At 44.2% G+C, this 72,089-nt stretch overlaps 1 protein-coding gene and 2 long non-coding RNA genes across 8 annotated transcripts in view; 1 reads left to right on the forward strand and 2 right to left on the reverse strand.

The window, feature by feature from the left end:
- Positions 1–16,893: 16,893 nt before the first annotated feature.
- On the reverse strand, positions 16,894–24,212 carry LOC138800948 (uncharacterized). The gene is made up of 3 exons (XR_011364544.1): positions 23,943–24,212; positions 23,423–23,470; positions 16,894–17,376 (listed from the first exon to the last, which is right to left on the reverse strand). It is a non-coding gene; the product is annotated as an uncharacterized lncRNA (long non-coding RNA).
- Positions 24,213–39,028: 14,816 nt separating this feature from the next.
- On the reverse strand, positions 39,029–51,583 carry LOC138802081 (uncharacterized). 2 transcript variants are annotated; one of them, XR_011364684.1, is made up of 4 exons: positions 51,506–51,583; positions 48,592–48,687; positions 47,061–47,188; positions 39,029–39,703 (listed from the first exon to the last, which is right to left on the reverse strand). It is a non-coding gene; the product is annotated as an uncharacterized lncRNA (long non-coding RNA). The 2 variants fall into 2 exon arrangements; XR_011364683.1 differs by lacking the exon at positions 51,506–51,583 and adding an exon at positions 50,913–51,228.
- Positions 51,584–54,078: 2,495 nt separating this feature from the next.
- LANCL1 (LanC like glutathione S-transferase 1) overlaps positions 54,079–72,089 on the forward strand; it is an 18,228-nt gene continuing 217 nt past the window's right edge. The window contains exons 1-10 of one of the 5 annotated variants that reach the window (XM_069983221.1): positions 54,079–54,097; positions 58,227–58,323; positions 59,025–59,142; positions 59,415–59,622; positions 64,941–65,088; positions 65,181–65,327; positions 66,595–66,777; positions 67,085–67,261; positions 67,623–67,695; positions 70,504–72,089. The exon at positions 70,504–72,089 is cut by the window's right edge and continues 217 nt beyond it. In XM_069983221.1, the coding sequence (XP_069839322.1) occupies positions 58,240–58,323; positions 59,025–59,142; positions 59,415–59,622; positions 64,941–65,088; positions 65,181–65,327; positions 66,595–66,777; positions 67,085–67,261; positions 67,623–67,695; positions 70,504–70,580 (1,215 nt within the window). In that variant the 5' untranslated portion in view covers positions 54,079–54,097; positions 58,227–58,239 and the 3' untranslated portion in view covers positions 70,581–72,089. Of the gene's footprint in view, positions 54,098–54,199; positions 54,308–54,328; positions 54,369–55,536; positions 55,665–56,218; positions 56,930–58,226; positions 58,324–59,024; positions 59,143–59,414; positions 59,623–64,940; positions 65,089–65,180; positions 65,328–66,594; positions 66,778–67,084; positions 67,262–67,622; positions 67,696–70,503 lie in introns of those variants that run through there. The other 4 variants (XM_069983217.1, XM_069983218.1, XM_069983219.1 and 1 more) reach the window with 4 other exon arrangements.

Here is a 72,089-nt window from a genome sequence, read left to right on the forward strand (position 1 = left end):
GTCTGATGTTGTCACGCCTGCTTGGCCAATAATTGCCCCATGTTATAGGGCCCTTAGGAGAGAAGGGTTGGCAGGTGATGTTTTCATTCACAGAAATGAATGAGTGATTATATAAACTAGATAATTTAACCTCTCATTTATGCACGTATAGGCTATGTTCACACTTGCCCGCAAATCAATTAGCCATTCACTTCAATGTAATATGCAACCACCGCCACACATTACATTGTGGTAACAGCGATTATTTCTGGACACTGTTCAGTGTACAGCATCCATAAATAATAGGCAGGTGCATTATTTTAACGCCCATGAACAGAGGGTGGCATTGCATTGAATTCAATGCAATACTGCCTCTGCGGTAAACAACGGACGCTGATTCCATTGCAATCAGTGTAGGTTCTTTACTGAAAAATTACGTAGTGTGAACATAGCTATACCATGAACACTTGTTTATTCACACAATAGAAGCCCAGAAAAGTGGCAACCAGAGAATAACTGATAAAAAGTTTCTCTGGTCAAGTATCCCAGATGTTATTTCTCTCTAAGGGGTGCCTGTAATATAATGTATATGAATTTGGCAGACTGTCTACCTTGTATGCCTATGAAAAGCTGTCTTGTACTCACAGTAAACAGAATTCACTGATAGATTCTCTTTGAGTCTGTGCGTGTGTTTCAGTGTTGTTGAAGCTGAAACCACTCAGTTTAATGTAAAGGTCTCCATAGAAGACCACCCTAACTAAGCTATCTGGGGATAGACATGTTGCATTTTAACTTTAAGTGCCCAGTTTAACTTCTTAAAAGGACAGTCCAGGCTTAGAAAAACATTGCTGTGTGGGTGTGGTTTTGCTGCTCAGTTCCATTGAAGTGGATGGAGGTGAATTGTAATACCAAGAATTCATATCATGAATGAGCACTATCACACTCAATAGGGGACAGGAGAGGGGACAAGTAAGAGATCACTGGGCATCAGACCTCCGTAACCCCCAGCGATCTCCACATCAGCCATGATCTATTCATTCTCTATAGAGCTGCCAGAAAGAGCCAAGTGTTGTACTCTGTTGTCCCTGGCGGCTTCATAGAGAATGAATATAGCCACATGTCCCGTGATGTATCACCCCTTCCCCCCCCCCCCCAGGGTAGGGGAAAAGTAGGAGGTCATGGGGGGTCCGACCCTCTATATCGAGCCCTGCCGGCTGTTATGAATAGAGCCGCAGGTACGGCATGCAACCCACGGCTCTATTAATTCCTACAGAGCTGATGGAAAGAGTCGAGCACAGCACTCTTTAGCCATACTCAGCTCTTTCCCTCGCTCCATAGGAACGAATAGAGCCGGGGGTCAGGTGCCGGCCCACAAACAACTAGAGTTTGCGGCCCGATGCTAATCCCACTGCAGAGCCGCATTTATTGTTGCCTACATCTCCTCTGAAAATGTAGTTTTATTCCTCCCCGTGCTGTATGCAAATCAGCACTCCTGGGCTGTAATCCCTCCTCTCCGTGCTGTAACCCCATCTGCCTGGGCGTGATTCCCAGATCGGGTGCCTGCTACATCACTCAGAGGCGGGGTTACAGCACGGAGGGCACTGATTACAGCCTGGGAGTTGTGACTGCAGCCCTAGATCTGTCGCCCCATTAGGCTATATAGTGCTGATTGGCATAATGCTGGAGCATGCTGTCCTTATTGTAGCCTGGAACCCTAAATCCTCATGATTGGTTCCCATTAAATTTCTAACTGCGAAAACAAAGAATAGGAACACAAACGCGAAGTTTGAGAATGTGTTCACGCATTACAATTTTATTGTGTTACTTCGTCATTTCATTGCAGTTTTTAATCATTGCATTGCATTACTGCACCGTTTTATTGTGTTGCTGGTTTTCATTGCATTACTGCATCATTTCATTGCAGTGTTTAATCATTTCATTGCATTACTGCATCATTTCATTGCGTTACTGTATTATTTTATGGCATTATTGCATCATTTCATTGCATTACTGCATTATTTCATTGTGTTACTGCATCATTTCATTGCAGTGTTTAATCATTTCATTGCATTACTGCATCATTTCATTGCGTTACTGTATTATTTTATGGCATTATTGCATCATTTCATTGCATTACTGCATTATTTCATTGTGTTACTGCATCATTTCATTGCAGTGTTTAACCATTTCATTGCATTACTGCATCATTTCATTGCGTTATTGCAATGTAACTTCAACATGTGTGAGCATAGCCTAAGGACCCTATTATGGTACTTTTACACGGAGCGATAATTCGCCCGATCGCACGATTAACGATTTTGAATGAACAATGTATTTTTTTTATAACTATCAGCGTTTAGACGGAACGATACATCGTACGGAAAAATCGTTATGCGATCGTTTTGCGATCGCTTAAGCCTATCTCACACATAGGTGAAATCGTTGAAAGAATGTTTACACGGAACGATCTGAGAATTTTTTGCGAACGACCAACGATAATTTGAGAACATGTTGAAAGATCAAAATGAATGATTTCTCGCTCGTCGTTTGATCGTTTACTGCGTTTACACGTACGATTATCGTTCGAATTCGATCGTTATCGTGCAAAAACGAACGATAAATCGTTCCGTGTAAAAGGACCATTAGGGTATAAACACACACACCGTATACGCAGCGTATTTACTGCTGCGATACGCAGCAAATACGCAACAAATACGCAGCAGAATAGATCTAAATTACTGAACACAGCATCAAATCTGCAGCAGATCTGCTGCGTATACGGTGTGTGTGTGTTTGTACCCTTAGACAGGACAGTAGCTGATATCGTCACATGTAATAGGGCTAGCAATCAGCTAGTTTATTGGCTGATCAGGTTACTCTGACATGTCGAAATATCATCAGTTCTTGGTCACTTGTCTCCCTGTGTAAAAGGGGACCTTTGATCCAGTGATTATTTGTGTGCTCAAGCCACATGACTGATCTAGCCTTGTGAAGACTCTGTAAACATGTGCTGATCAGTGATGATTTAGAAAGGACCTCTGGCTATCTAATATGGCCCTAATTCTATCAGGATAACACAGTATGAATAGATAAATGTTCCACTATAACCTGATATAATAGAAAAAATGAGCATAAAACTTTGTACTTACAGTGTTAGGAACGGCTTCTCCTGTTGATCTTGGTGGCAGCTGTCTGAGGTTAGCTGCAGCTAAATATGGCTTTGTGAACCAGGCACTCACTTCCTTGAGTCGCTCAGCATAAGGAACTGTCACCTGACAGTAGTGATTGATTTTAACCATTGGGTGACAGCTGCAGTCCACAAGATTGCAAATAACACATTGTATTGTGTTTTTTTTTTTTGAGTGTTTCTGGGTTAAGTGATATTCTTTTTTTTCAAAATCCAGTATGATAATGATCAATATCGGACTGGGACTCAAAATCAGCACTGGCACACAAACTACCCCACTAGCCTACACATAATACAGGGGTATCCTTGCTGTATAGTTGGGAAAGGTGTACATTACCACAATATTTTCCCCATATAGTGAACATGTAGGGGGAGATTTATCAAAGGGTGTAAAATTTAGACTGGTGCAAACTACCCACAGCAACCAATCACAGCTCAGCTTTAGGCAGTGCTGAAAGGAAAGCTGAGTGGTGATTGGTTGCTGTGGGCAGTTTGCACCAGTCTAAATTTTACACCCTTTGATAAATCTCCCCCAGAGATTACAGTACAGTTATATTTAGTAACTCACAGCTTACAACTTCTACGTCCTCTCATCTATGTCATCTACATTTTCTCTTTTAGAATATGATTCAGTTGTATAGCAGATACCTAGACAAATCTCCCCATATAGTTCTTCCTGACTTTCTGTCTGCAGGGTCTGTTAGGATATGACATCAATCATATAGTAAAGACCAGTGCAGCCAGTGTCGGACTGGGGTACCTGGGGCCCACCAGAGGAAATGATCCTTGGGGCCCACTAATATAGAACCAGTGAGACACGACATGCTGACCTGGTCCCTTCCTGGATTCATCTGTATCTGTGACAAATCCCTTGTGAATAACATTTTAGTTGAACTAAAACTCTCAGAATACCCTACATTTATACAGCTCTCAGGGTATGCTGGGAGTTGTAGTTTCTGAGGGACAACGGTTTAATAAACCACTGTATGCAGAGTCTCCTGGTGGCTGCAATCTGTGGGTCACAATCATCAGCCCTGAAGGCCCAGCAATACATCTGTCTACAGCGGAAGTTATCAGAGAATTGTCTCCTTACTGTACTACAACTCCCAGCATTTCCTGAGGGCTGCAGACTGTCAACTTGGCCCTCCCTTTCCTCGGCCAAGCGCATGCTATTGGTATATATAAATAAATATATATATATATATATATATATATATATATATATATATATATATATACCAAGACAGATATTACAAATAAGACCAGTATATGGGAAGGAAATATTATCACCATACATATTACCACCATACTGTTACTGTCCAAATCCAGTATACTGAGACCAATATTACCAGTATACAAGGGGGAAATATTACAGCCACACCACAACCACTACCATCACCACCATATTGTTACTGACCAAATCCAGTATACTAAATCCAATAACACACAGTACTAGATTACAAAAAATACCCCTGCATACTGACTAACACCACCACATACTGACCAATACTACCACATACTGACCAACACCATCGCTGCTACTGAATACGATCCACAGATCACCTCATCCAGTCATATAGAGGTAGACACAACTCTACACAGGTTGTGTACTCCATATACATCACAGTGCAGTTACATCAAGTGACTCACAGGGGACGTCTTCTCTGATCCGAGTTCTTCCCTTTTCATGTTCTTCTCCATCTGCCCTGGGCCATTTTGAGAACTCCTCGGAGCCATGAATCTACAGAATCTGCTAGACAAACATATTAGGCTCCTCACTCTGTCACCATCTTCATCTCTATAGAAACTGCACATCTGTATTGGCCCCTTTACACCCTTATTTAGTGGGTAGGCTGACTCTATGTTATCCCCCTTAAAGTAAATGCCCACCTCTTTGTAGCCTCCTTATAGATGGCCCCTTGTTCAGTCTTCCATATAAATGACCCCATGTGCATCTCCTACAGAGCCCCTCTCTGTGTAGTCCCCCTATAGTAGATGCACCCTTTGTGCATTCCCTATAGTATATGGCCCTAGTCTCTGTAGCCCCCCTTATAGATGCCCCTTGCGCAGTCTACTATAGTAGATGCCCCTCTGTGCATACCCTATTGTATATGCCCCCTGTGTTGTCCCCTTATAGATGGTCCCCCTGTGTGTATTCCCCCTTATAGATGGCCCCCTGAGTTCTCCCCCTTATAGATGCCCCCGTATTATCCCCTTTATAGATGTCTCCCCAGTGTTATCCCCCTTATAGATGGCTCCCCCTATATATTCCCCCTTATAGATGCCTCCCCCTGTACATTCCCCCTTATAGATGTCCCCCCTGTATATTCCCCCTTATAGATGCCCCCCTCCCCCTTATAGATATCCCCTTTGTTGTCCCCCCTGTAATATCCCCTTATATATGTCCCCCCAGTGTTATCCCCCTTATAGATGTCCCTCCTGTGTTGTCCCCCTTATAGATGCCCCCTTATAGATGGCCTCCTCCTGTATATTATATTCCCCCTTTATAGATGCCCCTCCCGTATTATCCCCCTTATAGATGTCCCCCGTTATCCCCCTTATAGATGCCCCCTGTATTACCCCCTTATAGATGCCCCCTATATTATCCCCCTATAGATGGCTCCTCTCCCCTGTATTATCCCCCTTATAGATGCCCCCTGTATTATCCCCCTTATAGATGCCCCCTGTATTATCCCCCTATAGATGGCTCCCCTCCCCTGTATTACCCCTATAGATTCCCCCCTATATAATCCCCCTTATAGATGCCCCCCTGTATTATCCTCCCTATAGATGCCCCCTGTATTATCCCCCTTATAGATAGCCCCCCCTGTATTATCCCCTTTATAGATACCCCCCTGTATTATCCCCCTTATAGATAGCCCCCTTACCCTGTATTATCCCCCTTATAGATGCCCCCTCAGTATTATCCCCCTTATAGATGCCCCCCTGTATTATCCCCCTTATAGAAGGCCCTCCTGTAATATTTCCCTTATAGATGCCCCCTGTATTACCCCCCCCCTTATAGATGCCCCCCGTATTATCCCCCTTATAGATCCCCCCGTATTATCCCCCTTATAGATGCCCCCCTTTATTATCCCCCTTATAGATGGCCCCCCTCCCCTGTATTATCCCCCTTATAGATGGCCCCCCCTCCCCTGTATTATCCCCCTTATAGATGGTGTTTTGCTTAGAGTGAGATTCTTTGCATTCAGTTATAGAACATGAAAAGAAAGTAAGACAAATCATTAATAGTTAAACATAGTTTATTTAAAATATAATATATCCCTTACCACACTGTCACACTTCGCTGATGAGTTCCGGAATGGGTATCATCAGGAAAATATCACCAAGCCTCAGCGACAGGTCACTTCAAGCAGCTTTAGGTGTCCCCAATCACCGCTGTCAAATGATGATCAACGAAGGCGTGGTCATAGTTAACTGCTTATATACCCTTATTTGTGTCATCAAAAGTAGGCAGTTACAGTCACACATCTGTAAGGCATTAATGATATAACTAGGATATGATCCAACAAAATCCTGTTGAATAATTTCCCAGAAGTATGTTTCCGAGAATATGTCAAGTTTGACAGAGTGCAGGTATAAGGCCATGTTTACATGGCGTAAGAGACAGGCCGTTCTTTGTATTACAGATGCCCTCCCTGTATTATCCCCCTTATAGATGCCCCCCTGTATTATCCCCCTTTATAGACGGCCTCCCCCTGTATTATCCCCCTTATAGATGCCCCCCCCTGTATTATCCCCCTTATAGATGCCCCCCCCTGTATTATCCCCCTTATAGATGGCCTCACCCTGTATTATCCCCCTTATAGATGGCTCCCCCTGTATATTCTCCCTTATAGATGTCCCCACTTTGTTGTCCCCCATATAGATGCCCCCCCGTATTATTCCCCTTATAGATGTCCCCCCTTTGTTGTCCCCCTTATAGATGGCCTCCCCTTGTATTATCCCCCTTATAGATGGCCTCCCCCTGTATTATCTCCCTTATAGATGCCCCCCTCTGTATTATCCCCCTTATAGATGGCTCCCCCTGTATAAATACCCCCTTATAAATGTCCCCCCTTGTTGTCCCTCATGTAGATGCCCCCCCCGTATTATCCCCCTTATAGATGTCCCCCCTTTGTTGTCCTCCTTATAGATGGCCTCCCCCTGTATTATCTCCCTTATAGATGCCCCCCTCTGTATTATCCCCCTTATAGATGGCTCCCCCTGTATATATACCAGCTTATAAATGTCCCCCCTTGTTGTCACTCATGTAGATGACCCCCCGTATTATCCCCCTTATAGATGTCCCCCCTTTGTTGTCCTCCTTATAGATGGCCTCCCCCTGTATTATCCCCCTTATAGATGGCCTCCCCCTGTATTACCCCCCTTATAGATGCCCCCCCCCGTATTATCCCCCTTATAGATGGCCTTCCCCTGTATTATCCCCATTATAGATGGCCTCCCCCTGTATTCCCCCCTTATAGATTCCCCCCCGTATTATCCCCCTTATAGATGGCCTACCCTGTATTATCCCCCTTATAGATGCCCCCCCTGTACAGCAGATAAAAAAAAACCACACAACTCACCTAACAACACGCTCCCCCATCGCTGCTGTCTTCTCCTCTTCTGCCTCCAGCTGCTGCATCGCTCCCTGGGGGTGTCCCGGGCGGCGCACACATCAGGAAGGTCAGTGTGCGCCGGGGCTGGTACTTCTGGTACAGGGAGCGTCTCTAATACACGCTCCCTGTACCGGAAGTCCCAGCTGGCGCACAGCTGATGCGTGCGCTCCCTGGGAATCCCCGGAACACCCCCAGGGAGCGACGCATCAGCCGGGGGCCAGATTCCTCTTGCGACCGCAAGCAAGCCAGTGCTTGCGGTTACAAGAGGAAGAGGAGGGGAAGGGGGGGGGGGGCCGCAGTGCATGGGGGGGGGGGCTGCTACACCTCGGTGGAGGGGGGACTCCGGCGCAGCACTTACTGTCTGGGGGCCCTTCTATCCGACAGTTCTGTACCCTTCCTGTTCTATAATAATAATAATTGTTGTTGTTGTTGTTGTTATTATTATTATAATTATTATTTATATAGCGCCAACAGATTCCGCAGCACTTTACAATTCTGGGGGTACATACATAGACAAAAATCAGACATTACAGAGATCTACATATAATTATCCATACATGAGGAGTGAGGGCCCTGCCCACATGCATGAGCTTACAGACTACTAGGAGGGGGTTTGAGAAAAAAGGCAAAGTGCTTCATTATAACTTTTAAAACCTCAGAAACAGATATGACTTTTACATGTTCTGCTCTTAAGCCGACCATACATATTAGATAGTAGAGAATAGATGGCATAAAAAGAAGCTGAAGGCAGCCAATGTAGAGTAGGTATCACAGAAGAAACCTAGATAATGCAGAGCAATTGGCACAACAGGAATCCAGACATTGTAGAACAGGTGGCACAGGAGGAATCAGGAAAAGAACTGAGAAAGCGAACGCCTCAGATCAAAGAAGACGTCACCTGTGAGTGACTGAATGAAGTTTTTTGTATTTTGTAGAACATTAAACACTGGTATACAGTGATTTATGCTATATCCTGGTCTTTATGTTCTATTCTGTTTATTGAACATAAGCCAAATTACAAAATCCTCCATCACCCTGAGCAAAATGTACTTATTATTTGTGGTTTGATTCTATACTCTAGTGGCCATGTATCAATAGGGCTCATTGGTATGACCACTGCTGGGCTAGGAACCTTGACCATTAAAGAGGAGGAAGCTGAGGGACCCATCATTGAGCTTTACAGTTGGCGCCTCTGCTTCTGGCATTGTTCCCGCAGTTCATATCATTGCTAAGTAATGATAGTTTATTTATGTGACCCTAGTGTAATCTGCTCCATGGTCAGCATTCCATAGGCTATTCTTGTGCTGGGCTCCATTAGTGTGGCGCTATATATATATATATATATATATATATATATATATATATATATGCACACACATACATACATGCCTACATGGCTGAACCTACTGTAGATCTACCAGATGGTCATTCTGGGCCTGTATGTATACAACAGGTTGATGCAGCTGGTAGGAAACATATATAACATGTGTATACCAGCCTGTGTGCTGTTCTGTAGGGGCAGATAACTAATTTAATATATCAATGGAAATGATAGTTTATTGTTAAGATTTTTTATATGATTTAACCTTACAAGGATTCACAGTATTTAGAATAAAAGTATTCACAACTAATGACAAAAGTCCATTGGCTGTCATCAATTATCATCAACCAAACAACTTGGAACACCCCTTGTGACCTGTAATATTATTATACTCCCAAAATACATCCAGGCCCCTTTTAGAGTCTTCAATTAATTTCACCCTGACCACTTCTTCTAGCAGAGAGATCCATAGTCTTACTACATTTACAGTAAATGATCTATAGAGAGATCCATAGTCTCATTGCTCTTACAGTAAAGAATCTACAGAAACTTGACTCATGGCTCTTAGAGTAAAGAATCTATAGAGTGCTCCATAGTGTCACCTCTCTTACGGTAAAGAATCTATATAGAGCTCCATAGTCTCACTGCTCTTACAGTAAATAATATGTAGAAGGCTTCATATTCTCACAGCTCTTACAGTAAAGAATCTATATAGAGCTTCATAGTCTCATTGCTACAGTAAAGAATCTATAGAGGACTACATAGTGTCACTAATCTTTTAGTAAAGTATCTGTAAAGAACTCCATAGTCTCACTGCTCTTAGGGTACTATTACACAGGCCGATCATTTTAGTAAACAAGCGCAAGATCTGCAAGTTTACTGGACCTATTAGACAGCCCGATAACTGGGCAGTAAGGGCTGCATGGATATCATTAGCGATGTCCTTGCCCAAACACCTGACACCTTACCCCCCCCCCCCCCCCCCCCCACGGCTCCCGGTCTTCTCGTCCAGGGCCGGACTGGGACTTAAAATCAGCCCTGGCACTCAAACCTCAGCAGCCCACATAATATATGCTCCCCAATATATTATAGACAGCAGTGTGCTATACAGGCTGTAGCGAATTCTGCTCATTACTCACTACTTCATTAAATACATGAACCCTACCATCAACACATAAAAAACAACATAATCTGCTGTGGATTTGATGTTGCATATTTATGTGTTTCAGATGCACCGAATCCACAATAAGAGTGGTCCATACCACGTACAGTGTTGTAGATCCCGGCATACAGGTGCGAGGGAGATATAAGTGACAGGACCTTTAGTCCTACATAAACTTTTATAATCATTACCAGCTGAAGTGTGAGAGGTAGAGCAGAGCCCCAGCTGCACCTCCTGCCCCGGCCTGCTCTGACTGATTTACACTTTAGCTGGTAATAAAAAGGAGTAATTATAGTGCAGTTACATCCAGTGACTCACAGGAGGTGTCTTCTGTGCATGAATAGCAAGTGACGTTTTTGCTGAAGTTGTTCTCTTTTTCTTGGTTGGCTATCATGAAGACTTCTCCAGCCATGACACCTCCCTGCAAGATCTACCAGACAAACAATTTAGGATCCTTGCTCCAGCATCATCTTCAAGTGTATTGCTACAGTAACCTTTCTCCCTCTGTGCCCCCTTATAAGCAGTCTGTGCTACTAAATAGTAGTCCAGCCCTTCTGCACCTCTATATAGTATTATAGTATCAGGTCCCCTCTGTATTTCTTACCCGCATCCACACACCACATATGCTATACATACATCACAAACACTCAACACACACTGTGCACACATACATACATACATACTGTGCATACATACATACATACATAAAGACAAACACACACACACCGTGCATGCATGCATACATACATACACACACACTGTGCACACATACATACTGTGCATGCACACAAATATACATACAGACACACTGTGCACACATACATACACACTGTGCATACATACATATATGCATAGACGCACACTGTGCACACATACATACGGTGCATGCATACATACATACACACATACTGTGCATACATACATGTACACATACATACACACTGTGCATACATACATATATATATATACATAACTACATACATACACACTGTGCATACATACATGTATACATACAGACACACATTATGCATACATACATACATATTAAACACACACTGTGCATGCATACATATGTACACATGTAGCCGGCATTAAACAGATTGTGCTGATGCTACAGTTTGTGTATGGTCACATGTCGGCACAATTTGTCTACCACAGGCAGTATACACTTTGTGTCGCGCTGTGTACTGCAGATTCCCTTGGGCTGGGCGCACTACAACCAACCCCTGCAGGGCCGGCTCCAGCTTTTTGTGGGCCCTTGGGCGACAGAGCCTCGGCGGGCCCCTTTGAGGAGCAAATCATGGCGAGACAGGTGAGGAAAGATTTGCAGCAGAAAAAACATGCGGCTGCTGCATATCTTTCTCCTCCTGTATCTCCTGATCTCTGCAGTAGTCAGGACTCTGGAGGAGTCAGACACAGTCACAGGATTATATATATATATCATGCTGGTGCTGCTAGTTCTCTAGTATACAGCTCCTTGTGTGTGTGTGTGTGTGTGTGTGTGTGTGTGTGTGTGTGTGTGTGTATATATATACATACACACACACAGAGCAGGAGCTGTATACTAGAGAACTAGCAGCACCAGCATATATATATATATATATATATATTTTTTTTTTTTTTTTATTTATAATATGAACATGGTGAGACCTCTAGTTCTCCTATATTCAGGCCCTGCAGTGATATACAGTGTGTGTGTATATATATATATATATATATATATATATACACACACACTGTATATCACTGCAGGGCCTGTATATAGGAGAACTAGAGGTCTCACCATGTTCATATGATAGATAGGAGATAGGGAAATAGATAGATAGATAGATAGATAGGAGATTATAGATGGATAGGAGATAGATAGATAGGAGATTATAGATGGATAGGAGATAGATAGATAGGAGATAGATAGGAGATAGATAGGAGATAGATAGATAGATAGGAGATAGATAGATAGATAGATAGGAGATTATAGATGGATAGGAGATAGATACATAGGAGATAGATAGGAGATAGATAGATAGATAGATAGGAGATAGATAGATAGGAGATAGATAATAGATAGATAGATAGATAGATAGATAGATAGATAGATAGATAGATAGATAGATAGATAGATAAGAGATAGATAGATAGATAGATAGGAGATAGATAGATAGGAGATAGATAGGAGATAGATAGATAGATAGATAGATAGATAGATAGATAGATAGATAGATAGATAGATACAGATATCTAGTTGTTTTGTGTATAGAGGTCCTGCTGTAATATATATATATATATATATATATATATATATTATATATATATCCTGCTGTAATAGATATATATATATTACAGCAGGACCTCTATACACAAAACAAGTAGAAGAACCAGCACATACAGGACACTTAGTTTGCAGAGCCTACCTGCTGCCCTCAGGTCATGTGTCCGATCACATGACCCGTGACATCATCAAAGGTCCTTCAGACTCAAAGGTCCTCTTTCCTACTCGGCTGTAGGGAAGATTTGTGATGGAAGACAGATGCTCGGGGGCCCCAGTATGGATCGGCGTGGCCCCTAACTGTCACATGCGGCCTCTAGGGGCCCAGTCCTCTTTGTTACTACACTTTTTTTTCTTTTTTACTAACAAAAAAAATGTAGTAACAAACGGGAGTGGGCCCCTAGAGGAGCTGGGGGCCCCGGCATTTGCCCTACTTAGCCGGGTGCTGACGCCGGCCCTGAACCCCTGGCATCCCTCTCACAAAGTAGACTATAAACTAGGACAGCATCTCCTCCATGCAAAACATGTGTTTTCATATTCTACCACATTGCATATACAAAAAATATATAATACTGTAAGAATAAAAAGACACAATTTTTGCATGAAGTAGATGTGGTCCTTTGTATTTTGTTTAATACATGCACATATGAACACAATCTGTACAAATATACATTATATAGCCATGTTCCCACTGCATAGGTTATGTAACAATCATGGCTGTTGTAACAACGGCCATGATTACTATGGAACTTATGTAATGGTACTTTCTAAGGAATCTTGACTGGAGTGTATACACATAGTATACACTCCGGCCGGGATCCCTAGCGGCGCCGCATGAAACTGACATGTCAGTTTTCTGGGGCCACAGAAAACCGAGTCAGTTTACACAATGGCGCGTGCGACTCTGGACGCACGCTCCATTGTGAGCAGAGGGTATTCGGCTTCAGACACACACTGATGCGCCTGCATCCGAATTCAGCGGCAGTGAAGATTATCCGTCTGGTACTGCAGTACCGACTGGAATGATCTTCTCTAACACCGTCCACAGAACGGCCGGTATGTTACGCCATGTGAACATGGCCTCTATATGCATGCCTACTGCACATTCATACATGCATTTATCATAAGCATACTACAGAGGAATGCATACACTATATACACACACATTATATACTGTAAATGCATATATCATATATAAATACACACTATACATACATATAGAAATCCTTTACACACACAATACACATACTGTGCACACTATTATATAGATACACACTTTCACTTTGCACTCACAGTATAAGACAAGAAACAATCACTTACTGTTCATAGACAAGCTCCTTCCATCTCAGCTGCTGACAGGTCCTCCTCCCTCACAGCCAGCATGGTGCTCCCCTGCCCCTCCGACAGCAGAGAAGGAAGGAGATGATGACGTCACTGAGTGGGGGGAGGGAAAGTTGGTTGCGTCCTTACACAGGGGGGGGAGGGCAGGCTTTGGCTGTAGCTTGGTGAGAAGAACAGGTCTTTAAGAGTCCTTCTTTCTTCTCACCAAGCAGTGCTGTTTGTTCATAGCAGCAAGGGCCCCCTCTGTGTGACTCCTCAGTCGGCAGCAGCCACTCTATGCTGCAGGGGGCAGCAGCTCCTTCTCCCCTGTCCTTCATTAATCAGCTCCCCTGCGGCAGGAAATGACGTCAGCCGACGGTAGCAGACGTGCCTGTGCGGCACCTCTGCTACACAGAGAGAAATAACTAAGAGGCAGAGCGGCCCTTGAGTGTTCTGGAGGGGAGGGGGAGGGAGAATATGCCGGCTCAGCCCCATTAGCAGAGGTCGAGGGAACAGTGCGGTGGCCGGCAGCGCTGTTCTCTCAACCACTGCAGGGGCCGATATTAGTTTGCAGGGGGACCAGCAGCCCCTCTGACTGGTAATCCTGGCGGCCCAGCGGGCATTCGCCCGCTCCGCCAGATTACCAATCCGGGCCTGTTCTCGTCTGTGCTCCGCAGCTTCCCAATCCGGGCGGCATCAGTGCCAATCACAGGCTGGGACTGCCATGGCCTGTGATTTGCTGAGCGGTGTGTTAGCTGACAGGCTGCTTCAATGCTGCAGACACCAGGACCGGAAAGCTGCGGAGCACAGGAGAGAAGACAGAGCGCGGGGATAGGTAAGGTGTCAGGTGTTTGGGGAAATCTAAAACAAAGATCAGCCGATGATCGTTGTCATCGGCTGATCATTGTGCCTATTACACAGAGCGAGAATCGCATTGATTCGGACAATTATTACTCCCTGTAATAGGGCCCTTACAGCAAAGAATCTCATCATATCACTACTATTACAGTTAAAAAAAATCTATGAAGAGTCTATAGTCTCATTGCTCTTACAGTAAAGAATCTATGGAGAGCTTCATAGTCTTACTGCTCTTACAGAAAATAATCTATAGATGGCTCCATAGTCTCACTGCTCTTACAGAAAATAATCTATAGATGGCTCCATAGTCTCACTGCTCTTACAGCTAAAAATTACTTCTCTACTGTTGTGGAAACCTTCTCTCTCCTCTAGGAATAGATGTCCCCTTCTCAACGATATAGTCCTGGGTACAAATTGATGTTGGGAGAGATCTCTGTGCTGTCTGCTGATCTTATCCTTCTGCATCCTCCTCACTTCCAGACTGGAGAGAGAGCTGTATTCTTATCTCCAGGTGGTACAGAACCCTTCCAAATTACACTCCTTAATTCCCTGATCTTTTGGCACTGTGTTTTGGAGACCCGAAGGCTACTATTTTGGGACTGCCTAGAGGTGTACGGATCATGCTATTTCCAGATTAGACACCTTGTTTCTGCTACCTCTGTCAGATTCCTCTCTCATCCTAAAAGATAGTTGCTTGGTAGTAAGACACAATCTCAGTGTGGCCAGGCCCTATAGTCCAGGCTTTTGGAAGCAGATGGATGGAGGACCTTATGGTGCTAAAAGGTACTCGAGACAGTTCTTAAGACATGATACTGTAGGTTTGAAATGTAGGTCTTGCCTGACTATTGCTCTTATCCTAGCTTCCTTTTAGGCCCTATTATACAAAATGATTATGGCCGATAATCATCTTGTGTAATAGAACACAACGATCAGCCGGCATGAACGATGCATGTCAACCTTGTTCTTTAGCTAATCCCCCCCTTTTCCTTTTCCCCTGGGGGTGTTATTGCACTCCTCTCCTCCTATCCTTTAACTGACATCTCTTCAAGTATATGATCACTATTTATTGTACCAATCAGTCCTAACCATGCTGCAGTTTTTCTTTGATATCTTTCATATGATATATTTGGGTCTATTTCAGGGCCTTTTCCCCTATACTGTTATTACATATTATTTTTCCTTTTCTTCTCTATCTGGCCCAAACTGCCATGACACCTGCGTCCACTCCCTAGGACATTCTGTGTGCAGGTCTGGCTTCAGGTTCCAACAGGCCTTTGGCAACAGAGCATTGGTGGGCAACTAACCCACGTAGGTAATTCACCTGTTGGAAATCCCTCACGTAGGCAATCTTCTCTGTGTGTGCACTGTGGTCACTGCACACAAGGGAGGAAGCAAAGGAGAGTGGCCCATGGAGGGGACCAGCCCATCTGGCATTTGCCAGATGGCCAATCCGGTCACGATAATGATTTTCATGAAGATCCTATGACTGAAGACAGAACTGATCAGTTCTATCTTCAGCCATAGGATCATCATGATAATCATTACATTACTATAACGATGATCCCATAACCTAAGAAGCACTGAAGCAAGCTCTGCCTGCTCCCCTTTCTTTCCTGCCACTGTCAAAAGTTTCCCTGAGCTGCCAGCATCTTTAAATCCTTAATTGATTCTGTCACTGCAATAGACGCTCCTATGATGCTTTTATTGCAATGACAGAACTGAGTTCTTTCAGTACAGTAAGGGATCTGAAGATGCTGGCAGCTCACTGACAGTGCCAGGCAACTTCAGCTTATGGAATCATTATGATCCTATAGCTAAAGTAAAAATCTGACCGGGGCATTGAGGCATCAGTGGCCCAATATCATGAAGGTATTGACATATTCAAAGGTTTTGATTATGTCCCTTTTTTCTTCCTTAAAGGGAATCTATTAGCAAGTTGGGGCGTCCTTACTACTGTAGCTGATAGAGTCTAATAATGGATGTTGCAAAGAGGGGTAGTGTACCTCTATTATGGCACTCTGATTGGCCATTTTTATGTAAAATGTTTTACTGTTATTCTAAATATCCCATTTGGTGCTTTGGGGGTGGTCCCTTTCCCCTCACTGCACTAAAATAGCTGCAAATGGATGTAAATACGTTTTTGTTGTTGTTGTAATTAACATCACAATGAAAAGTAACTATTGTCAGCATTTTTTAAATTCAGGTTTACGTAACATATGGTTCAACAACAAATTTGGTAATCTGTACCATCTTTTCCTTCACCCTAGCAGGATTAGCAGGTAGTAAAAAATCTGTTTCTGATTCAATGACAGTAAATAATGGAGGTACTTTTAATCCTTTTCTTGATTTGTCTATAAAAAGAGGTCCAGTAAAATACAGGCATGGTCCAAAAGGTGTGTTTAATTTCCAGTAGGAGCAAGCACTGTCCCAGAGCACCGTATATTTTTCATTGCAGGAGTTAAAAATCCAGTTCTGGATGCCACAGTCATCTTTTTGAAGCCCCCAATCCTTTGGGGGGGAATCAGATGTATATGCATGGTTTATTCGCTCCCATATCATCATTATTGGAAAACATGCCTCTCTGATTATCGACAACGCTGTCTCATTCATACTGGTTTTCAAACTTTATTCCTCTTTCCAAGTCTTTTAAGATGAAATAATCTGCAAAGAGAGGGAAAAAAATGACGTTGAAAATTCAGCATATCAGCAAAAATATCATGCAGTAAGCATATCATACACACGTAGATATGTTTTCATTATCTTATTCCATTCTCTTTCCCCCGATATTGCTCCAGAAGAGTCCTACAAAAAACGAGTGAAATATCTCAGTTCTAATAGGTAAGTATTATTTGGAAGGGATGGAGGTCATGTACAAAAAAAAAAAGAAATTTTTTTTTTAGCTGGATAAATTTTGCGTGAGCTCAAAATGCCTGCAGCCGTACTTTATATCTGTGACCGACAGAACTAAATAAAGTGACACTGCTGAGAATATAGAAAAGACTTGGTGAGTGCTGTGTATACTTATGCTATGTAAATAGAATTTTTTTTTCCCCACTATTGCCACATTTTACGTAGATGGCCTATCTACAAGATAGCCCTTCAATGTCTGATTGGTGGAGTACTAAAACAGGGTTGCCCGCTGATCAGCCCTTTCGCAGAGCCACAGCCCGAGCATAAACACAATGGGGGAGATATATGAAAGGGTGTAAATATACACCTGGTGTAAACTGCCCACAGCAACCAATCACAGCTCCTCTTATATTTTATCAGAGCTGACAGCTGAGCTGTGATTGGTTGCTGTGGGCAGTTTACGCCAGGTGTATATTTACACCCTTTCATAAATCTGCCTCAATGAGTAGGGCCAGAAGCCAGTGGCTTTTTCATTGTGTAGTGGTGAAGCTGGGCTAATGCAGGGCATCAAAGTGAATATTAATTTAGAAGAATCCTGGCACAATTTGCACCAAGAAACTCTCTTTGTCTTAAATTACTTGCACTACATTTCACATTTGTGACCTGTTAGACACTTCTTAGCTACGTTTACACCTTACTCTGACAATCTGCGCGTTATATGGAAAACAGGCATGGCCAAATGAAGGGGTAATCCTAATTTATGGCTTGTTCACAGAATATATCATAAATGTCTGATCTGAAAATGGTGTTGAGGATCCTTGATTCCTGTGACCTATTGCTGACAATATAGTCTTCCTCTCTTTTTAGGCTTATCTCCACCTCTGCCTCATTCCTAACCTCTCACTGGTGATTGGTAGTTTATGAATGAGCAGTTCAAAATGAGCTAATCTTCAGTGTCCTAAATGATTTAGTTCACTTTCCTGGCAAAGATTAGTTCAAAATGAACTACAGCCAGGGGGCGACAGAGAGTTCAGCACAGCAGCCCCAGTTCTATAACTGTCACACTGCCATTTGCTTTTTAGTCCCTGTGCTGGACAATGAAAGTAATAAAACACAGCACATCCCAGAATATACTAATCTAGTAAAGAAAATAATATTAAACTGCACTGCCTATACACAGTAGTGTAGCCATCTTGTTAGCCCAGATCTCCAGTCTTGTTGCCAGCACTGGCTCCTGTATCCTCATCCTTTCTGCTCCCTCACAGATTCACCATAGTCAGTACCTCTAACTACCATAGGTTTCACTACTGAGCACAGTCATATACATGTGATTGAACTAGACTGTCCTGGTTGGTTCTCCTGGTTTATATAATTCATAGCTCACTAAGTGAACTAGACTTCTTTTGATCTTGTTCTTTTTACAATCTTTTTGCAATGTTTTTTCTGACATTTTGTGGGTTATGTGGGTATGAATGTGAGTATAGTGGGTATGACATCTCATAATACCCTAGTGACTCCCAGTTGATTCATAGCCTCAGTGTTTTTAAACAAAAAAAACAATAAAGTTTTACATAAGCATAATAATAATTTTGCAGTTCAGTATGACACTATGAGCTTGTTGTATAAATCATTGTATTCACAATAATAATAACTAATGACATGCCATCATTTTACCAAAACAATAACTCATCCAATAAGCCGGCACAGAAGGCTCTGAGTATAATAAAGAATATCTGTTTCTAGTGACTTCTTATCAGGATCCCAGATTCGGCGATATAATGAACTAAATGAACCGATCTTTTGAACTACTCTTTTAAAAGAACTAGATTACAGTTTACATCCCCAAAATGAACTAGATTTCCCATCACTACCTTCCACTCCCTCTATTACAGCCTAGTGCAGGCAAAGATTTTTACCTAGAGGCAGGTAACATCACACATCTTGCTGTATTTTCTACCTGTAACACCACACAGCACACTGTATTCTCTAGCTGTAACAGCACACAGACGTGGACTGACGCGGCCAGTGAGTGGCCTGTCAGCTGACACAGGCCAATCTGAAGATGGAGCCCGCGGACCCAGGGAAAAGCACTGCCCTGAAGCCTGGATAGGTAAAGTATACAGTTTCAGGCTATGTTCACACTGCGTATATGTCCGGCCGCATATTTTCGCGGCCGGACATATACACGGTAAACTCCGGCCGGAGATTTACGCTACTTGCGGCCGGCTACGTACGGACCGCCAACTTACGCCCGAAGTCTACTTACGCTTCCCGAGCGCCCTACGTAGCGATTTGACAGCGGTATTTTACTGGGATATCTTCGGCTAGCCCCGGACACCCCACAGAACCTTTTGGATCGGCACAAAAAGCTGCAAAAATGAAGAAATCACCACTACGTACGGGACCGCATGTAACGCTACGGGCGTAAGTTACGGCATTTTCGTCCGCAAACAATGGTCTGGTTCATTTTTTACGCCGCCGCATACGATCCGGGCGTAAGTTCGTACGTACAGTAGTGTGAACTGTGCAGCCGTACTTAGTATACTTTCCATTATACGCAAACTACGTAAGTCTCCGGCCGCTTATTCATGGAACACGCTACGGCCGGAAACTTACGTAGTGTGAACATAGCCTAAGCAAGGGCTGCAAGGGCATCAGTAACGATGTCCTTGCAGCCCTTGTTAAACGATTATCGGCAGGGCCGTCTTATCCATTGGGCAGGGTAGGCGGCTGCCCGGGGGCCCTTGCGTCTTAGGGGGCCCCTGCCCTCTGTGACCTGTATTTTTAGCTTTATAAGACGCACTTATAAAACTAAGTGCGTCCTATAAAGCGAAGACGGCTCCCAAGCAGGGCTGAGCACCGCAAGGAAGCCGTCCCGCCCGCCCCCTCTATTGCCGCTCACTATGCATATGCATAGTGAGCGGCCCTGAGCCACCCCTCCGCCCGCCCAGCCCGCCCCTTCTATCGCTTCTCAGCTGACAGCCGATCAGAAGCCCAGGAAAGTGCAATGAGCAGCACTTTCCTGGGCTTCTGATCGACTCAGCTAAGCGGCGATAGAAGGGGCGGGCAGTCCAGGAACTCACCCGTCCGGCGGCCCCAGCAGCTGATGTCTCCTGGCAGCGCGCACTCCCGACATCCTCCGCCACCAGCAGCGGGGTACAGAGACGCTGCCTGTGTCCTGGATGTGTCATGCAGCCGGACACTTCCGGCACAGGCAGTCTCTCTGTACCCCGCTGCCTGTGCCGGAGGATGTCGGGAGTGCGCGCTGCCGGGAGAGGAGCTGCTGGGGCCGCCGGACAGGTGAGTAACTGGTTTGTTGTTTTGGGGGGCACTGGCTACTGTGGGGGGCACTGGCTACTATGGGGGCACTGGCTACTATGGGGGGCACTGGCTACTATGGGGGGCACTGGCTACTATGGGGGTACTGGCTACTATGGGGGGCACTGGTACTATGGGGGCACTGGCTACTATGGGGGACACTGGCTACTATGGGGGGCACTGGCTACTATCGGGGCACTGGCTACTATGGGGGGTACTGGCTACTATGGGGGCAGTGGCTACTATGGGGGGCACTGGCTACTATAGGGACACTGGCTACTATGGGGGGCACTGGCTACTATGGGGGGCACTGGCTACTATGGGGGCACTGGCTACTATGGGGGGCACTGGCTACTATGAGGGGCACTGACTACTATGGGGGGCACTGGCTACTATGGGGGCACTGGCTCCAAGGGGGCACTGGCTACTATGGGGGGCACTGGCTACTATGTGGGCACTGGCTACTATGGGGGGCACTGGCTACTATGGGGGGCACTATATGGGGGGATTGGCTACTATAGGGGGAAGGGCTACTATGGGGGGGGAACTTTATGGGGGGCACTATATGCAAAGATGTGGGGGATTTGATGGTGGCGGTTGGGGGGGGCCAATTCGCACCTCTGCCCAGGGGCCCATAATGCTGTTAAGACGGCCCTGATTATCGGGCCGTGTAATAGGCCCGTTTACATTTACTATCGGGCCCCTATCGGCCCATCTAATAGTACCCTAACAACACACAGCACACTGTATTCTCTACCTGTAACACCACACAGCACACTGTATTCTCTACCTGTAACACCACACAGCACACTGTATTCTCTATCTGTAACACTACACAGCACACTGTATTCTCTATCTGTAACACCACACAGCACGCTGTATTCTCTACCTGTAAAACCACACAGCACACTGTATTCTCTGCCTGTAACACCACACAGCACACTGTATTCTCTACCTGTAACACCACACAGCACGCTGTATTCTCTACCTGTAACACCACATAGCACACTGTATTCTCTACCTGTAACACCACACAGCATGCTGTATTCTCTACCTGTAACACCACACAGCACACTGTATTCTCTACCTGTAACACCACACAGCACGCTGTATTCTCTACCTGTAACACCACACAGCACGCTGTATTCTCTACCTGTAACACCACACAACACGCTGTATTCTCTACCTGTAACACTGCACAGCACACTGTATTCTCTACCTGTAACACCACACTGTTACTACCTGTAACACCACACAGCACGCTGTATTCTCTACCTGTAACACCACACAGCACGCTGTATTCTCTACCTGTAACACCACACAGCACACTGTATTCTCTACCTGTAACACCACACAGCACGCTGTATTCTCTACCTGTAACACCACACAGCATGCTGTATTCTCTACCTGTAACACCACACAGCATGCTGTATTCTCTACCTGTAACACCACACAGCACGCTGTATTCTCTACCTGTAACACCACACAGCACACTGTATTCTCTACCTGTAACACCACACTGTTACTACCTGTAACACCACACAGCACGCTGTATTCTCTACCTATAACACCACACAGCATGCTGTATTCTCTACCTGTAACACCACACAGCATGCTGTATTCTCTACCTGTAACACCACACAGCACGCTGTATTCTCTACCTGTAACACCACACAGCATGCTGTATTCTCTACCTGTAACACCACACAGCGCGCTGTATTCTCTACCTGTATCACCATGCAGCACACTGTATTCTCTACCTGTAACACCACACAGCATGTTGTATTCTGTAACTCTAATACTGGAATAAAGTGAAGTATTTTTTTAACCGATTCGGCTGATTATCGCTCCATTTATTAGAGACAAGGATCAGTCAATGAAACGATCATCAGCTGATCGTTTCTTTAGGCCCAGACCTAAAACCATCGGCAGCCGACCACAAATCGCTAAATGTAATAGTGATGCACAATCGATGGCGGACGATTCCCTAGACAGTGAATACTTTACCTGTTTACGCTCCCAGTCTTCTCCTGCGCTCTGTGTGCTCAGACAGGCCGCTCTGAAGCTGCAGTGCGTGGTGCTGGGATGCATACCGTGCGCTGGAGAAGACCAGGAGCATAGACAGGTAAAGTGTTAACTGTTTGTGCAAGGGTTGCACAGACATTGCTAACGATGTCTGTGTAGCCCTTGTTAAATGATTATAGGACCGTGTTATAGGCCCAGTAAACGTGTGCCGATCTAGCCTTCATCACCCCATGTAATAGGACCCTAGGGCAAGTTTAAAAACTGTGCATTCTGCACTCTGCATTCTTTAAATACCTTCCCTATCCTTGTTCATTCCATTGTTCAAAAGCAAACCAGGATTACATTGGCTGTTTGCTATTTCTTAAGACAGAATGTGGTTTTGCTCTCTATGAATCACAAGACACACACACAAAAAAAAATTATTTATATATATATATATATATATATATATATATATATATATATATATATATATAGTATATCAGAAATGATGATAAGAAAACTATGTACTTACAGTTTTTATGGTTGTATTCTGGGCAGGGTGGACAGAGTGTAGCTGCAGCTTTAAAAAAAAAAAAAAAGACAGCTAGTGAGCGGGAAGCAACAGTATTTAACCCCTTAGGGACTCGGCAGTTTTGGGTCAAAGTATCCCCATAAGCTATATTAGTGCTTGTTTTTGGTGGGACAAGTTGTAGATTCTGTACAATATGTATAAGTACAAATTGATTACACTTTATTTATTAGTAGAATAAGAAAGAAAGAAAAAGTCTGACATTATTTTATGCTTTTTTTTACACAGTTTACCGTGTTGTATAAACAATTAACTTTATTTTCAGATTTGTTATGAATTCTGCAATACTAAACATAGATTGTGGTAGAAAGCAGTACTGAATAGTCAGGTTTTAAAATGCATTTCACTTTTATCTGCACTTAAACATGGAAAAAAAGCAGGATCATAATGATGTTTCCAGAAGCCCTAAAAGCGTTAGTAACAGTTTTATATTATCATTAAGAAATAACATGTAGTTACTTACTTCACTGGGTTATATGAAGTCCAGGTCTTACTTTTCTTTAATATTCTTTGGAAGGAGCCGCCATGTATAGGATTTTCAGGTAGATGTTTCGGTCGCTCTGTGGATATGTCTGCTCATCTGCATGGAGGCTTTCCTACTGTAGCTGAGCATGTAAGGTGATGTTGGGTGGGTGCAGTCCTCTAGACAATAAGAACTACCTTGAATATCTGAAGCAGTAAAAATACTCGATTGTGTGACTCAATATCCGCACAGAATGTAAACATGGTGCTGGAGGAAGAGCTGGAAGGGTGGACTGAAGCTGTTGATTGGCCAGTATATAGGAGGGCAGTGCCAAGGACATGCAGTCATTGAGAGATAATCCAGAACAGAGCTTTCTCCCTCTTCAGTGTTACAGCAGGGGGTGGGGTGGGGGTCTGAAAACGTTTGGAGTTAGTGAAAAACAAAAAGGGTCTTTTGTGCACTTCATACTTTCTATGTAACATCCTACAGCTACAGGGTAGGTGAGGCGATTAGAAAGGTAGACATCAGCTTCACATACTGTATTGTGTGTAGTAATGCTGATCAGAAATGCCATAGGGTTTCCCTTCTCTCTGACATGTGGACTATAAAATGCAGGCAGTCTATAATATGTTTTTATACTGCAGTTTGCAAGCCTACACACTTTCAATAACTGTCTCCCATCCTCCACTAAGCACTTCCAAACATTCATGTGCTCCCTATGGGGAGGGGTAAGCCACCACCAGACTGCCCTTGTTCCAGTACAGGTGTGGCACTAAGGGCCCTATTCCAGAGTAACGATAATCGGCCGGATCGACCCGATTTGGCCCGATTTGGCGGATTATCGTTCGGTGAAATAGAGAGAATGATCAGCCGATGATCGTGTCATCGGCTGATCGTTCATTTAGGGCCAGACCTAAAATCATCGTTCCCCCACCGTGCATCGCTACGGTTGAATAGTGGTGCACGGCGGGCGGACGATTTGACAAGCAGCAGCATCATCATACATTACATGTACAGGCTTCTCCGCGCTGTCTTCATCCCCGAGTCCCGCGTGCTCTATCTTCTGAATGGCCGGTCAGCTGACGGAGAGCTCAGCCAATCACAGGCCGGGACCGCCGCTGCCTGTGATTGGCTGAGTGTGGCCTGTCAGCTGACCGGCCATTCAGAAGATAGAGCGCGCGGGACCCGGGGATGAAGACAGTGCAGAGGAGTAGACCTGCAGGTAATGTATTACTGCTGCTGCAAGGGCTGCAAGGACATCGGTAACGATGTCCTTGCAGCCCTCGCTCAACGATCATTGAGCCGTGGAATAGGCCCAGTAAACAAGCGGCGATCTAGCAGATTGCCGCTCATTTACATCGTTGATCGGGCCCTCCTCGCCCCGTGAAATAGGACCCTAAGCCCTGTATTCCACCAAAGGTAACTCTGTCAGGTGTTACACTCTGGGATGATAAGTGCCTTTCTGCACTATCACCACTGGGTGTCTCACTCTCCCCTTAGTCTTTGATACACAGCTGATGGTATGGAAAGGTTAACTTGTATTTTTTACTGTTATATGTTGTCCAATCCCCAGGGTGCCTCATGCTCCTGCATCTATCACACTTCCTCTTTTTAGCACTTTCCCCACCAATAGGAGGTTAGTCCCGGTTACCCCTATTTAGTAGAGTTAGTTCCTGGTGGGAGAACTTGTTAGTTGGAGAGAGACAGCAGTTTGTTGGAGTTTGTGAGAGAACTACTATGTAGTGCTAAACCCAACAGGTGGGGTTACCGTACGCCAGGGATTAGAAACTAGTCAGGACTATCCCAAAAGTAAGGATTAGTCTGTAGTGGAGCAAATAGCATAAGATGAAGTAATCCATTGGATTTTGCCCGCCCTACTTAGGTTAGCTTTGCCGAGTTGTTCAAGTCTCTGACTCATACTACAGAACCTGACAGAACTCCTATCTACTTATTCTCAACTGTGAGTATGAGAGTCTTTTTCTATGCAAAAGTTACTACAAAAGATCCTGGCAGAGTACTGCGTGAAAAGCCCTATTCCACGGAAAAGGCCCTATTCCACGGAACGATTATCGTTCATAAACTCGCTCCAACGACCGCTTGTTAACGATCACTAAATGATTTTTTTTTTGCGAACGATAACACATAACACACGTGGGAACATGAACGATATATTTAGTGTAACAATTATTTTGCGGTCGTTACATGGTCGTTTAAAACGTTCGCCAGGGTGATCATGACCATACGACACATCTACTTTTTTTAAACCTTTTTACGAACGACTGAAAGATTTCTAATTTTATGAACAGATTAGCGAATTATCTTTCAAAGACCAACGATTTTTTTTTCGACATGCTGAAAAACAATTTTGAACGACAATATAACGATTTTGCCTTTGTCGTTCGCTCGTTTACACCAATTCCACAAAGCGATTATACTTAACGAGCGGTCGTTGGGGCTAGTTTATGAACGATAATCGTTCCGTGGAACTTCTGTGTTATCTACCAATATAAAGGACACTTATATTCTATTTTTTAGATTACTCTTTGCACTGATTTCACCTGTTTTGTATTAGCGTAAAGATCTCAAGTAAACGTTATTCTGTTTAAAGGACAACTCTGGCGTTTTCCCCCCTTAACTAACACACATTATGCTGCATTTACATGGAGCGATAATTCGCCCAATCGAACGATTAACTATTTCAAAGTAACAATGTGTTTTTTAAGCGATCAGCGTATAGAGAGAACAATATAGCATTTTAAAAATTCGTTATTGCGATCATTTTAAGATCGGTTAAGCCCATCTCACACATAGGGTAAATCGGTGAAAGACCGTTTACACAAAGCGATCTGCGAATTTTTAGCGAACAACCAATGACGATTTGAGAACATGTTGAAAGATCAAAATTAATGATTTATCGCTCGTCGATTGATCGTTCACTGTGTTTACAGGAGCGGGTTATCACTCAAATCCGATCGTTATTGCGAAAATTCAAACGATAAACGTTCCACGTAAACGCAGCATCATAGATTTATGTAACTTTGTAATAAGTGTTAATCAGCTATCCGGAGCAGCTCCGCTTCTTTCCCCTCTGGTCTGTGTGTCCCTTGGTCCCCTGTCTGTGGATGTGGGGTCTTTTGTTTTCCTCCAGCCCACCCAAGGAAGCCATAATTGTCAGGGTGGTCTACAATAGGACCACTTGAATATATGGGATGGTATTCAGATAAGATAGAGCAGCCGGACTGTGGATGGATGCATTAACACAAAGACAAATAGAATCTTAGTAGATGAATAATTTATTAAGGAAATCATCTCCATTTATACCCATCTTAGTGGCCGTACATACATGAAGAAACATTTTTACAAGAATCAGGTGATATTTCCATTATATGGCAGCTAGAGCCATCTGGGACATGATAATTAATTACCATGTTTATTTCATTATTAGAGATGAGCGAACCCTTAGCATGCTCGAGTCGATCCGAACCTGAACTTTCGGTATTTGATTAGCGGTGGCTGCTGAACTTGGATAAAGCCCTAAGACTATGTGGAAAACATGGATATAGTCATTGGCTGTATCCATGTTTTCCAGACAACGTTAGAGCTTTATCCAAGTTCAGCAGCCCCAGCTAATCAAATGCTGAACGTTCGGGTTCGGATGGACTCGAGCATGCTGAAGGTTCGCTGATCTCTATTCATTATCAGTCAAAACTCAAAAATTGATTAAAGAGTCTCTGTCAGTATGGTTATGCTGTCCTATCTAGAGGCCCTTATACACAGGGCGATCTGGTGGAGCAAGCGAGCGCAGACCTGTCAGGTCAGCGCTTGCCTGTCGGTTGTTCCCCACCCACTGCCGACACTATTACACCCGCTGACATTGAGCGGGTAAGAGCCAGGGGTGGGGGAAGGATGCGGGCAGAGCTGTGGGAGGGGCTCTCCAGATGATCTTTAGAGATAGCGGTGGTCTGCTACTGTCGCTCTTATCACACGGAGTTGAGGCCAGCAGGCTGTTGCTGTCATTTTAGTTTTTTTCAACATGTTGAAAAACAGGGTTCAGCAAACATTGTGCATGCTGGCTGATCGTTGCCTATTAACAGGAGCTATTACATCAAACGATTACCGGCTGTAACAGCTGATAATCAGCCAAATAGGGCCGATAATCGCTTGGTGTAAAAGGGCCTTAAAGTGGCACTGTCATTTAAATTTTTAGGATTTTGGGAAACTTTGTCATTGGGTTTATTAGCTGAAAAATGCATTTTTATAATGAAAAAGCAGTTTAAAGTTCTCCCTCCTGTCTTCATGGTTCTCTTATGGAGAGGGGAGGGGTGGAGGGAGATGAGGCACCAAAACCAGACAACAAAGAGTTAATTTACAGATACTTAAGCGGGCTATCTCCTCTGTAAGCACTGACCTCTCTGACCTCTGAATAGCGGCTTTCACACAGGTCCTGCTGTGTAATCATTTGTTCTCTGCTCTCTGCTGTTGACTAATCTCCCTCCTCCCCTCTTCCCTCTCCATAGAACAGATAGGGCTCGGTTGATGTAAAAGAGTGGAGATTTCCTAATAATGAGCAGTGAATGAGAGGGGGGGGACCTGGGGAAAGTCTTTTTGAACGCAGATACTGGTATATTTGCCTAATAAACTTAACTAGATTTGCATTTCCAGGAAAATACATAGTGCTTGAAAAGAGCGCCCCTTTACCAGTGACTTCCCTTTAAGAGAAACTTGGATCCCATACCTTTAAAAGCGACATGACTCCCGTCCCTATAAGAGTGACTTGGGTCCCATACCCTTAAGAGCGACTTGGGTCCCTTTAATAATGACTTGGGTCTCGTCCCTTTAAGAGCTACATGGATCCCTTTAAGAGCTACATGGATCCCTTTAAGAGCGACTTGGATCCCTTTAAGAGCGACCTGGGTCCCTTAAAGGGACCCAGGTCGCTCTTAAAGGGACCCAGGTCGCTCTTTAAAGGGAATCATTTCGCTCTTAACCCATAGACGCACTAGGACGTTATAGTACGTCCTGGCAGGAGGTTAGTTTCCGCACCAGGACGTACTATAACTTCCCGGCTTTCGGTGCTCACTGTTTACATAAACAGTGACCAGGAGCCGAAACTAAACTGTCAGCTGATAGCTGACAGTTCAGTGTAGCTGCTGCTGGACCCCCTGAAGGGCTCCAGTACAGCCAATCACATCACATCGGTAACGATCCACGGATGACGGTAAAATAAGCAGTAAACCCCCGGTCCCGGTCTCTGCCGAGTTCCGGGATCCGGGGGAAGCTGCTGCCGCGCCATCCCCACCCCCCCGTTGCCGTTTGTTTCTGCCCCCCCCGTGCCCTGTGTCCTCCGTACCCCCCCTCCCGTGTCCTGTGTCCTCCGTACCCCCCCTCCCGTGTCCTGTGTCCTCCGTACCCCCCTCCCGTGTCCTCCGTACCCCACCACCTCCCGCGATGTTGTGTCCTCCGTCCTCCCCTGATCCGTGTCCTCCGTTTCTCCCCCTCCCTTGATGTTGTATCCTCCCCCGATCCTCCCCCTGCTGCTGTGCCATCCCGCCCCCTATCCATACCACCCACCCACCACCGCCGCCGCTGCTGCTCACCGGAGGGTCACAGCCGAGGTCGCTCCATCCCCCTCCTCCTTGCAGCAGCACTAGCTCGCCGGATCCCGGAGCTCAGAGTGGGTTCCGGGACCGGAGAGCCAGTGCTCCAAGGAGTCGGAAGGAGCGATCTCTGCTGTGACCCCCTCCTGCTGCAGCAGCATGTACCAGCGTCTGTGTAATGACGCTGGTACATGCTGCTATATACTGTGATTGGCAGCTCTGTGATCAGAGCTGCCAATCACAGTATCTGATCATGGATGCAGGCTCTGATCCTTCACTTTGTGAGGAAATCAGAGCCTGCATCCATATATTGTAAAAAACCGACACACATACACATATAATAAAAAGTACCCCCTCCCCTGTGATCTCCCAGTAATAAGGGAGATCAGTTAGTTAGTGTCCGTCAGTCAGCGTCCATTAGTAAGCGTCAGTCAGCGTCCGTTAGTAAGCGTCAGTCAGCGTCCGTTAGTAAGTGTCAGTCAGCGTCCGTTAGTAAGCGTCAGTCAGCATCCGTTAGTAAGCGCCAGGCAGCGTCCGTTAGTAAGCGCCAGTCAGCGTCCGTTAGTAAGCGTCAGTCAGCATCCGTTAGTAAGCGTCAGTCAGCATCCATTAGTAAGCGCCAGGCAGCGTCCGTTAGTAAGCGTCAGTCAGCGTCCTTTAGTAAGCGTAAGCGTCTGTCAGTATCAGTCAACGTCCGTTAGTAAGTGGCGGTGTCAGTAAGTGTCCGTTAGTAAGCGTCAGTATCAGTTAATGTCAGTTAGTAAGAGTCAGTCAGCGTCCATTAGCGGGTGTCAGCAAGCGTCAGTCACCTTCTGTAAGTGTCAGCCAGCGTCCATTAGTAAGAGTCCGTCGGTGTCCATTACTGAGCATCAATCAGTGTCAGTTAGTTATCGTCAGTCAGCATCCATTAGTAAGTGTCAGTCAGTGTCCGTTAGTAAGTGTGAGTAAACGTCAGTCCGTGTCCGTTAGTGTCAGTAAATGTCCGTGCATTTACTGCTACAGCAGTAGTGCACACAGACATAGGTGCTCCTTCTCTTCTGAACCCTGTTGTGCACCCGTACAATAATTTACGTTCACAAATGGGGTATTTCCGTACTCAGGAAAAATTGCTTTACAAATATTAGGGGGCTTTTTCTCCTCCATGCTTTTGGATTTAAAAAATTTGGGGTTTCACCAATGCATAAGTGTGAAAAATGTGATTTTTCATTTTCACGGTCCACTTTTGCAAAAAACTGTGAAAAACCTGTAGGGTCCAAATGCCCACTGTACCCCTTGTTACATTCCTTAAGGGGTGTAGTTTTCAAAATGGGGTCACCTGTGGAGGGGTTTCCACTGTCTCGGCACTAGGGGGGCTATGTAACTGTAACATGTTCTCCTACATTTATTTCAGCCAAATCCACACTCCAAAATTTAAAGGGTGCTCCTTCTCTTCTGAGCCATGTTGTGCGCTTGTGCAACACTTTATGTCCACAAATGGGGTATTTGTAAAAACTGCAGATTCAGAGGAATAAATTTTTTATTGCATTTTACTTTTTATAGCAGGTTTGGTATAAAAAATATAGGATTGAATTGCAATGTCTGCAAAGAAAATGGAAATTTTTACTTTTCACACCTACTTTGGGGGTTTCTAGTATACAGGCCTCTAGAATATGCTTCAAAACTGAACTGGTCCCTAAAAAATTCTGAGTTTAAATTTTCACAAAAATTTAGAAAATTGCTAATAAACAATTACAGCCTCTAAAATCCTAAAAAAGTTAAAGCATGCCCACCAAATGCTGCCAGCATAAAGTAGACATGTTATAGATGTGAATTAATCAATAACCTTTGTGGCATAACTATCTTCCTTATTGGCAGAGACTTTCAAATTTAGAGAAATGCAATTTTTTTCAATTTTTCACAACATTTTGGAGTTTTTCACAAAAAAAAGTTAAAGGTATCGGCCCAAATGTATCACTAACATAAAGTAGAACATGTCACGAAAAAACAATCTTGGAAAAAATTTGGCCGTGTCATAAACACCAAAACTAGCTGTGTCCCCTAAGGGTTAAAGGGACCCAGGTCGCTCTTAAAGGGACCCAGGTCGCTCTTAAAGGGACCGATTTTGCTCTTAAAGGGACATATTTCGCTCTTAAAGGGACCCATTTTGCTCTTAAAGGGACCCAGGTCGCTCTTAAAGGGACCCAGGTCGCTCTTAAAGGGACACAGGTTGCTCTTAAAGGGACCCAGGTTGCTCTTAAAGGGACCCATTTTGCCCTTAAAGGGACATATTTCATTCTTAAAGGGACCAAAGTCGCTCTTAAAGGGACCGATTTTGCTCTTAAAGAGACATATTTCGCTCTTAAAGGGATATATTTCGCTCTTAAAGGGACCCATTTTGCTCTTAAAGGGACATATTTCGCTCTTAAAGGGACCCATTTTGCTCTTAAAGGGACCCAGGTTGCTCTTAAAGGGACCCAGGTCGCTCTTAAAGGGACATATTTTGCTCTTACAGGGACCCAGGTTGCTCTTAAAGGGACCCATTTTGCTCTTAAAGGGACATATTTTGCTCTTAAAGGGACCCAGGTTGCTCTTAAAGGGACCCATTTTTCTCTTAAAGGGACCCAGGTCGCTCTTAAAGGGACCCAGGTCGCTCTTAAAGGGACCAAGGTCGCTCTTAAAGGGACCCATTTTGCTCTTAAAGGGATATATTTCGCTCTTAAAGGGACATATTTCGCTCTTAAGGGGACATATTTCGCTCTTAAAGGGACATATTTCACTCTTAAAGGGACATATGTCGCTCTTAAAGGGACCCAGGTCGCTCTTAAAGGGACCCAGGTCGCTCTTAAAGGGACCCAGGTCGCTCTTAACGGGACCCAGGTTGCTCTTAAAGGGACCCATTTTTCTCTTAAAGGGACATATTTCGCTCTTAAAGGGACCCAGGTCGCTCTTAAAGGGACCCAGGTCGCTCTTAAAGGGACCAAGGTCGCTCTTAAAGGGACCCAATTTTCTCTTAAAGGGACATATTTCGCTCTTAAAGGGACATATTTAGCTCTTAAAGGGACCAAGGTCGCTCTTAAAGGGACCGATTTTTGCTCTTAAAGGGACATATTTCTCTCTTAAAGGGACCCAGGTTGCTCTTAAAGGGACCCAGTTCGCTCTTAAAGGGACATATTTCGCTCTTAAAGGGACCCATTTTGCCCTTAAAGGGACATATTTCGATCTTAAAGGGACCAAGGTCGCTCTTAAAGGGACATATTTCGCTCTTATAGGGACCCAGGTCGCTCTTAAAGGGACACAGGTTGCTCTTAAAGGGACATATTTCACTCTTAAAGGGACCTAGGCCGCTCTTTAAGAGCGAAATGGGTCTCTTTAAGAGTGAAATATTTCCTTTAAAGGGACCCAGATCACTCTTAAAGGGACCCATTTCGCTCTTAAAGGGACCCAGGTCGCTCTTAAAGGGACATATTTCGCTCTAAAAAGGGACCCATTTCCCCCCTCAAGGGACCCAGGTCGCTCTTAAAGGGACCAAGGTCGCTCTTAAAGGGACCAAGGTCACTCTTAAAGGGACCAATTTATCTCTTAAAGGGACATATTTTGCTCTTAAAGGGACATATTTCTCTCTTAAAGGGACCCAGGTTGCTCTTAAAGGGACCCAATTCGCTCTTAAAGGGACATATTTCGCTCTTAAAGGGACCCATTTTGCCCTTAAAGGGACATATTTCGCTCTTAAAGGGACCAAGGTCGCTCTTAAAGGGACATATTTCGCTCTTATAGGGACCCAGGTCGCTCTTAAAGGGACCCAGGTTGCTCTTAAAGGGACCCATTTCGCTCTTAAAGGGACCAAGGTCGCTCTTAAAGGGACCCATTTTTGCTCTTAAAGGGACATATTTCTCTCTTAAAGGGACCCAGGTTGCTCTTAAAGGGACATATTTCACTCTTAAAGGGACCCAGGTCGCTCTTTAAGAGCGAAATGGGTCTCTTTAAGAGTGAAATATTTCCTTTAAAGGGACCCAGATCACTCTTAAAGGGACCCATTTCGCTCTTAAAGGGACCCAGGTCGCTCTTAAAGGGACATATTTCGCTCTTAAAGGGACCCATTTCCCCCCTCAAGGGACCCAGGTCGCTCTTAAAGGGACCAAGGTCGCTGTTAAAGGGACCAAGGTCACTCTTAAAGGGACCAATTTATCTCTTAAAGGGACATATTTTGCTCTTAAAGGGACATATTTCGCTCATAAATGGACCCAGGTCGGTCTTAAAGGGGCACATTTTGCTCTTAAAGGGACATATTTCGCTCTTATAGGGACCTAGGTCGCTCTTTAAGGGACCCAGGTCGCTCTTAAAGGGACATATTTCTCTCTTAAAGGAACCCAGTTCGAGCGAAACAGGTCTCTTTAAGAGCGAAATATTTCCTTTAAAGGGACCCAGATCACTCTTAAAGGGACCCATTTCGCTCTTAAAGGGACCCAGGTCGCTCTTAAAGGGACATATTTCGCTCTTAAAGGGACCCATTTACCCCGTCAAGGGACCAAGGTCGCTCTTAAAGGGACCCGGGTCGCTCTTACAGGTACTTAGTTCGCTCTTAAAGGGACCCATTTAGAGCGGCTTGGGTCCCTTTAAAAGCGACTTGGGTACCGTTCCTTTAAGAGCGGCTTGGGCACCGTCCCTTTAAGAGCAGCTTGGATCCCGTACCTGCTACATGGCTGCCTTGGCTTTGCTATTTTACTGACTGACCTCTGCTACTTATAATGGTAAAGACCATTGCTCGGTTACCATGACAATCTTACTCATGTCAGGGAGACAAAATGGTTAAGGACCTTTCATATATTACATCTTCTATTGGCCAATAGTGGACATGTGACTGTGGATGGTGTGATACAATGCATGACGAGACCTTACAGTTCCTATTGGCTGCTATATTACAGCTATTTGCATATGTGCTGTGATTGGCTGTCAGCAGTTAGAGTGTGGCCATTATTTGCAATGGGCCATTATTTTCTATGGGAAATTTGGGGTCTTTAAACGTAAATTTCTTAAAAACGACAAATCCGATCGAAACGAAAAATAGATAGCACACCACACACCGCCGAGGGCTTCGAAACGCAGTTTGAACGGAGTCTGTGCGCAAAGCGGTTCGGGCTGTATTACGCGCAGAAAAATGGCTGGAAGAAGAAACGGAAGAAGAAGAAGAATACGGATTACAATATAGTGCTTTTCAAGCACTATAATTACAAAGTTTCTTAAAATCACCTGTACTATTGATTTCTGCAAAAAAAAAAAAAAAATGATGTATCACTTACACTGTTCTGTGCTGCTAATTCAGAGATATCCTCCTGAATAACATAAACAATAAGTAGTCCTTTCCATTATGTGCATGAGGCCTGTAGTCCTCAATATTCATAAAACCAATTACCAATTACCAGGAACATTATTTTATTTTATTTAGATTGTGGGCACACTTGGGTGTGCCTGCTATCCAACTAACCATTGCAGTCCATACAATGTACGGCCGTCAGAATGGCCATACATTGTGTGAACCGAGCGGAAACAACGGCCGTTGTCAATTATTGTGAGGTCAATTAGGGGAACAAAGGCTTTGTTCAATACAGTGTGTGAACAGCGCCCGTTGTTCCCATAGAGTTAAAAAATTGTTTACATTGTTTTAAGGAAAGAAAGGCCGTTGTTTCAATCAACAACATTGGCTATTCTTGTCTTAAAAATACACTTTGTTAAAGCCTTAAAATGAATGTGTAATCTAGGTTTCTTTTGTTTAGATCCAGACAGTAAAACATGTTCTTTTTCTGTTTTTATCACTTTTCTACTTTCCATCATGGACCAAACATGAAGTCTCACCTTAGTTTTGGACTTAGTGGTGAGTGGTGAATTACGGCCGCAGAAAACTGACCTGAACTGACGTATACGATGTGTGAACGCTCTGGCTGGGATCCAATTGCACACAATGCTATGTCCCACCCCGCAAAACTAAGGCCGTAGTTCTGCGGCGAGAACTACGGCCGTAGTTTTACGTAGTGTGAACATAGCCTAAAAGAGGAAAGAAATGGCTGAATCTGTTGAAGTGGGGGATACAAGCTTTTTCAGATATATTATTGACAGGAAAACTGCGACATTACCATTACCTCTAGTTGTAAGGGTTCACCTCCACTGTTTTTATAGGCCAGTCAGGGGAACTTGAAAAAAGTAAAATAAGGCAATTACTTTATAAATATAGGAATTATCAATGGGTTCAGGTGGCATCTACCCAAGAATTCTTGAAGAAAAAAGGGGAGATTTATCAAACTTGGTGTAAAGTGAAACTGGCTCAGTTGCCCCTAGCAACCAATCAGATTCAGATTCCATTTTTCATTCCTAACAGACTCTTTGGAAAATGAAAGGTGAAATCTGATTGGTTGTTAGGGGCAACTGAGCCAGTTTCACTTTACACCATGTTTGATAAATCTCCCCCAAAGTGTCTAAAACAAATGACAAATGTGGCACAAGTCACGTGGCATAAAACAGTTTCTTGGTGCAAAACACATAAGCAAGAGTAAGGGTCGTAATATACTATACTGCTCAATTTTCTATGTAAGCGAGCATATTACATGGCTCAATGGTAGTGCAGCTAGGGCTGTTAGTGATGTTTGTGCAGTCCTGTATATAAAAAAAAATAAAGTTATTACTTACCTTTCCAGCAGTGTCCTGCTGCCTGATTCCGGTTTACTGCAGCCGCTGCTTGCACTTTTGAAGCCGTCTCTGCAGCGACAGCCTGCTCAGCCAATCAGTAGCTGGGATGGGAGGGTGGCGCGGGCAGTGATTGGATGTGTGCCCTATCACTGCACTGATGGTTTAGGAAGTATCAGCAGCAGCTATGGTGAGTGGGGAACAGGCAGGAGGACATTAAGGGGGGCTGGAGAAGTGAGTAATAACCTGATTGTTTTCTATACTCTGTCATCAGCCACCAACCGCACACCTCCTGTTACATAGAGCGATGCACTGAATGACAACGATTGATCGGCTCCTCTGCTGATCATTGTCCTTATTACACAGGGAGGATATCTGCCTGACACTTTCTGATTGGGCAGATAATCGCCCCATGTAATAGGACCCTAAAGCCCCAGGCCAATTATCAGGACTAATGCTGCGTTTACACGTAACGATTATCGTGCGAATTTGCGCGATAACGGTCGAATTCGAACGATAATCGTACATGTAAACGCAGCGAACGATCGAACGACGCACGATAAATCGTACATTTTGATCTTTCATCAGGTCATCAAATCGTCGTTCATCGTACGCAAAAAAATTCGCAAATCGTTCCGTGTGAACAGTCGTTCGCCGATTTAACCAATGTGTGAGATAGGCTTAAACGATCACAAAACGATCGCAGTGCGAATATTCATACGATATATCGTACCATCTAAACGCTGATCGTTATAAAAAAAATCGTAAATCCGACATCGCTAATCGTACGATCGGGCCAATAATCATTACGTGTAAACGCAGCATTAGAATTTCTGACATGCTAACTGATCTGTAACTCCACCTCTTCTGTCAGCTACAACACACACCATTGTTTAAAGAGGGACTATGAGCAGGTTAGACATATCTAAGTACCGGTGATGCGGATGAAGGTATGACTCTTACCTTCCCATACAGATGTTATTGTGTCTCCGGTAAAGCCATTAGGAGCCGGTAAAGCCATTAGGATCCTGTACAGATCAAATTCTATGGATATGTGCATTAGCCCTAAAGCCCCTATTACATGGGGGCGACTGTGAGGAGCAAACGAGTGCTGTCAGCAGTGAGAGGCGGGGGGGGGGGGGGGCAGAGAGGTGCGGGGGGGGCTGCCCGGGTGATCGCTTGATCGTCCGGGCAGCCCATAGCAGATAGCAGTTCCACGGAGCGGCAGCGGCAGGTCGCTGCTATATGATGCGTTTGTCTATCAACATGTTGAAGGACAAACGACTACAAAGATCAGTAGACATCGTTCATGTCGGCTGATCATTGTGTTCTATTACAATAGACGATTATCGTCCGTAACGGCTGATATCAGCCGATAATCGTTCCGTGTAATGGGGCCTTAAGGCCTCATCCACATACATGCACAACTTGTCTCCAGTTTGGGTGTGGTTTTCCAACTCAGTTCCATGGAAGTGAATAAGGCTGCATTCCCTAACGGATCACGGACGTGGAATGCATGTACCGGAGTCCCCCCGCGCCCGGACGGCATCTGTAATTAGATGCCGGGAGCGGGGGAGACTGTATTCATAAGCGACGCACTGTAGTAACAGCACTGCGCGGCTGATTCATTACAGCGCGGCGCTTATGAATACAGTCTCCCCCGCTCCCAGCATCTAATTACAGATGCTGTCCGGGCGCGGGGGGACTCCGGTACATGCATTCCACGTCCGTGATCCGTCAGGATCACGGAACGTGGGAATGCAGCCTAAGCCTAATTGCAAAACCACACCTAAACTGGAGATAAGAGTGGTGGTGTTTGTGGCAGAAAGCAGACATGTTTTTCTAAGGACCCTATTACCGGGACGATTATCGTGCAAATTATTGTTATATCGTTCAGAATTAATCGATAAACGTTTTGTGTTAATGCAGGCAACAATTAAATGACCAACAAGAAATCGTTTATTGTTCGTTTGGTGCTGACACCAAAATTATCGCTAATCGTTCACTGAAATTCAACATTTGTTCACTGTAATTACGCATTTGTTCACTAATCATTCAGTGTGATTCCACATCGTTCCTTCATTTGCTGGGATCAGATGGAGTAAACGATTGTAATAACGACTGTAACTAACAATATTGTTCTGTGTAAGGGCCCTTTTACACAGAAAGATTATCTGACAGATTATCTGCCAAAGATTTGAAGCCAAAACCAGGAACAGACTATAAACAGAGATCAGGTCATACAGGAAAGCCTGAGATTTCTCCTCTTTACAAATCCAGTCCTGGCTTTAGCTTCAAATCTTTGGCAGATAATCTTTCTGTGTAAAAGGGCCCTAAGGGTCCATTTACACAGAAAGATTATCTGACAGATTATCTGCCAAAGATTTGAAGCCAAAACCAGGAATGGATTTGAAAAGAGGAGAAATCTCAGGCTTTCCTTTATGACCTGATCTCTGTTTATAGTCTGTTTCTGGCTTTGGCTTCAAATCTTTGGCAGATAATCTGTCAGATAATCTTTCTGTGTAAATGGACCCTCATATGGTGAATGATTTCAGGTTAATGATCAACAATCTTGTTTGTGACTGTTTATTGTTAATTGTCAAAAATCGCTTTGTGTAATAGGACCCTAAACTTGGATAACCCCTTAAGATAGGTCTGATCCATGGAGGCCACATCTCACAAGGATCTGCTGCATGCATATACATATATATATATATATATATATATATATATATATATATATATATATATATATATATTTAGAGAGAGAGAAAGAGAGAGATAGATATTTGGGGGTTTTTTTTCAGATGGCAGCACAAGAAAAACAATACAATATTACAATATGAGAAAGATTTAATGGTATAGCTGACTATATTATAAAGCAGTTTTTACTAACATTTGATACATTTTTAACTGTCTGGATAAAAAAATTGTTTATAACCTAAACAGGTAACCCTGGCAATTCAGAGCAAAATCTGATAATATAATAAAAGTATTTTTACACATTTACAATATGTTTCATATCACTTACAGTCACCTACATTATATAGGTGTAGATACAAAACAAGCAATATCTGCCACTTTCTGACTCACCATTTTAGTAGAGGCAGGCGATAAATATATTGTATCTGATGCAAAAACAGAAAATGATGGTGGTACATGTAATCCATTACCTGATTTATCAAGAAACAAAGGTCCAGTGAAGTGTAATATAGGCCCAAATGGAGTTTTCATTCTCCAGTACGAACGAGAAGTGTCCCAGGCCACAGAATACTTTTCATTGTGGCTGTAAAAAGACCATACTTGGTATCCATAGTCCCCTTTTTGAAGTCCCCAGCTCTTTGGGGGAGAATCTGATGTATATGCATGGTTAATTCTCTCCCATATCAATGTTATGGGCCAACACACCTCATGATATGATGTTATCCAGGTCAGATCCATCTACTTGATTACTGGTGTCTTGTTTCCAGAAGGCCTTCAGCATCCAAATGCCTTAGAGGTATAAATGGTCTGGAATATAACACAACATTTATAATGAATGCAAGAATCTCCATAAACTCATGTTGTGTTTTTCTTCTCCCCATAAGTATGTATCATTATGGCATGCCAAAATGTTGCAGACCAGCCTTTATGTAACTAACTACAGATGTCATCACACAGATAGGTAAAAACTTTAGATCAGTCAGGATCACGGTGCTGAGACCCCTACTGTCTTAATAGATAGGGTGGGGAGAAGTGCGTAGCTGTGCACTTCATTAGAGATGAGTGTGACTTAAGCGTGCTCGAGTCCATCTGCCCAGTATTTCAATATCGGTGGTTGACAAAGTTGGATGCAGCCCTAGGGAGTCCTGGAAAACATGGATATGTAGGCTGTATCCAGGCTGTATTGAAACATTGAGCGGATTCGAGCATGCTCAAGTAGCACCCATCTCTACATTTCATTATTAGGTCTATGGAGTCTGTTTCCTGGCTAGACTGAGGGACGAGTCAGGGAGTAAGCCTGCATTCACATGTCCCATAAAATTGACAATTTTAGGAACTATTCAAGTGAATGCAGCCATTCACACGATCTATGCCGCGACCCCCACCTTGAAAAAATAGGATATGTCCTGCGGATCGCGGCACGGATCCCTCCTACCGCCTGGCAGCAGAGATGACAGGAGCACAGAAGACAACTACTCGCCTACTCCCCTGTGCTGGTGAACATGTGAGCTGACTGGCACAGGGGGAGTAGGCAAGTAGTTGTCTTCTGCGCTCATGTCTTCTGCGCTCCTGTCATCTCTGCTGCCAGGCGGCAGGGGGACTGCACTTTGGGGCATCCGTGATCCTCCTCCGGAGCGGATCACAGCACGGATCGTGTGAACGAGGCCTAAAGCAAGTTACCCGGCTTCATCCGGTTATACTGGAGATTGAAGGGTGTCTCAGCACTGACCAATCTAAACTCATCTGTGTGACATGTCAGACATGTATTAAAGTGACAATGGCGCTTCAACGTCTTATTCTGTATATTCTGTTCAGATATAATACAAGGACCTATGGACAACAGAAACTACATGGCGGGGGGGGGGAATCTGTCCCACTAGACACCAGAGACACTGGAAGCACAGAATTTAAATGCAGCTGGCAGGTTTAACAGCTGCATTTAAAGAGAACCAATCAGCCCATTTGGGCTGATATGGTTCCCTTGAGCATTGTATAAAGAACCTGGAGCGGCCCCGGCAGCAGGTGCTTTATAACAGAGAAAATGACTTTTATTCCCCGGCTTGTGACTAGATACGAGCGGCGAAGTAGTCATGGTGGGCGGCTCCCCGCTCGTATCTAGTCACTGCGCTCTGCCTGTAAGCGGGATGATTGACAGGCAGAGAGGCCAGTAACGGACCTCTCTGCCTGTCAATCATGCCCTCTGAGCGCGCTGACAGGCAGAGCGCAGTGACTAGATACGAGCGGGGAGCCCCCCACCATGACTACTTCCCTGCTCGTATCTAGTCACGAGCCGGGGAATAAAAGTTATGTTCTCCGTTATAAAGCACCTGCTGCGGCCGCGGCCGGTACGTGCCGGGCCGCTCCAGGCGCTTTATACAATGCTCAAGGGAACCATATCAGCTCAAACAGGCTGATTGGTTCCCTTTAAAAGCTTAAATAGCATTAAAGAAGCAGTTCACTTTTTTTTCGGCCCCCTGGGTAGCCGCTGTCATGTATACTTACAGAAGATGATCGGTGTCCCTTTCCCGTCGGTCAGTTCCCGTACCGCGGTGCCGTTCAAATCGGGCACGCTCACTTCCACCGGCGCTGTGACTCCTGATCTCGGCCTTGTAATTTGAATGCCGGAAGTCACGCGCTTCCATAGCGAATGCTTGGAAGCGAGTGACTTCCGGCGTATAATCACTGGTCAGAGAAGAGGACTAGCAGCAGCCGGCGTAAGTGAGCGCGCCCGATTTGAACGGCACCGCGGGACGGGAACTGACACCGATCATCTTCTGTAAGTATACATGACAGCGCCTACCCGGAGGGCCAAAAAAAAAAAAGTTAACTGCTTCTTTAATAAATAGCATTAATAGCAGACGGGAGTGGCCCCGTTCAGAGCGGGGTCCCTAGCACCGCCATGACGTATAAGGTATGTCATGGGAAGCTAAGGGGTTAAAGATTTAGATACTTAAGTCTTTCCTGATATGTCTGATATGTTTTATGTATTCCAGATGTGGAGTCACTAGAGCTCTATACAGTGGGATCACAATCTCCCTCTTCCTACTGGTTATACCACCAGCTATACAGCCCAGCATACAAGCTTTCCCTACCTCCTGGCTGCACTGGTGACTTTCGGAAATCAGGACCCCTAAATTCTTCTCTTCTGAAGTCTCTGCCAACACAGAACTGCTGATATGATATTCGGATAGAGGATTCCTCCTCCCCAAGTGCATTATTTTACATTTGGAAACATCAAACTATAGTGTCTCGTTTTGATTAGTTATTGTCAGAACTGGTCAGGGTACATAAAGAAGATACAGAGACAAGTGCAGCCCTGGCGCTATCCCACGCTCACTGTCCCTGCCTACTTGCCTCAACGTATTCTAAGCGACACAGGACAACTTGGAGACATTGCCTGTGCTAAAATAGTTGGCACCGGGCACAGGACACTTTTGTGACAATTACGAGACAAGGACAAAAATACACAATTGCAGGTGGTCAGCAAGCTAGGGTCAAAGCAGGAGAGACAGACATTAGTACAAGGTATAAACAGTCAATGAGGCAAACCAGGGTCAAAAAAACAGAGGACCAAAATACAGACCGGATTAAACACATAGTCAGGGACACAAGCCAAAGTCAGGAAACCAGTAAGCCATGATAAATAGCACATAGTACGAAGCAGGTATAGGCACACAAGGTAGCGCTATAGCAGGCAACCAGCACTGTGAATGACTGAGTCTTAAAGTGACACTGTCACCCCCATTATGACTTCTCTACACAGGTGTAAAGGGTAAATTTTGCAGTTTTCCGCAACTCGTGACGTCATCGGTGCATAGGCCCTGCCCCTCAGTGGCCATTGGTAAAGGCCGACCTAGAGGGGGTGGGGCCTAGCCGTTTAGGCTGGCCTGTTCCAATGGGATTCGAGGGGACGTTGCCTTGGCGGCAATGACGTCATGAGACGGCGGGGCCTATGTTGGTGGGGTGGGTGGCGCTTCGGTCTTGAAGCCCCACCCAGGTAGCACAATCCACAGATGATAAAAGATCACTTTTTACTGGACCAAACACTATGGTGTATGATATAAAATAAGGTATGAAAACTGCTAAATGTACCCTTTACACCTGTGTAGCGAAGTCAGCGAATGCAAAAAGGGGGTGACAGTGTCACTTTGAAGAAAGCCAGGTCTGTGTCTCAGAGGTGATTGGGGCAGACAGACAAGAACTAAAGGTGTGTTCAGACAGACAGATTCGACAGATTTGTGAAGCTAAAGCCAGGAACAGACTATAAACAGGGAATAGGTTATATAGGAAAGACTGAGATTTCTCCTCTTGACAAATCCATTCCTAGCTTTGGCTTCAAAATCTGTCAGATAAATCTCTCTGTGTAAACACAGGTAGACAGAGGGAAAGGGCTGTCAATCACTGGCAAGGCAAGGCGTTAACTGTTAAGGTGCTGGTAGAATTCACTCCAGAAAATGCAGGGCATTAAAGGGGTAGTGCGGCGCTCAGCAATTATTCACAAAATAACACACATTACAAAGTTATACAACTTTGTAATGTATATTATGTCTGTGAATCGCCCCCTTCCCGTGTCCCCCCACCCCGCACATGTACCCGGAAGTGTGGTGCGCTATACATACCTGATCCGCTTTGACCGACCCCGTCCGCCATCTTCTTCAAAGACGTCATCTTCGGGAGGCCGGCCGACCCCCAGCTGATGATTGCATCGACAGAAGACGGGGGTCGACACACGTCAGGTATGTATATCGCACCACACTTCCGGGTACACGTGCGGGGGTGGGGGGACACGGGAAGGGGGCGATTCGCGGACATAACATACATTACAAAGTTGTATAACTTTGTAATGTGTGTTATTCTGTGAATAATTGCTGAGCGCCGCACTACCCCTTTAAGCGGGTTTTTAAGTGCTACAAAAACATGGCCAGTTTCTTTCAGAGACAACATGGCTCTTGTGTCCAGTTCAGGTGCGGTTTGCAATTAAGCTCCATTCACTTCAATGGAACTTAGCAGCAAAACCCCACCCAAGCTGGAGACAAAAGTGGGGCTGTCTCTGGAAGAGAGTGGCCATGTTTTTGTAGTGCTGGATAACTACTTTAACCAAAATGCATCAGTTAGGCCAGACACAATCCACATATGTTCACACAAGGGATGATGGATGTGAACAGTAAGGTGTCTGCTCACAGTTATGTAGTAAAGCTAAATCATTTTCCACATTATTAACACCTCCAGGAATATCAACCCTATTGAACAGGACCCAGAACAGACCCTTGTGGCACACCACTTATAACCAGTCTCTGCTTGGAATACACATTATTAACAACAACCCTCTGATATTTATCCTTCAGCCAACCACAAATCCTAAACTATCCAGGGATAAAGTCAAATTCTCACCAACTTCATTTCATCAGCTCTTTATGGGGAACTGTCTCAAAAGCTTTGCTGAAGTCCAGATAGGCAATATCCACGGCACCAACTTCATCCAGCACTTTTGTGTCATAATCAAAGAAATCACTGAGATTAGCCTGACATGATTGGCCTGCAGTAAAGCCACACTGGTTCCATCAAATTGTTGATTCTTAGGTGATCCATTATCTTCTTTTTTAGAAGAGTTTCCATCATTTTTACTACTACAGATGTTAGGCTAACTGGCCTGTAGTTACTGGGCTCTTCTCTACTTCCCTTCTTGTAGATGGATATAACAGTGGCCATTCTCCATCACAGACAGATAAGGGCATTAATGTCATTTTCAGGCTATGCTCACACACAGTAAAAACATACCAAAATTAATTATTAGCTAAAATCCAGACGTATTTTCAATGCTCTCCATTGAAGTTATTGGGAAATTGGCTGGCAGTGCACAAACCATAAAGAATAACGTCTGTAATTGGTTACTACTAAACATACCCATTATTTACAACCTGCTTTCAAAATCCAGATATTTGTTTTCATCTATTCATACATTCATTCATTTATTTTACTGTGTATAAACCTAGCCTTTGGGTGTTTAGGAAGAGTCTGTGCCTACCTATTTCAGTGGGAGACGTGGAAAAAACTGCAAAGTTTTTAAAAACTACTTTGTGGTTTCCCAGAAAAAATAAGCAACATGTTACATGGTCCTGCTTTGAGCTTCCATTGAAATAAAATAAAAAAAAACATTGACCAACATAAGAACAGCACCCAAAATTTCTCAGTAGATTCAGCTCGTATACTGATGTGGATGTAAATGACGGAATCCATGGCAACTTATCCGCGTGATTTTCTTAGTGTGCAAGGGCCCCTAGGCTCTGTGCCACATCACTGGCCTGATAGAGTCAGCAGAATTAGGCTATGATACCACACAGTATTTTTGCTCAGTATTTTGGTCAGTATTTTGCAACCTAAACTAGGATTAGCAACAAAGAATGCAATAAAAAATCCCAACGCACAATTAAGCATCCACAAAAAAAAAAAAAAAAAAAAAGCGCTCAATGCATCTACTTATGGCTCTACTAGGCATTGCTCCCACCTAGCCAGAATTCTACTCCACACTGATGAGGAGCAACACCCCGAAACAGCTGTCTGTGGATGGATACCTGGCCTTGTTTTTTCCTTCGTCATTACATTGACTTATTAAGCCACTTAATATGGGGGTTTTGGTGGTTTCCCTACAGGAGCCATCCCCTGACTGAGTCCTTCCCGGAGGGATATCTGGCTAGTCCTGTGTTTTCAGACTCTTAAATGAGGCTCCAGGGGGTTCTTCTTTTGCATATTCAGGGGTCTGTGTAATGTCACATGAGAACAGTTTGTTACAAATCGGACACATATGACCACATAAATGCACAAAATGGGATATCAAGACACCTCCAAATAAATATGCTTAATATAATAATGTTACCATTGAGCAATGTTCCCCCCAACACATGAGACAGAAGAAAAATATAGGCAAATAAAGTGCAAGTGCTCTAACAAGTAATACAGCCAATAAACAATAACTTGATGGATCAAAAATAAAATATGGAACAGCACAAGAACAGGGGGGTTGACTGTATGGTCCAGTAAACCTGTCACACTCCCCCTGCCACAAATCTGTAAACCATCAATGGAGGGTCTCGGGTCCACAACCCGTCGGACGGTTCGCTACAATAGTTTCTTCCAAAACCAGGAGTGGATGGAAAACACAGAAAGGCTATGTTCACACTCTGTTGAAATTAAGTGGATGGCCGTCATTTAATGGTAAATAATGGCCTTTATTTCAAAACAACAGTGGCTACAATTATTTGCTGTTAAATGATGGCTGTCCACACAATTTTCACAGTGTGTGAACATAGCCTTTCTGTGTTTTCAATCAACTTCTGGTTTTTGTTGCAAAATACTGACCAATAATACTGAGCACAAATATTGTGTGGGAACATAGCCTCAGGCTGGAAACACACACAGCAGTTTCTGTGCCAAAACCAGAAGAGAACCCAACAAAAGAGAGAAGTACAAGCCCCCCCCCTTGTATATTTTCCATCCCACTTGAATCCACTTCTGCTTTGGCAAAAAAAACTGTAGTAAGGGAGGCATTTATTAAGTCCGGCATTTTTTACGCCGGACTTAAAAATGCCCCCGCAGCTCCGGCGGTACGGGGATTTATGTAGAGGCGGACTGCCTGTACATAAATCCTGTGCGCGCCGGTGCGCACCGCCGAAAACCTACGCCAGCTGAGGACTGGAGTAGGTTTTCGGCGTACATTTGGGCGGAACGGATGATAAATCGCGCGGACTCTGAGTCCGCGCCCTCCGTTCCGCCCACTTCCCGCCCACTTCCCGCCTACTTTCCGCCCCTGGCGTACTCGGCGGAAAGTGCCGATTTGCGATTATTTTATTCGCAAATCGGCCATTTGCGTATAAAATAATACGCAAATCGGCACTTTCCGCCAAAAATCATCCGTCCGCCGGATGATACATGTGGCCCTATGTGTTTCCAGCCTCATGTTTTTATTCTAGGGATCTTCTCTTCCCCACAGCAGCAATACACAAATGAGTGTGTGTGTGTCTGCTATCTTGTATATGAGAATATTGTATATATAATAGCACTAGCAGATGTTGGAAACATCCCCTTACACACACACACACACACACACACACACTTTTACATAAAAATAAGTTAGAGTACAACAACATAAGTAAACACAAACACTTACGACACCAGCTAGACATCAGTCTGTGGGCCTTGCTGTTACTGATATCAATTCTTCTGCAGTTTGTGGACTTTTCTTCTTCAATCTGCAGCGTTGGTTGCCAAACAGATGTTTCAATCTTCACGCTCGCTCTAGTGTGGATGTAAGGCAGAAAGAGAAAGAGAAAAGTGTCTTTCAATCACATATACAAAGGAAAAAAAGAAAAGCTCTTCACACCCCCTAACTCGCGGCAGCTCCATTGTCTCCCTGCCAGAAGCGCCATGATGACAATGCATATATTGTACACATAATGCTTCAGCCAGTCACTGACCTCACCCACATCATACTGAGTATAAGATGGTGGGAAAGCTGGGTGACCATATAATACTGAGTATAAGATGGTGGGAAAGCTGGGTGACCTCCATCCTACTGAGTATAAGATGGATAGAATTCTGGTGACCTCTATCATTCTGAGTATAAGATGGGTAGAAAGCTGGGTGACCGCTATTATACTGAGTATAAGATGGTGAGAAAGCTGGTGACCTCTATCATTCTGAGTATAAGATTGGTAGAAAGCTGGGTGACCGCATCATACTGAGTACAAGATGGTGGGAAAGCTGGGTGACCACATAATACTGAGTATAAGATGGTGGGAAAGCTGGGTGACCTCCATCCTACTGAGTATAAGATGGGTAGAATTCTGGTGACCTCTATCATTCTGAGTATAAGATGGGTAGAAAGCTGGGTGACCGCTATTATACTGAGTATAAGATGGTGAGAAAGCTGGTGACCTCTATCATTCTGAGTATAAGATTGGTAGAAAGCTGGGTGACCGCATCATACTGAGTACAAGATGGTATATATGTATCCTCTATGTACTGCTATGTATGCTTCCTCTTGTATACATATATATATATATATATATATATATATATATATGTATCTTCTATGTGTGCCTGTGTATGTCTCCTCCTGTATACATGTATCTTCTATGTATTCCTGTGTAGGCCTCCTCCTGTATATATGTATTCTCTATGCACTCCTGTATATATGTCTCTTCCTGTATATCTGTATCATCTATGTACTCCTGTGTATGCCTCCTCCTGTGTATATGTGCCCTCTATATACTGCTGTGTATATCCCCTCCTGTATATATGTATCCTTTATGTACTCCTGTGTATGTCTCCTCCTGTATATATGTGTCCTCTATGTACTCCTGTATATATGTATCATCTATGTACTCCTGTGTATGCCTCCTACTGTGTATATGTGTACTCTATATACTGCTGTGTATATCTCCTCCTGTATATATGTATCCTTTATGTACTCCTATGTATGTCTCCTCCTGTATATATGTGTCCCCTATGTACCCCTGTATATATGTCTCTTCCTGTATACATGTATCCTTTATGTACTCCTATGTAGGTCTCCTCCTATATATATGTATCCTGTATGTATGCCCCCTCCTGTTTATATATGTATCCTCTATGTATTTATATATATCCTCCTGTGTATATATGTATCCTCTATGTATGCCTATGTAGGTCTCTATTACCTGGCTTCCTGCAGAACACCATCTTCTTCTGGTCTTCAGGCTCCTCTAGCCAGACAGCAGGAGTGACAGCTGGGGGGAGAGAGCGGCCTCTAGTGGCTGGAGGAATAAAGCAGAGCAGTTTGCTTTGAACTCTAAGCCTTATAGGCTTAGGGCCAGTTCACACGGAGTAAAACTGAAACTCTCTGCCACGGAATCCCACCAGCCTCCATGTTATACAGGCAGTCTATGGGTCAGGGCTGCATTATAATGAGGGCTGGCAGGTAATTGCCCTCTCTTAATCCATTGTGTGCAAAACGCTGCCCTCAATCAATATGACATCACCTAACCTCTATTTTTCCTATAGGTCTCTTTGTTTGGTTTAGTTTGTTGCTCGACATGAGAAATACTCTACAGGGACCTGTAGGTATTATTATATTATTAAACCATAAATGCAGCAGTAGATATCTAGAAGAGCCGACGTACTGACCCGGCTAAGGGACACCAGGGAATCCCTTTATGTGTACACTAAGGTTCCTTTTACACAACCCGATATGAGGCTGTGTTTACATGCAAACTAGCGCCAATCAGTGATCGGCGCTCGCTTGCAATGCCTGAACAAGGCACGAGAAATCATGCGTAATAATCACAGTATTACCGTATTTCCCCCCAAAAAAGACAGTGTCTAATATTAATTTTTGCTCCCAAAGTTGCACTATGTCTTATTTTCAGAGAATGTCTTAATTTTCCATGAAGAATTCACACTTATTGTTGAACAAGAAAAAAAACGAGCATTTTATATATATATATATATATATATATATATATATATATATATATGCAAGCATAATTTGTTCCAGGACTGTGCTTGTAATCCAAATCACTCTTAAACCAAAGCAAATGCTCCCATAAGAAATCATTGAAATGCAGAAAATTGGTTTTCCACCCCAAAAATAAGGATTTTGTTTTATTCTGAATAACATGTAAAGCAAATGAAACAAACATTTAGAAACAGCTGTATATGTCATATTATAAGTTACTGTACATTATAGCAATCAGCATGTAATGTATAATTTATAGTAAGTGCATAAACCTGAAAAAACAGCAGCAATTTGTAGATACAGGATATAACTGCAGATGCCCATAATGCAGTAGTGTAGTACAATAGAATAGAGAAGCAGGGCTGCTGTCAGAGGTCTGTGTAGTCACATGACAGCAATGGGAAGGGGGGGGGGTGTTCAGCATGGACCAATCAGGAAGTGAGAGTCACAGAGCTGTGCAGGAGGACAGTGACATAAACTTTTCTAGAGTGTAAGTGCAGGCATACTATAGTGGCAGTTTGTATAGCTAAGTGTGAGTGCAGGCACATTATAGCAGAAATGGAGAGGATGGGAATCACAAGAGCTGACAGAGACTGCAGGGAGCATGAAGGAATGAGCAGGGCATATGTGGGCACATAGAGGGGTTACAGCTATGAAAAGATTACCCCCCCAGTCCTGTCCCCAGATGCAAGCCCCAGCCTAAAGTGGATCTGCTATTATTTGGAAGCTGAGGGAGACTTCCTGGGTCAGAGTACAGTGCTGTAGACCACGCTATGCAGACCATGCCCCTCCCCCACTCACCCTTCCACCCAGTACAGAGAGCTCTTAAAGGGGTTACCCAGTGCTATAAAAACATGGCCACTTTCTTTCAGAGACAACACGATTCTTGTCTCCAGCTCAGGTGCGGTTTGCAATTAAGCTCCATTCACTTCAATGGAACTGAGCAGCAAAACCCCGCCCAATCTGGAGACAAGAGTGGGTCTGTCTCTGGAAGAAAGTGGCCATGTTTTTGTAGCGCTGGATAACCCCTTTAAACCAAAGCAATTTTAGTAGTCGTCATCACAAACCAGCATAGAAAGACAAAGGGGCCTTGGCAACAGGCTGAGTATACAGACAGTCCTTAGGTTGTTTCTTCTCTGTCTCCTTACTAACTACAAGATACCAGGTTATCCAAAAACTCACATTATCACCCTGTGTTTTTATTTTTCTGACATGCCACTGAAACTCTCCTCCTGCTCTCAGGCTGAGATGCCAGAAGACGTGGCTGCAAACTGAGTATTGTACATACCCTCATGAACATTTCTGTGGTTAAAGGGTTAAACATCTACGGCAAATAAAGCAGAGTGTCTGTAATGTAGTAAGCCTCACATGTAAAAACCTGTGCAGACAAACACAAGAGCTGTTCTCTATAGCAATAATGAACGTAATAAGCATAAAAGCAACATCAGAAACAAACTATCCTAAAATTTTACAGTTAGTGAAAAACCGAACATATTTAACATGTTGTGGGCTGATTATACTTACCTGCTATTTTATTTCTTCACTGTTAGCTGATTTTTAGCTCTGCTCCATCAGGACACAGATATGGCCAGTGACTGTAGCATAGCTAAATGATAGCGTAAGTTATAGAGGGCGTCTCTAACTCCACCTCTTGTCTTACCAAGGCTCCGGCTTCTGCTCTCTTCCTCTCATTCTTTTACAACACAGCTCTGCCTACTGAGATTGGCACTTTGATCACTGAACACAATTTCCTGCTTTAGGGTACAAACACACACACCATATACACAGCGTATTTTCTGCTGCGATACGCAGCAGATTAGATCTAAATAACTGAACACAGCATCAAATCTGCACCATCAAATCTGCTGCAGATCTGCTGCGTATCTGCTGCATATACGGTGTGTGTGTTTGTACCCTTATACCACACAAATATGGGATATGTAACCTACATACAGAATACAGGTGGTGGGGGTGGGGGGGGCGAGGATGATATGCAGCAGTGCTGAGCTGAATCAGATCTGTATCTGTATCATTGCATCACGTCTCAAGGCCTTGTGGATTGTCCCTGTAGATGTGTGTAAACTCACTGGACAGAAGGGGAGTAAGAATATACTCACAAGCTGCTGGGGCTCCGGCCACCTAGTGATGACACAGCCTGGCTGTGTGTCCACATTTGCTGCGTTTCTTTGTCTACATCATTACAGCTGAACTGATTCATTGGACTTTGCCCACAATTGACTGTCAGGCCTTTGCTATGTGGCCAGCATTACCAGGCTTCATTGCATGTTTTCCTTGTCACTGCATGTTTTTCTTGCACAGACTGATGAAGCCCGGTAATGCTGATCACATAGTAAAACCCAGACAGTCAATTTACACAAAGCTGTGCACATAAAATAGGTTTTATTAATGTAACCAAAGAAACATAGGAACACAGCCTGCAGTAATAATATACTAGATGCACATTCAGTTGAATACCATGGTGGAGTGGGGAGCTGTTAGCTGTTTACTCCCATAGGTTACAGGTACTTCGGGCAAAATTATTTTAAAGGACACCTGTCACCTCCCATGCCGGGGTGACAGGCTCCCGACCCCCTGTTAGATCCCCCTATACTCACGTGATCCCGCCGGGTCCCGCTTCCTGAGCCGGTCGGGTCACGGAGATATCAGCGCCCGAAGCCCGGCGCGCGCGCTGACAGCAGAGTCAGATGCCCATAGAGAATGAATGGGGAGTCCGATGCTCCGTCATTCTCTATGGGCATCGGACTCATCTATCAGCGCGCGCGCCGGGCTTCGGGCGCTGAAATCCCGACCGCATCAGGAAGCGGGACCCGGCGGGATCGCGTAAGTATAGGGGGATTTAACAGGGGGTCGGGAGCCTGACAGGTCCTCTTTAAGATATGTTATTGCCCAACAAAAGTTATAAAAATGACTAATGGTGCGTTTACACGGAACGATTATTGTGCGAATTCGCACAATAACGATCGAATTTGAACGATAATCGTACATGTAAACGCTGCGAACGATCAAACGACGAACGAGAAATCGTTCATTTTGATCTTTCAACATGTTCTCAAATCGTCGTTCACAAAAAATTCGCAGATCGTTCCGTGTAAACAGTCGTTCGCCGATTTAACCAATGTGTTAGATAGGCTTAAGTGATCGCAAAACGATCACAAAACGATTTTCCATACGATATAATGTACCGTCTAAACGCTGATCGTTCTGAAAAAAAAAATCGTTACTCCGACATCGTTAATCGTACGATCGCGCCAATTATCGTTTCGTGTAAACGCAGCATAATAGACACTTATTATGTGAGATGCACCTACAGTGCATTTTCTCTGCACTTACTGCAGCCATGGCGTAGTCCCACAAAAACCTATATTAGGTCCACTGACACAAAGTCACCATATGAGGGTTCAACTACTATATACACTACCAAACAAAAAACGCCTCAATTATTAAACACAAAAAGTTAATACCAAACAACAGTTGTATACCACAAGATAAATACTTTATTAATTCATAAGTCCCAAAATAATCCCAATAAAATCAACAAAAACACAATAGACAATTTAAAAACAACGGGTGCAGGGGATCATAACAAAATCCTAAACCAAATATATTATATCCAAACCGGGGGAAACAACCAAAAATTGGCGTAGTCCCACCACTGCAGCAGCAGTTTATGTGACATGACATCACCTCTTTATAGAGTAGGGATGTTCCGAACCTGCCGAGGTTCGGGTTCATATGAACCCGAACGCTCGGCAGCAGATTCCCGCTTTCTGCCCGCTCCGTGGAGAGGGTGGATACAGCGGGAGGACTGCCTGGAAAACTGGGATACAGCCTATGGCTATGGCTGTATCCCAGTTTTCCAGGCGGTCCTCCCGCTGTATCCACCCTCTCCACAGAGAGGGCAGACAGCGGGAATCATTACCGAGGGTTCGGGTTCGTACGGTTCGGACCATGCCTATTATAGAGACCTGAACACACCATGCAGTAGTAAGTGCAGGGAAAATGCACTATAGGTACATCTCCTATAATAAGTGTCTATTATGCTGCGTTTACACGAAACGATAATTGGCCCGATCGCACGATTAATGATGTCGGAGTAACAATTTTTTTTTCATAACGATCAGTTTAGATGGTACGATATATCATACAGAAAATTTGTTTTGCGATCGTTTTGTGATCGCTTAAGCCTATCTCACACATTGGTTAAATCGGCGACTGTTCACACGGAACGATCTGCGAATTGTTTGCGAACGATCAACGACAATTTGAGAACATGTTCAAAGATCAAAATGAACGATTTCTCGCTCGTCGTTTGATCGATCGCTGCATTTACACGTACGATTATAGTTTGAATTCGATCGTTATCGTGCGAATTCGCACGATTATCGTTCCGTGTAAACGCAGCCTTAGTCATTTTTATAACTTTTGTTGGGCGATAACATATCTTAAAATTATTTTGCAGTGGGAAGGGCATTTTATAAGGTCTAGTGGTATATGGCAGGGAGAGTGGGCACTCAGGAACCTATCTCCCCATAGTGCCCCTTACACACTGTTGATAATTTAGTTGCCCATAGCAACCAATCAGAACGCGTTTTAAATTTGTATTTCGCGCTTAAGCAATAAGCTGTTCTATCATTGGTTGCTATTGGCAACGAACAGCTGCATGAATCTCCCCCCACTATAGCCGCAAGGTCAGTTGTGTACAGTGTGAACAAAGGACGTAGAATCTCCTAGTAACCGCCGCACTGAGCTCAGCGCAGAACACAATCCCCATGCGTCGCTGTGGTGAGGATGGAGACGCGGCTGCTACGTCACAAGGGCGGGGCTTGAGCCAGGGGTCGGCTCCGGATCACGCTGTGCACGTTGTGCTTCCTGTTGTCACCTCGCCGCTCGCCTCTCCTGTGAGTTATATAACGCATGCTCGGGACGGTCCAGGGGTGTAGGTCGCCGTGCACACGCAGGGTTGGGTTTGCGCTTTATTCTCTTTTAGCGCCGTTTCTCGGTGTAGAGCAGGCGCAGGCCATGGCCGTACACTGGCGCGGCTTTCTTGGTTCCTCGGGCGGCGCTGTATAACAGGGCTGCAGTGTGGGCGCTCTGCATTGTAGTCGGTGTAGGCCAGCAGCGGTATAGCTATGGATGATGTATTATAATGCTGTAGACGTGTGCTTATCTTTACTACAGGGCTGCATGACGACGCTTAAAGGGATATTCCAGTTAAAGGGATATTCCAGACACTGTGAGGGATACATGTCTGCAGGCAGTAAGAGACTACAAGAGCAGCCTAGTACTCGCCTGCTTCCAGCTCCCCCACCAGTGCCTGATACCCCCTAATCTGGCCAGATACATAAGAAACGCTGACACGGTTAGGCCTCATGCACACAGCTGTCCTCTAGTCCACAATCACAGACTGTATAGTACCCATTATAGTCTATGGGCCAGTGCATTTAACCATGGGCGTGTATTGAGCGGAATCCTAGACCGCAAATAAGTAGGACCTGCGCTTATATGGTCTGGGCTCCATAGACTTCACAAGTGGGTGGGCCGTGCATTAGGGTATATGCACACTACAGAAATCACACAGATAAGATGCTGCGGATTCCGTGCACACACCTGCTTGATTTTCCACCCATGTAATAGACTCCATTCTGTGCTCGGGCAGATTCCGCCATCTGCTTATAGAATCGACATGTCAATTCTTTTGGCGGACGACTAAATCCACCCGAGCACATAATGGAGCCTATAGGACAGGCAGAACTAGAAGTGGGGGCAAGCGTCAGAATCCGTGACAAGTTATCCGTGTAATTTACGTAGTGTGCATATACCCTAAGGGTATATGCAAACTGAGTAAATGTTCTGAATAACTCTGCACAGATTCTGTCGCTTAAAGGGAACTAATCAGCTCAATCGGGCTGATATGGTTCCCTGAACCGCTGTATACAGCTCCTGCAGCGGGCGCGTGACAGGCAGTGGCGGGGAAGTAGTCATCTGGGCATCAGGTCCGTTACTGGCCTCTTTGCCTGTCAATCATCCATTCGAGCGCGCTAACAGGCAGAGAGCGGTGACTAGATACGGGCAGGGAGCCGCCCAGATGACTACTTCCCCGCCTCTGCCTGTGACGCGCCCGGGGGATTAAAGTTATTCTTTTCAGGTATACAGCTCCTACTGCAGTTGCAGCCGCTACATGCCACGGCTTCTGCAGGAGCTGTATACAGCAGTTCAGGAAACCAGGACGGGCGGAGAGCCAAGTGGGAGCTTGGGGTAAGTGACCAAATCCACAGAGAGTTATCCTTGACACTCAGTATGCATATACCCTAACGGGCCAATCAGGTCTCTTCCATGGATGTGTGGGGGAGACCTTAGATAGCTGTTAGGACAAGGAGACACACAGTGCCTGTCATATATTTGTCTGTGCTTCCATTCCATGTTTTTATTCTCTAATGCAAAGAGGCTTTCCCCAGTGCCGCAAACTGGAATGCCTCCTCACTCCCCCTCCCATATCTGACCCCGCTTATGGCTCTGCTTTCAGCTGGCTGTCAGTCAAGGCAGGGATAGGAGGGGGAGTGAGGAGGTGTTGCAGCCCTCAAGGTCTTTGGCACTCTTTAATACTTTGCATTGGAGAGTAAACACATTTTTCTATGTTCTGGAAACAAAGACAGATATATGAAAGGAATTGTGTGTCCTTGACGTGACAGCGTCAGCAGTTTGGAATATGCATTGCAGCTGACAGATTCACTTTAAACTTGCTCTTGCTGCTCTGTAGCATGCTTATTTGATGGTAGATTGCATCCTGTCAGTGTTTGAGATGAAATCAGTATCACAATCTGTGTCAGCATGCTCCGATTGTTACGCATTTGAATACTGATGGCTGATGCAGTGGGATGCAGCCCATAAGCTGCATTGAACTCCTTTAGCCACTAGTGATCAAATGCTGAGTGTTCGAATCAATTTTTTTTTAGATGAACTTGTCTCGGCTGTGACAACCTGCTCAGCCAATCACTGCCTTAGACAGGGCAGTGCAGCAGTCAGTGATTGGCTGAGCAGGCTGTGACTGCTGAGGGCTGCAGTCAGCAGGAGACCAAGATACTGTACACTGCAGGAGGACAGTGGGGGAGCCCAAATAAATAAGGATACCTTTTTTATTATTTTATTCTACAAGAGCAGCAGCAGTATGCCAAGAGTTTTATAATGACAGAAAACCTCCTTATATAGACACTTTCCTCATAAAACTTTGCATAGACCAATAGTAGAAGTAAATATATATAAAAAAACCTTTCAATATATTAGACAGAAATTCTTTCTTATTATCAAGCATCTTGCTCAGTGCCATCCTTGTTTGCATCCTGTAGCTAATGTAGGGATAAACTTACAAGCCATACAAGTCTGTAAAGGAGGGAGATGGGAGGGGGAGTACCTGGGGACATAGGCAGAGAGAGACAGCTAAAACCCTTTGTATATTCAAGATGGTATAGGTACTATTATAGTCTATGGGCCAATGACCGAAAAAAGGAACCTGCACTTATATGGTTCGTATTGTGGTCTGAGCTCTATAGACTTTAGGCCTCTTCATTCCCACTTTCTGTCTGTGCAGGTAGCAGGGAACAAGGGGGAAGTGAGCACTCAACTGACAGGTTGGCTCTCGCTTCCCCTTCATTATTGTACCTTATAATATGGCCTTAAAGGGGTTATCCAGCATTAGAAAAACATGGCCACTTTCTTCCAGACACAACACGACTAGAGATGAGCAAACCTCGAGCATGCTCGAGTCGATCCGAACCCGAACTTTGGGCATTTGATTAGCGGTGGCTGCTGAAGTTGGATAAAGCCTTAAGGCTATGTGGAAAACATGGATATAGTCATTGGCTGTATCCATGTTTTCCAGACAACCTTAGAGCTTTATCCAAGTTCAGCAGCCCCTGCTAATTAAATGCCGAAAGTTCGGGTTCGGATGGACTCGAACCCGGTTCGCTCATCTCTAACAATAAGTAGTTCTCTCTATTATGTGCATGAGCCCAGTAGTCCTCAATATTCATGAGAAGCAGAAAACTCCACCCACCAGCTGCTGATTGGCAGTTATCTATCCATGCTGTGTATAGGCAGTCAACTGTCAATCAGCAGCTGGAGGGTGGGGGAGGGAAATGGCAAGAATCCTATTCTCCTGCATGTTAGGACAGCTGAACAAAATGATGTAAGGCTGCATTTACACGTCCCGTGTTCTGTTCGTGGACTAAGTACGACACAGACGTTGAATGCAAGTCCTGGACTGTTTCCCCGGGCACCATGATGCATCAACATCATGCCGGCAGGCGGGAAACGTCGAATCGCTGTGGCACTGTAATGACAGAGCAGCGGCGATTTAAAGAGTTTCCTCGCTGCTGGCATGATGTTGATACATTATGCTGTCTGGGGACCTGCATTCAACGTCCATGTTCCATAGACAGAACATGGGACGTGTAAATGCAGCCTAAGTTATACACCAATCTCTTCAGCATTTACATCACTGAAGGCAGTATAAACCTACTAAAAGATTCCCTTTAAGGTTGTGCACAAAGACACAGAAGTGCAGGATCTCCTCCTCTGTGTGGGCAGATACCATAGATGTCCCCCCACCAGCACAGGGGGATTAACATTTTTATTTATCTTGCAGAGCAGCTAAAATGCTAAATATATGGCATACAGTGGGCAGATATAGTGCAAACAAACATGGGAAGTCACCTAAAAAATACTTCAATTATAGAAGAAAAACATGCTGCCCAAATAACCCATTTGAAAGGACAGAAAGTAATAAATACATCAATATAGTACATCTCTTTTTCTCCTTAGTTTGTTATAGATCATGGATGCCAGAAGCTTTCCAAATCCTTTTTTATATCAGGATTACAGTAAAGATGCTTCACCGCCCTTCAATTCAGCTGGACAGGTGAGTTCACAGCATTTTATATATATAGCTGGTAATGTTTAAAGGGAACCAGTCAGCCCAATCGGGCTGATATGGTTCCCTGAATCGCTGTATACAGCTCCTGCAGCAGCCGCAGCACGTACCGAGCTGAGCTGACAGGCACAAACGGGGAGGCAGTCATCTGGGCAGCTCCCCGTCCATGTCTCTGCCTGTCAGCGCGCTCCGAGGGATGATTGACCGGCAGAGAGACCAGTAAAACAGGGATTAATGTGCTTTTTTTAAGGTTATACAGCCCCTGCTGCAGCCTGATTGGGCTGATTGGTTTCCTTTAAATACATTTTTTTTTTAACCTGTAACTTTTCTGCTGAATTTGCATGTACCGGTGGTCCTGCATGTGTCCCACTGTCTATATAAAGTGTATGGTAGTGATAAATACAGCTGATCTGGAGGTTGGTGCACACTCTATTACAAAGGGCCGTATTACAGGGCCCGATGGACTGTGGGGCTGCCTCCTATTATACAGAGCAATGTGTGATCAGTGGGCAATGATTTATAAACATGTTGAAAGACAACAATTTGACTGATTGGGCAGGTAACGGCCCTATGTAATAGGGCCCAAAGTGTAACCACTCCACGCATGAGCACCTATCATTTGTATAGAGTGACTTTGAAAAGGAAATGTTGGATTTAACTATGGTTATGATTTTTTTGTTTTCCTGAAGCTGAGTCCTGAATTCGTCAGTCGTATACATTACAAAATTAAAGAACTTCTTCAGCATATGGAAGCTGGACTAAAATCTGCAGATCCTAGAGATTTCACCGTGTACACTGGCTGGTCTGGTAAGATACATTTTAGGAAAAAGCACAAAAATTATGTTGTGTACATTTTTTTGGTGTTGTATTCTTGCATGTAAGGTAAACCTTTATAGAAATTGTTAATGATATACCTTAATAGGGGTTTCTAAATTAAAAATAAATGATATGGCCTGCAATGGGAGTTAAATAATAAAATTACATTATTAGGTATTTTGCTTGACAGCTTATTATATTATCCTTTTGACAGACTACTGTTGTAGTATCTCTGGTATATCTCTTGCTTTTTTTCTCTCCAGGAATAGCCCTTTTGTATCTTCACCTCTCTGAAGTCTATAGAGATCAGTCTTGCTTGCTAAGAGCACAAGAATATGCATCCAAAGCATTGCACTGCCTGAACAGTCGAGATGTCACGTTCCTCTGTGGTGATGCGGGATCCTATGCGATAGCCGCTGTTATTTTATATAAGCTTGGGTCCCATAAGGAGGCAGATGAGTGTATTTCAAGGTAAGGGGTTCACCTCTTTTCAGGGAACAACCCTGTTCTATAATAGAGAACTACGGCTGGGTTAGCTGTGTCCTGTAGACATACGCAGAGCCCTTAATTTATACACCCAATGTTTAGTTATGGTAGATGCTAGTTTGTAACATACATAGGGTTCTTTATTTATTATAAAAAAAAAAAATATATATATATATATATATATATATATATATATATATATATATACACACTGCATGGTGTGCTTTTTATACGTGATCGATAGATGGAATAGTACACTGCCCCATCCCATCCGGCACGCCTAAACGTAGGCCAAACAGAATTTTGGCGTGCGTCAAATGAGTTGGACTCTAGATCTGCTTATTGCATCCTGGTGCTTGTGATAAACGGAGGTTTCCGCATCGTTACTAAAACACAGTGACAATGTAGCCTAATGTATGATATATTTGCACTTTTTTGTGCTGCATAAGAACATCTTCATATTTTTGTTAAAAAAATCTTTTTTTCCAGTGCAATTTTTTAATTAAGAATTGTTTCTTGGCTCATTTTGCTAGTAAGCTGCGATTTTGTAAAAAAATAGCTGCAGTGTGATCCTAGAGCAAAATGTGAATGCATCCTTCTCCTAGTTCATGGCCAGTTGCTAACTGGGGTGGGACACTGCTGCTGCCAAGGATTGGCTGAGCGGGTAATTCTCGCTCAGAAGACTCACCTCAAAAGCAGGAAGTAGCAGTGAGTTGTGGGGAAAATAAGATGGGAGCTGCGAGGACCAGGGTGGTGAGTTATAAAATTTTATGTGCACTGGCAGGTAAAGTGAATAACATTCCCTAAGGATTTGAGTAACTTTGACAAGGGCCAAATTGGGATTAATAGATGACTGGGTCAGAGCATCTTTAAAATTGCAAGTCCCATGGCATGTTCCTTATGTGCTGTGGTTAGTACCTACCAAAAGTGGTCCAAGGAAGGACAGGCAGTGCCAGGGTCAAATGTTCATTGATGCTTTTAGGGGGCTAGGACCAATATATCTAGTCTGATACTATGGAGGAGCTACTATAACAGATATTGCTGAAATGCTAATGCTGGCTATGACCAGAGATGTCATCAGACAGAGAACATGTTTGCTTGCTGTATATGTGCAGACCGGTCATTTTATCCAGCTGTTCATGCTGACCCATGTCTGCCTCTCAAAGTGCCGACAGTGGGCAGTGGACCTGTAGTCAAACTCACAAAAATTTCAGCTTAAGGGTGCCTTCACACCTACCGGATCCACAGCGGATCTCACTTCTGCGGATTCGAAGCGAGAACCGCTGGGGATCCGGTACCATTCACCCCTATGATAGCACATATTCGCAGCGGGATTAACATCCCGCTGTGAATATGTGCTTTGACCCCTCGCTGTCCGCAGCCCCGCTGCCGCCTTAGCCCATCCTCGGCCGCATCCCCCATCTCCGCCCGCATCCCCTGCCGCATCCAGCAGCCCGCATCCCCCATCTCCGCCCGCATCCCCTGCCGCATCCAGCAGCCCGCATCCCCCACCGCATCCTGCAGCCCGCCGCCGAGAGCATAAAGTACCTGCTCGGCGGCGCGGCTGCAGTGAGGCTCCCGGCTCCGGTCCCGCTCATTAGCAAGACCGGAGCCGGGAGCCTCACTGCAGCCGCGCCGCCGAGCAGGTACTTTATGCTCTCGGCGGCGGGCTGCAGGATGCGGCGGAGGATGGGGGATGTGGCCGGAGATGGGGGATGCGGCAGAGGACGGGCTAATGCGGCGGCGGGGCTGCGGACAGCGAGGGGTTAAAGCACATATTCACAGCGGGATGTTAATCCCGCTGCGAATATGTGCTATCATAGGGGTGAATGGTACCGGATTCCCAGCGGTTCTCGCTTCGAATCCGCAGAAGTGAGATTCGCTGTGGATCCAGTAGGTGTGAAGGCACCCTAAAAATAGCTTAGGGTGTCCTGATCACAAATCTTCCTAGTTTCTGAGATATGTGGGTTATAGTTTCTCTGACAGTTTGCTTAATAGTCAGTTAGGTGTGAACTTGAAGGAGAAGTCCGGTGAAAATTTTTATTAAAGTATTGTATTGCCCCCCAAAAGTTATACAATTCACCAATATACACTTATTACGGGAAACACATAAAGTGCTTTTTTCGCTGTACTTACTACTGCATCAAGGCTTCACTTCCTGGATAACATGGTGATGTCATGGCCCAACTCCCAGAGCTGTGCGGGCTGTGGCTGCTGGAGAGGATGATGGCAGGGGGACACTGAGGGACACAGGGCACTGGAGGGACACTGAGCATCCCTCTGCCATCATCCTCTCCAGCAGCCACAGCCCGCACAGCTCTGGGAGTCGGGTCGTGACATCACCATTTTATCCAGGAAATGAAGCCTTGATGCAGAAGTATGTGCAGGGAAAAAAACACTTAGGGTGCATTCACACCTACAGGATCTGCAGCAGATCTGCAGCAGATTTGATGCTGTGTTCAGTTATTTAAATGAAATCTGCTGCAGAAAATCAGCTGCAGATCCTGTAGGTGTGAACGCACCATTAAGGTGTTTCCCGTAATAAGTGTATATTGGGGATTTGTATAACTTTTGGGTGGCAATACAATACTTTAATAAAAAATTTTTTACCGGACTTCTATAATTTTTTTTAAAAAAGTGGTTAATATCAGGTGTTGGGTGGATTATACAGTCACACCCCCTAACCTAATATTGTCCCTTTTTATAAAAATTATAAAAATTAAGTTCACGCCCATCTGATTATTAACACCGAATTGTTTGAGAAACTATAAACCCACATATCTGACCATATCAAGATACAATAAAAAGGTGTGTTTTGTGTTATCAGGGCACCCGAAGATATTTCTTGATGGTAAGGGTTCATTTACACAGAAAGATTATCTGAAAGATTATCTGCCAAAGATTTGAAGCCAAAGCCAGTAATGGATTGGAAAAGAGGAGAAATCTCATGCTTTCCTTTATTATCTGATCTCTGTTTATAGTCTATTTCTGGCTTTGGCTTCAAATCTTTGGCAGATAATCTGTCAGATAATCTTTCTGTGTAAATGGACCTTTACATCAGATTTTTTTTTTGGAGAGTGAATGGGAGAGGCTAGCTACAGAACCACTGTTTAAAGACATGTAAACAACATGTGGTGTTAATCTGGGGAATTGATTTTATCAGTTAAGGATTGCAAGGTGGCGGAGGCAGTGTTATGCCCCGGCTAGTGTTTTGATGAAAACCTTGGGTTTTGCCATTCATCTGCATGCTACTTTGACATGTTCAACCTACCTTACTATTGTTGCATACAAAGTACATTCCTATATAGCAGTGACTTCCTTCAGCGGGATAATGTGCCCTGCCACATAGCCATGGTCTTAAACCATTTCTAAACAGTTTTTTAAAGACTAAGCCTCCAAAATTCCCAGATCTCCAACTGAGCATGTGCCAGAATAACTGATCCATGGTGCCCTATCTGACAACTTGAAACTTGAGGAGTCAAGTCTTGGCCAACATTTTGAGACACTTTTAGAGGTCTTGTTGAGGACAGAGCTGTTATTATGGCGTGAATGGGATGTGCAGCTAACAGCAGATTATCTTTTGACATATTTAAAGGGGTACTTTGATCGGTATTCCTTTTTCTGCAATGCCCAGGGTGGGGGAATACAATTACATCCACCAACCTCCCGGCTCCAGTGCTGCAACCCACATTCCACTGCTGTGGTCCCCCGTTTTCTGTCCATCTCCTGGTCCAAGACAGGACTTGAGACCTGACATTTCAGGCCCGCTCAGCCATTCAGCGGCAGACACGGGCCTCACCCACCCCCTCCCGGGACATTGCAGAAAAAGAGGTCCCAGCCCGAATACTCCTTTAGGATACAAACACACAGGATGTATACGCAGCGAGTTTCTCGCTGCTTATCCTGTCCTGGTTTAGTCAATGGCAGACACAATCGCAGCAGGGATGAAGATCCCTGCTGCGATTTTGTCTGCAGTCCGCCCCGTTAACCCCCCGGCCGCCGGAGCATATACTTTACCTGATCCCGGCTCCGGCTTGCTGCGGGGGTCCCGGTGTCTTCAGCATGCCGGAGCGGGGACCAGGTAAAGTATAAGCTCCAGCCAGCAGCCCCGATCAGCCCCCCCCCCCCCCCCAGCCCCGATTAGCCGGCCGCACCGATCGCCCCCCTCCCCCCGCAGCCCCGATTGCCCGGCGATCGGGGCTGCGGGGGGCGTTCGGAGCAGCCGGGACTGCAGGCGGCCGGCTGATCAGGGCTGCGGGGGGCCATCGGGCGATGTGCGACTAGGGGCGTTGTGTGGCCGGGGGCTGGGGGCGATCGGGGCTTCAGGGGCCGGGCATACATTACCTGATCCCGGCTCCTGCTTGCTTCGGTGGCTCCCGGCACGTCACCCCCGACCAATCATTGCGCTGCCCCGCCGCAGCGCACTGATTGGCCGGGCGGGCCGTGAAGACACCGGGACAATCTGATGACATCAGCCGCCACCAGAAGAAGCTTAAAGGAACTGTACTATCAGGCCTGGGCTGAAGCACTGGAGGCGGGCTGACCCACCTCCAGTGGGAGGAAACCTCCGCCCCTCTATGACACTGCTCCATTAGAATCAATGGAGCTGTATCATAGAGGAACGGGGGTTTCCTCCCATTGGGGGTGGGTCAGCCCGCCTCTAGTGCTTCAGCCCAGGCCTGATGGTACAGTCTCTTTAGGATCTTAGTGCATACAATGTACTGGATAATAGCACACTCTAAGCTCCACCCTCTAGTGGCAGCTGAAGGTAGCAAGCATGCTATTATTTAAGTCCATGTTAATTCATGTCTATGCTGGGGATCTGGAGCCAAATCAGAAAAACCAAGCTCAGCACCTTCTATATCCTGATTCTGTGTATTGACTAGAGATGAGCAAATGGCCATCTAAACGAAGAGCAGCACTTTGATTGGCAAGCAGCTTGTCAACCGGCTGCCTTTCAACTCTTTTCCACTCCTCCCAGGGTGTCGGGGAAAGCTGGATACAATCCAGGGAAACTTCTCCCAGTTTACCAGGACTGGATCCAGTCTTTTTCCACACCCTGGGTGGAACGGCAGGGAGCGAACTTAGTTGAAAGGCAGCAGGCTGATGAGCAGTTGTCGCGTTGTTTTGTTTAGACGGGCGATTTGCACATCTCTAATTAATACTCCAGCATGGAACTGAAAGGGCCATATTACACAGCTCGATATGCAGGGTAAGAGACTTACACATAGGTTGTGTGTATAGATCAGTGCTTTGCCTTTTCTATTGATTGATGGGTTAATGCATTTTACTTATTTTCCCAGAGTGCTCCAGAAGCACACCTCTGTGATGAGATTGGATTCCCGACTACCAGATGAGCTTTTGTATGGCCGTTTGGGTTACCTCTACAGCTTGCTGTTTATTAACAAGTATTACAAGGGAGAGAAGGTTCCTTATAGATGCATCCAAGAGGTGAATGTTTGACCATTATAATGAAAGGAAACATGTTATTTTTCTGGTTGGTTTCTTTCTTCATCACATGTCCTAAATAATTTATTTTTTAGGTTTGTGAAATACTGATGAAATCTGGTGAAAGCTTTGCTGTTCACAAGCGCATAACAAATCAAAGCCCGCTAATGTACGAATACTATGGAGAGTACTACGTAGGACCGGCCCATGGTCTCGCAGGCATTTATTACTACTTAATGCAGGTATGTTTACTGTACCAAGGCAGTATAGCATATACTACAATAATAAGAATATTGGAGCTGTTTAATTTTACCTTGTGTACACTAGTTTTAGTTTACTCTCCATAAGAACATTATGATATTTTGCCACTTGTTGGGATTTTTTTTGTAAAAAAAAGGAACATCTTTTCTGTTAGAAATATAAGAATAACTTGGCAACAGAATGTTCCTCTGATGTGATTATAAAAATTTTCTATTTTCACCCCATACACATAAAGGTGGCCATACATCTTCAATAACTCACAGCAGAATGATCCTTCGGCTGTCCGTTTTTTCTCTTTCTGTCCCCATCCCCACCATACATAGGAATTTTCAGTGTGACCGAGTGTTCCTGTGCTCTCTGTGGGCAGGGGTAAGCCTCTTTCAGAGAACAAAGGGGTCGGACAGTGTTTTTTCCATTACATCGAAACTCTATCTCCACCAACATCATCTGTCAGTGAGAGGCCCACACACTTTATACTGACAGCCAAACTCGCCACAAGCGTCAGGTACATACGCCAAAAGGTATATGGGGAACTTATGCCAAAAGTCAGCTGAACTAGCTGACTTAGCAGGTTTGGCCAACTTTAATGTGTATAGATGCCTTCTACCTTTCTGTTGGCAGATGACTTTCGAGGGAAAAAAGGGTCAGGCGGTTGAAATCTTACATGCCTGACCCTTTTTACCCCTCGAAAGATAAGTCGCTGCCAGAACTGACTGGAAGTAGTTAACCCTTCCTTTTTCTTTTGACAACACACGCAAGCTTTCCTTCAGCTGACAGATTTTTCTTCTAGTCTCCTCATACACATGAACATTAAAGTCTATATGGCAAAATGTTTGCTTACATATACCTCAGTAGGCCTAGTCACTTTAATAGACTGTTTGGTCCATTTGCTGAATATGTACTTTTGTTTTCGCAACTCAAGTGTGGTGTGCTGAGCTCTTGAGTGTGACAAAATAAAAGCATATGTTTAGGACATGGACCAGACATTGTCACTAGTAAGCTACATTTGCTCTATTAAAGTCAGTGGGCTCGCCATGGGTAAGCTGTGGTATATGACTGGTATGCCAAAATATATCAGCGATCTGGAGCCTCAGTGCAGTGTGAACCCAGCTAAGTTTACATGAAATGTTCAGCGATACATGAATCTAATATTTTAGTATAAATCCAAATGCTTTATTCTCTGTATCAAACTTGGTTTCTGGTACAAGTAAAACAGTTGCAGTAAAATTAATTTATTGTTCTCCCCAGCCTGAATGTAATGTCAGTAGTGAAAAGCTACACACCCTTGTTCGACCAAGTTTGGAATACGTCCGCCAGATCAGGTATCCTTCTGGAAACTATCCTGCCTGTGTTGGGGACAACAGGGATCTTCTGGTACATTGGTGTCATGGAGCTCCTGGTGTCATTTATATGTTAACACAGGCCTACAAGGTACTTACCTCTTTTCCTCTGCTCTGATGAAAATATCCGAACATGCATTGATGAATATTATTAATATTGTCACATATATACTATCTGCGTCACTGGCAGAAAGTGCAGTCAGAGATGCAGCATCACACAGAGTGGTCTGATTGCAAAGGTTATTGTATGACATCTAAATACTCTCCTGTTCTGCTCCACACCGTCGGATGCTTCATCTGACCAGGAGACTGTGACTTTGTCACTTACTGTTCACATTGTCTAGCTGCTATTTTACAGAATCTAGCTCCTGTCTACATGTCATTCTTTCTGTTGCCAGGTTTTTCAGGATGGCAATTATCTAGCAGATGCTGCACAGTGCGCTGAGGTCGCCTGGCAACGTGGATTATTGAAGAAAGGATATGGTATATGCCATGGAGCCGCAGGAAACGCCTATAGTTTCCTTGCAATGTACAACCTGACTCATGATTTGAAATATCTGTACAGAGCATGTAAGGTGAGTGGTTTGGCAGTATTGTGGTAGGACTTCTACTAAGTAGGCAGTCAGGATTTCTACTATTAGACTTTAAAGGGGTTATCCACCTAAGAGTGATAAAATGAAATGATAACTGTTCTTGCTCAAGACGACCTACGTATTTTGAGCCATCTCCTGTCTTTCTAGCTGCTGCCATTTCTGAGTTACAAGTTTATCTAAAAGCCAATCTATATCCAAGATAGGAAACTACATTTCCCATCATGCATTGCCCGCAGCATCTAGCACACATGATAGATTGCAGAATATGATATGAAATTCTACTTTTCAGTAACTGTACAAGTGTTTAATGTTCCTTGTTTTTGATACTGTAATCTTTTACCAGTTTGCAGAGTGGTGCATGGATTATGGGCATCATGGTTGCAGGACTCCAGATACTCCATATTCTCTTTTTGAAGGTATGTTAGATGACCTAAAAAATATATCACCACAAGAATCATAAATGATCCAAGCTGTAGCTTTTGCTTAGCTATTGCAGTACAGCTATTTTATCATACAGTATTTGCAAGTCTTTGTATAACTGGATTGTAGAGATCTAAGTGTCACTCATCACAGCTTCCTGTACGATAGGCTGTATCTCACATAGGGATGTCACGATACCAAAATTTTGAGTTCGATACCGATACCAGCTTTCGGATTTCGATACTCAATACCAATTCGATACTAAATAAAAAGTTTGAGAAAAAAAACACGTAAAAATACAAATATAATTTCCCTTTTCCCTGACTACAGATATGTTCCCCCCCATGCACAACATTTTTATTTATGCGACTTCTTGATCACTTTGTTACATTTTATAGTTTGGACAATTCACATGTAATGGATACATGTATGTTTTTGTTTTTTACTTTTTTTGAAAAAAAGGGAAAAGGGGGGATTATTAGAACCTTTATTTTTTGTTTTGTTTTATTTTAAAACACTTTTTTTTACATTTTTTATTCCCCTCTAACCTCAAGCATACCTCCCTGTGCACAACTCCCAGAATACCTTCTTGTGGGGAGTTGTAGTGCACAAGGAGGTATGCTGGGAATTGCAGTTGTGCAGCTCCTGACACAACTCCGTGCAGCATACATTCTTGTGCACTACAACTCCCAGCATGCCTCCTCGTGCACAAAGAGGTATGCTGGGGGATGTAGTGCACAAGGAGGTATGCTGCTGGGAGTTGTAATGCATTAGCAGCCTCCTGGCACAACAACTCCCAGCATGCCTCCTTGTGAACAACTCCCCACAAGAAGGTATTCTGGGAGTTGTTGTGCCACTGTATCGGTGGGCCCCGCGGGAAGGGGGGGGGGGGGCGACAGGATTGTGGACCCGGAGGTTGGGGAACTGGCTGGTGTAAGGGACCGCTGCCGCAGCACCGGTGGGTCCCGTATTTGGAATGGTTGAATGACTGCCGCCCGCGGGATTACGGGCCGCAGTCATTAGCAGTGAGGGGCCGATCCATATGCAGCAGACTCGTGCTGCATATGGAGCGGCTCTGCGGGGGTTAAATGCCGCTGTCGGTTATGACAGCGGCATCTACCCTTTAAAATAGCCAGCACTAGCGATCGCTATGTGCCGGCTATTTAAATTTCGCGCCGCCGGGAGCGGAGAGCGCGGGCGGAGGAGGGGACACCAGGGGGCAGGGGGCGGCACACAGAGAACACGGCCGGCGCTCAGGTAGCTGCCGGCCGTGTTCTCTGCACCATACTTCATGTTAATCTGCACTATTATGCAGATTAACATGAAGTATCGATACCAGGAAATCCTGGTATCGAACCGTTTTTCTGACCAAAATATCGATAGTAGTATCGATATTTCGGTGCATCGTGCATCACTAATCTCACATACTTGCTGAATAATAGTTAATTTTAGTGCAACTAGAAACATGACAATCAGATAGGATGTCAGGTGTCATATGAATGGAAATGGACAAAATACAGACAAATGAGAATAACTGGCAGAAAGACGTTCTCTGCGGTTTCACCAGCAGTTTAGCACTTTGTCAAAAATATTACCAAGTGCATCACTACACTACATGGTAGAGAATGGGTGTTAGTGACATATGCGTCTCCCAATTAACCTATACAGAATAAAAATATACCCAAAAGAGCCTTTAGGCATTGCTTGTGGTCGTGAATCATCATTGTGTAAGGAACAGAATTTATTATCAAAATGGGTTACAAGCTGTTGCTCACTATCACATTGAAGGTGCTGTGGAAAGCACCGCTAATTATTCAGCCTCTGTTACTGAACTGCAGAGATACGACCCCACAAGGCAGGTCACATCAGGTCAATTCCTACTCCTTGCTTATACTTTACTTAAAGTAGAAAGTTAACAAGTCTGGAAGTCTATATTAACACTATTCAGGAAAGCGTTGTCTAAAAAAAATAAATAAATAATCTCTGCAGATCATTTACAGGAGGTGATGACAACTTTACATTCTACCACACCAACACTGTATGTTTCCAAGTCATATTGTGATGAATGCTCTGCATGGGGTGGAACACTGCCTGGCATCTTGACAACCTACAAGTAATACCGTGGCACCATAAGGGGAGCACCATACGGATAATTTAACTGTGATCCTGCCTCAAATTGATAAAAAAATACTACATGATAACTTTATTTTGTGGGTCAAGACGAGTACAGCAATACGCATTGTGTAAAGTAATGGGCACTATTTATCTCTTGCTATAGAAGCAATTTGTTACTGCAGAAAATTCTACTCTGCCAGTCACTGACTGACAACTAGCAGTCCCTCTCTTTATAGGTGCTCCATTATGTATTACACAGTTCTGTGTCCTAGTTAGCTGCATCAAAAAAATCATGATGCTGCAGACTCTTTATGTCAATGATGACAGAGGTTCATATCAATCTTTTATGCACAGTAAATCTTCTTTCTGTTCAGATATAATATATCTCTGCTGCAGCTAGGTTATGTATGTATTACAGAGATTAGCACAATATATTTCACATTTTAGTAGTGACTTTGAAAGACTAAATATAAATGTTCTATCTATGGTTTCATGCTTTTATGTGCTAGCAGTGTGATATATATATGTGTGTGTGTATATATATATATATATATATATATATATATATATATATATATATATATATATATAATGATTTTCAGTATGGGGCTAATTATTCTGTATATTATTGTGTATACAGGTTTATTTTTCTTATTATTTAGTTGTCCTTTTCAATTCTTTACTTGCAGGAATGGCCGGCACCATCTACTTTCTGGCAGACTTACTGGATCCTGCAAATGCTAGGTTTCCTGCTTTTGAGATATAGATATTGTTGCTTTGCTCCATGCGATGCTTGACATGTAAGAGGAGTCTGTTCATGTCTTCAGCACTTAATTCCTTCAACCTCTTGACAAAAGCCGAGATTCATGGATGTGATGATTTTCAGTGTATATGATGAGTAACATCATTTTGCAGCTCTTTGTTAGCATGACAGTGCTTGTCACATGAATCTCCCTAGCGCGCAGCAGCAGCCGCCTTGCTTCCCGCTGCAGTGGAGAAAATAAGCAGTGATAGTTCTGCACAGAGTACTGGCTATGTCGTCTTTTTTCTCTTTTATTGCCGTTATTTAAATGCTACTTGCGTTTTACTACTCCTCACATGGACTTACTCATGCATAGTTAAGTATAATATGCGACATGTGATTCAGGAGAAAACTGTACAAATAGTTGAGCATGAACAATGATATTTGTGTTTGAGGTACATCAATTTTTTGTATAATGTTATTTTGAAGGACTGGTCATTATTCCAAATTTCTTTTTATTTGTGAAAATATTTGGATGTTTTAGTTTTGCCTTTCAGGTGTGATACAGCATTAGAAGACAGGAGATTTGATACAGCGCCCTGCACTAACATGGTGTTAGCTCTCACTACACGTAGATGGTGATTATTAGTGACTGGATCCTGAAGTTGGGCCCAGCACCAAAGATAAAAGTAATAACCTTTATATTTAACCCGTTGAAAAGGGTTAGTCTAGTGGTCTTAGTTGTAACCTGCTAAGAGTCACAGAGCTAAAAAAAAAAAATCAGCTTCAAGAGCCACTAGGAAACTAACTTTTTTCATGGATTGTATGAAGTTTATTGTGTTCTTTTGCTGGTGCTGAACTTCAACTTTATACAACAGTGTTACATAGGTTGGACAAAGTAATGAGAATACACCAACATTTACATGGTCAAATTGCCCAGTCATATAGCTTATATAGCTATAAATAAACATTTTAACCACAGTTCAACAAAGCCCTCTTTGTCCCTTGTGTCAGCATAGGGTCCTATTAGACTAAGCGATTTTTAACGATAAATGATTGCAAACAAGATAGTTTATTGTTAACCTGAAATTGTTCACCATAGTGCAGAGAACAATAGTTGTTAGTTACAATCATTACCACGATTGTTTACTCCATCTGATCCCAGCAAATGAAGAAACAATGTGGAATTACACTGAACAATTAGAGAACAAATGTGGAACTACAGCGAATAATTAACAACACCAAACGAAGGATGAAAAATTTCTCATTGGTCGTTTGATCATTGTAAATTCGAACAATGTAATGATAATTCTGACAATAATCATTCCATGTAATAGGGCCTTACACTTTTAGCCACAGCTTCGTCTGTCTGCACGTTTTGTCGTTCGGTCATACTGTGATGTGGGCGAGTAAACAGGAGCCCTTGACACACATCAGCTTGGGTCACAGATACACTAACCAGTTACCAATCAGCAACCATCACACTTGGAACTCTGTAATATCCTACCGACCCCAGAACGGTTAAAGATTTTT

The sequence above is a fragment of the Dendropsophus ebraccatus genome, chromosome 9 (genome assembly GCF_027789765.1).
Source record: "Dendropsophus ebraccatus isolate aDenEbr1 chromosome 9, aDenEbr1.pat, whole genome shotgun sequence".
Classification (NCBI taxonomy): Eukaryota; Metazoa; Chordata; class Amphibia; order Anura; family Hylidae; genus Dendropsophus; species Dendropsophus ebraccatus.